Genomic DNA, 72,089 nt, shown 5'->3' with positions numbered 1-72,089 from the left:
ATATGCTTAGTATCTAAAGAGGACAACTCCTGGCTATGGCATAGAAGACTTGGGCATGTCAGCATGGATCTTCTTGCCAAATTAGCTAGAAAGAAATTAGTTGAGGGATTACCCAAATTAAAGTTTGAAAAAGATCAGTTATGTAAAGCCTGTCAGCAAGGAAAACAAACTAAAAAGTCATTTCACAGTAAAACTGTCGTCTCAACCAAAAGGCCATTGGAATTACTACACTTAGATCTTTTCGGACCTATCCAGCCACTCAGCTTGGGAGGTAAGAAATTTTCTTTGGTTATTGTAGATGATTTCTCTCGGTATACTTGGATCATCTTGCTTAGTAGCAAGGATGAAACCTTTGAGATGTTCACCACATTGATCAGAAAACTTGAAAATGACAAAGACCTAAAAGTAGCACACATTAGAAGCGACAATGGTAGAGAATTCAAAAACCAACAGTTTGATGAATTCTGTGAAACCTGTGGTATTGACCACAACTTCGCTGCTCCAAGAACACCTCAACAAAATGGGGTTGTTGAAAGAAAAAATAGAACCATTGTTGAAATAGCTAGGACGATGCTGAGTGAAAATAGGCTCCCAAAGTACCTCTGGGGTGAAGCTGTTCACACAGCATGTTATATACTGAACAGGGCTCTAGTCAGACCGATACTTAAGAAAACCCCATATGAACTTTGGAAAGGTCGAAAGCCCAACATTGGATACTTCCGTGCCTTTGGTTGTAAGTGTTTTATACTCAATACAAAAGACAACCTTGCTAAATTTGATGCTAAAGCTGATGAGGCGATCTTTTTAGGGTACTCAACAAACAGTAAAGCATATAGAGTATTTAATAAAAGAACTCAAGTTGTAGAAGAGTCTGTACATGTTGAGTTCGATGAAACTGACCCTACAAGTAAGTCAGCTCAGCCTGAAGAAGAAGAATTAGGCTCAGCTTCCGCTGATCAACCAGAACCCACAATGCCTAACATACAGGAGCTGACTCAAGATAAGCAAGAAATTGAAATATCATTTGCTGACCAATCTATTCCTATAGAGATTGTAGAAACACCTCTTCCAAACGACTCAGCACTGCCAAAGGAAATAAAGATCCCAAGAGGCCATACAGAACAAGCCATTCTTGATACCGCTAACAACAAACTGATGACCAGGGATCAACTTAGAAAATACCTCAGCAATGTTGCATTCGTATCAATACATGAGCCAAAGAATTTTGCTGATGCTGAGCAAGATGAGTATTGGATCAATGCCATGCAAGAAGAGCTTGATCAATTCACCAGAAATGAGGTATGGGATTTAGTACCTAAACCTAGGAATCAAAAGCCCATAGGAACTAAGTGGGTCTTTAGAAATAAGCTAGATGAACATGGGAATGTGATTAAAAACAAAGCCCGACTTGTAGCTCAAGGCTATAGTCAGCAAGAGTGTATAGACTATGGAGAAACATTTGCCCCAGTTGCTAGATTAGAAGCTATACGAATATTGTGTGCCTATGCCAGTTACATGAATTTTAAATTATACCAAATGGATGTAAAAAGTGCATTTCTTAATGGCTTTATAAACGAAGAGGTATACGTCAATCAACCTCCTGGATTTGAAGACTCAAAATTTCCAAATCACGTTTATAAACTCAAAAAGGCTCTGTACGGCCTAAAGCAAGCTCCAAGAGCTTGGTATGAGAGGTTGACTAACTTCCTGCTGACCAGAAACTATGTCAGGGGAAAAGCTGACACAACCTTGTTCATTAAGAAAAAGGGTAAACACACCCTACTTGCACAGATATATGTTGATGATATAATCTTTGGTGCTACTAACGAATCGTTGTGCAAAGAATTTAGCCAACAGATGCAAACTGAGTTCGAAATGTCCATGATGGGTGAACTCAACTTCTTTCTTGGACTCCAAATCAAGCAAGGCAAGAACGACATATTTATAAGTCAATCTAAGTACACCAAGGAAATGTTAAAGAAGTTCAGCATGGAAGAATGCAAACCAATATCAACCCCCATGGGTACTGATACTGTCCTATGCAATGATGAAAAGAGTAAGTCAGTTGATAGTAAACTCTATCGAGATATGATAGGTTCATTACTCTACCTCACTGCTAGTAGACCAGATATTCAATACTCAGTATGCTATTATGCTAGATATCAAGCTGACCCCAGGGAATCTCATCTAACTGCTGTAAAAAGAATTTTTAGATACTTGCAAAGCTCAGTTGATGCAGGTCTATAGTATCCAACCTCAAATGACTTCACACTCATTGGATATACTGATGCTGACTACGGATGAGATAAGCTAGAACGAAAAAGTACTTCAGGGGGATGTCACTTCCTTGGAAGCTGTCTAGTATCTTGGTTTAGCAAGAAGCAATCATCCATAGCTCTGTCTACAACTGAAGCTGAGTACGTGGCTGCAGGAAGCTGTGTTGCACAAGTCCTATGGATAAAACAACAGCTTGAGGATTACGGAGTCAAAACAAAGACAATAGAGATCAAATGCGACAACAAAAGTGCCATTGATCTATCCAAAAATCCCATCCAACACAGCCGGATGAAGCATGTTAGCATAAGGCATCACTTCATCAAAAGATGAGATCAAGCTGACCTACGTGCCAACAAACGTTCAGCTTGTAGATATCTTCACAAAACCCTTGGCCCGAGAGCAATTCAACACACTAAGGGAAGCAATTGGTATGTCAAATCCACTGTAACTAAATTTTGCAATTATGAGTGGAACTTTGAATGACTGTACGAATGCCATGTTGAGTGAAATATATATTCCCTACTAAGCTTAGGTTGAAATAGCCACCCTACGTACACATAGTAAGCAACAATACTGAGTTAGGCATAAAGGTTAAGTAAACATCCCATGCTGAGTAGATAGACAAATCACTTCATGCTGAGTAAAGACACACGCTGATAACGTAACCTATGCTGAGTTAATAGGAGATAGAGAGATCATCTTAACAAACGATAGGCACTCAATATTATTGACGCCTCGAATTTCGGCAGTAACCCATTCGTATAAAATAAACTTACACGTGTAAATTCTGACACATTGGGAAGATGCACATTAATGGCAAAAACCCATGCGCCGAAGATGTCATAATTAACAGAGTATCTGACGCTTGAACGTCCCTAGGAGAAAAACGGCAAGATAATGATTTAGGATCCTCATTGATTTATATAAAATAGTTGAACTCCCACTCGTTCTTTCTCATTCTTGCAATCCCTAAAACTCAAACTTCTTCCGCTCCAAAAATCTCAAATTCGTCAAAATGCCTCCCAGCAAAAAGAAAACCCCAGAAAAGCAAAACACACTCACTGACCACGCTAGTCCTTCAATGGAAAAGGAGAGGATAATGCTGAAAGTACACTCGAAGGTTAACAACATGGAGGTGTTAAAATGCCGGTGGTTCTCTCCGAGCTTCGTGTTGACTGAAACGCCATTCTGTGAATGGATTGCGAAAAACAACTGGATAGGTCTCTTTTCCCTTCCAGGAACAGCCTACCCAAGGTTGGTTCGAGAGTTCTACTCAAATTTACGAGTTGATGCAGACGACTCAGATTACTTGGAGACAAATGTGAAAGGTCAGAAAATCATTATTACCCCTGCCTATCTAGCCACACTATTAGAGATACCGAACGAAGGAATCCAATTTCGAACAACAAAGGAGAAGATACCTAAAGCCACGTCTGAAAAGTTAAAAGGGTTCTGTAAACCCAAAGATCACAAAGGAGAAATACCCAGTACTTGCATGGGTAAGGATCAAAAAATGGTTCATTTCATACTGACTAACTTTATCTTTCCCAAACTTAGCTCTGCCTCCTCCGCATCTAACTTCGAACAGTGCTTTATATGGCACATGTTGACTTCAACTCCATTCAATCTCCCTGTGTTTCTAGTTGGAGCCCTTCAACAAAGCGGTAGGAAACTACGTTTGGGTTCACTTATCACAAAAATCATACAGGACAAGCAAATAGAGACAGTGGACGAGACAAGCTCATTGGGAAGTGAAATCACTGCAGTCTTACTAGATGGACTATTATATAATCAACCCTTGAAGGGGTATGAAGGAACTGGAGAAGCCAAGGAAAATGAGGAAGAAGAGCAAGCAGAAATGGAACATGAAGCTGAGCTTGCACAAGAAGTTGAGGCTCATACTGAGTCACCCAAGACAGTTGAGCCTGAAAAAGGGAAGAAGAGGAAGGCTGCAGAAGTTGGCTCCAAAGATATCCATTCTGTTCCAAAGAAAATAAGGCTTTCATCAAGACAGAAAGCCCAAACTGACAAGGTTGATAAGCACATTGGGAAAAGAAAGAGGCCAGAAGTGCCTGAGGATGAAAACGAAGAAACTCCTGAGACCCCGTTAAAGAGGAAGAAAAGAGGTCACTCCTTGAAAATAGTGGAAGCCATACCACTAACCTCTCCTCAAACTGAAGGTCATGAGATTAACCACGAAAAAGAAGATGTGGAACACGTTGAGCAACAAAAAGGTAATACTGAGGAGGAAGCATGCCCTCGTGATGATGCTGAGCAAACAAGGGAAGAAGGTAACATTGAGCAACTCGTAGGGGAAGGAACTGTGGCTGCTGAGTCAAGTGAAGGTCTTCAAATTGACCACTCTCAGCCTAAAACTGAGACCCGTCGGAGATTAAAGAAGAAAGTGCAAAAATACCTTGATCTCATGAACGACTTTCCCCTTGACGAGCCAGAAACTGACCTGTCTAAAATTCAGTTCAAGTATTTCTCAACTGCCACTGAATCTCCACCAGAAGATCTAGCGGAAAAGCAAGCCACTGTTACTCAACATGAGGAACATGCCAAGAACCCTACAAATCCAAGTCAAGCTGCACCAATTGAGCCAACTCATACCTCAACTCCACCTCCATCACAAAATGTTGATAACTCAGCTCAACAACTTCATAACAGTCCAGGTACTCAGTCTGGCAAGGAACCAACACCTCCACCATCAGAAAATCCTGCACCAGCCTCTGAGTCCAATGCTGCAAAGTTTGCATACCTGAATGCAACTGAGTCTGGTTGTAGGGTCATTGATTCAGCTCAGTCTCTACTTCAAGACTTTCATTCTACTCACGCTGAAGATTGTCAGTCCACTCAAGAGCCCTCTCACCTAACCAGTATCACTCAACTTCTACAAGAACTCCGTAGCCTGAAAGATTTGGTTAGTATTATCACTGCAGTGCAAACCCAGCAGCCAAACCAAGAGCAAATGGCCAAACTGACTGAAGTAGTGCTTACCATGGCTACTCATCTGAACTCTCTTGAAGGAAAAATTCACCACCTATCTGAAGTCAATCCAGGGTACGTCACTTCCTCTGAGCTTCAAAACTACTTTGTTAAGCTTGCAGCGGAACTGACCCCCTCTAGAGCAACTGTACACACTGAGTCTGCAACATCTGCTGAGTTGCAAGATTGCTTCACTAAGCTATATGCTGAGCTAACTAAATCCAGTCCACCATCTGTCACCTCCACCGAGCTCCAACAATGGTTTACTAAGATTCAAGCAGAGGTGACGAGTACCCGTGACCTTGTATCCTCCTCCTCTCAATGCACGATTGATCAACTGAGTGAGGCAGTACGACTCTTGAACATTGATCGGGCCCAGATGGACGTTGATCCAGTATCCAACACAGAGCTAATGACCTTCTCGCAGGCTATCATGAAAGCCATGAGGATCAACAATGCACAACGAATGTTCTATGACTCTGCTCTGTTGAAACTATTTCATCAATCTTATGGTCAGGTCACCAACTCCATTGCTTGCCTCAGCAAAGCCCATGAATGTCTTCTTAGCATGATAAGCAGCTCCATTCGAGTCCCCAGGCACATCTAAGACGATAGCGTTCCTGTCATTGACAGTTTGGGAGAAAGCACAAAGAGGCTTCAGCGCTATTCCAACTACCTCTCCTCCGCCGCCCAAAATAAAACCTTCCTTTATCAACCCGATGATGGCAAAATGGGGGAGACTAGTAAAAGAGGAACTCAGCCTAGAACTCAGCCTCCAACTTTAGGAACTGCGTCTGTCTCTGGGAGCAAAGGAAAAGGCATTGCTCATATTGACCCCTCAGCTCAAAGAAGGAAGAAGTGAATCTAGGATAATATGTTTTGTTGTCCAATGTTGTTTTGATGGCACCATATCCTGTTATCTGTTTTTATTTCTGTTATCCACTGTCTAGGATTATATGTTTTATTATCCAATGTTGTTTGGTTGTTGACTGTTATTTAAATTCCAATATCAGTTTCTTTTCTCTTCCAGACAAGCTTGAACAAACAATTCAAAAACAGACAATATCTTTCCAAAAGTAAAGCCATTATACACAAATATAACAAACCTAATAAAATTAGACCTTGGAAGGCCAAATGAGTGCAACCCTTACGGGGGAGTCAATTCAGAAATATCAATCATGGGGCAACTTAAAACTGAGTTCCGTACTTATGTATTTTGCCAACATCAAAATGGGGGAGTTTGTTGAAACACCTTTCCACAAGATTTTGATTTGACAAAATCATCCATGATTAAGAGGAAATTAAATTTAGATGCTTTGATTTAATTGTACTAATATGTTTGTTGAATCTTGAGTGCAAAAAATATATAAGGTAAAAGACAGGATAAAAGTCAGCACAAACAAAGCTAAGTAGCAAAGAACTCAGCATGACAGAATAGAAGCTGAGTGGAGTTAAAGGTCAGAAACAAAACAAAGCTAACTAAAGCTGAAGACCTCGTCAGGAGTGTTTAAACAAAACGGAGCTGACCTTGGTAGAACTCAGCATGAACCATGAACAAACGGAGCTGAGTATTCATCAGGACAACATGAAGGATCCGTTCTACTAAAAGACAAAGTCTGCCATTCATCTGCACCAATAATTGGAACCTCGAAGATACCTAAGAAGACCGATTCCGAGAGTCATGGGACATTAGATTATTGGAAACAGACAACTGTCACAAACAAACAAAACAGACGCTAAAAGACAACCTGACGCCTGAAGTAAAACAGAAGCAAGGAATGGTGTGCAGTCTGAAGATTTCCAGAAAATGTTCGCTAAAAGAGCCGTTTTGGTTGCAACGGTCAAGACATTTCAAACAATCAAGTCCACAGTTTTCCGTCTATAAAAGGACAATCGAAGAACCAAAATATACACAACACAGAAGCATAAAAAGAAAAATACAAGAGAGAAAGTTTCGAAAGCATTCAACTACAAAAAGAATCTTACACCCACGTTTCTATTCTATGTGTAAATGCTAGATTGAGTTGTAATCATCTAAAGTGTTCTTTAGTTCAAAAAGGAACAAGTCTGTGATCAATAGCAATATTGAGAGAGTAAAGCTGAGTGCTAAGTTGTGAGCATCTCAGTAGTAAAGAAATCTAGGTGCTGGGTTGTAGCACTTAGTAGGAGTTGAGTAGACGAATAGAGGAAGGTACTCTTGCATATTCAATTGCCTTGTAATTGGTTTGTGCTCTACCGTTAAAGAGCTCAGTATTGGATTCAAAAAGCCCGGAGGACTCTGGGGACTGGACGTAGGCAGAAAGGCCGAACCAGGATAAGTGATACTGAGTAACCTCTGAACTCTTTCTTATATTGTATGTGTTGTTTGTTAAACTCACTCAGCATATAAATTGCCTAAGCTGACCTTCAGTAAATAAGTGGTGCTGAGTTAGAAGTTGACCTCCTAGAGTGTCAATTCTCAACTCACAAGAAGACAACTTTGATCAACACCTGATTAAACCTGTCTTCGAACATATCTCACCAAGCTGACCAAAAGCAGAGTTAACAAACTCTCAAAAATTACTTCCAGTCCGCTTAATTAAAGCTTGAAAAAGTTATATTAGTTCCTAACCCCCCCTTGGAACTAATTATCAGGGACCAACAACCGGCACCGGACATATTGATGGAAACCTTAGTCATATTCTTAGAGAAGGATTTTGAAGTTTTTTAGGAAATTTAGAGAGAGAGTTCTTTGCCAGGAGATTTGATAAAACGTAAAGAGAAAACAATGGGGATTTGCCCATTATTTATAGCGGTAGAGAATGGATCTTATCGAATCCATGTGTCAGTTTTGCCTTGGGATTGTCAACCGGCAATGATCCTGGCATTTATGACACATTCGGCGCGTACGTCATCCTAGGTGGCTATACGCGTGCTTTTGCATTTATTCTAACGGATCTAACACTCAGCGTTTAGAATACTAAGCGTTTGATATTCTGAGTGGTCAGTATTGAATAAAGGGATGATTTCAAAGTTTAAACTAACTTACTCAGTGTGCAAATTTACTCAGTATTTGCTGTTCAATTAATTTCAATGAGTACTCAGCAAAAAACAATCATTCAGCATAATAATTCACTCAGCATGCATATTCATTTAGTTCAGGAATTTACTGAAGAGGATTAAACATACCAATAGCTTCTCTTAGTATGCTGAACTGCTCATGGGCCAGTGGCTTCGTGAAGATATCCACAAGCTGCTCGTCCGTTGGGACAAAGGTCAGCTTGATCTCACCCTTGAGTACATGATCTCTAATGAAGTGATGTCTGATGCTGACATACTTCATTCTGCTGTGTTGAATTGGGTTCTTTGAAAGATCAATTGCACTTTTGTTGTCACATTTGACTTCAATTGTCTTGGTTTGAACACCATAGTCTTCAAGATGTTGCTTAATCTATAGGACTTGAGCAACACAATGACCAGCAGCAATGTACTCAGCTTCAGTGGTAGACAAAGCTACCGACGCCTGCTTTTTGCTGAACCAGGATACAAGACAGCTTCCTAAGAAGTGACATCCTCCAGAGGTGCTTTTACGTTCCAGCTTATCCCGTCCATAGTCAGTGTCAGTGTATCCAATGAGTGTGAAATCATGAGTATTGGGATACCATAAACCTGCGTTCACTGAGCTTTGCAAATATCTAAGGATTCTTTTTACAGCAATGTAATGAGATTCCTTAGGGTTAGATTGATATCTAGCACAGTAGCATACTGAAAACTGAATGTCCGGTCTACTTGCTATTAAGTAAAGTAGAGAGCCTATCATACCTCGATATAATTTGCTGTCTACCGACTTACCATTTTCGTCAGCACATAGGACAGTGTCAGTGCCCATAGGAGTGGATATTGGCTTGCAATTTTTCAAATCATATTTCTTTAATATCTCCTTGGCATATTTGGCTTGACTGATGAAGATGCCATTCTTTCCTTGTTTAATTTGAAGACCGAGGAAGAAGTTGAGTTCTCCCATCATCGACATTTCAAACTCAGTCTGCATTTGTTTTCTAAACTCTTTGCACATTGATTCGTTAGTTGCACCAAATATTATATCATCAACATAAATTTGGGCCAACAGGGTATCTTTACCCTTTTTCTTAATGAATAAGGTTGTATCAGCTTTTCCTCTGACGTAATTTCTAGTCAGCAGGAAACTGGTCAGCCTCTCATACCAAGCACGTGGTGCTTGCTTGAGGCCGTACAGAGCCTTTTTGAGTTTATAAACGTGGTTTGGGAATTTAGGGTCCTCAAAACCTGGAGGTTGGTTAACATAAACCTCCTCATTTATAACTCCATTAAGAAATGCACTTTTGACATCCATTTGGAATAATTTAAAGTTCATGTAAGATGCATATGCACATAGAATTCTAATTGCCTCTAGCCTTGCCACTAGGGCAAAGGTCTCACCGTAGTCAATACCTTCTTGCTGATTGTAGCACTGAGCTACAAGTCTTGCTTTGTTTCTGACCACGTTCCCTTGTTCATCCATCTTGTTTCTGAAGACCCATCTTGTTCCAATGCTCTTCTGACTCTTTGGATGAGGCACTAGCTCCCATACATCGTTTCTTCTGAATTGATCGAGCTCCTCTTGCATTGCAATCATCCAGAATTCATCATACTCAGCTTCAGCGAAATTCTTCGGTTCTTGAACTGAGATGAAGGCCACATTGCTGAGGTAATTCCTGAGTTGATTTCTTGTCATCAGGGTATTCCCAGCAGAATCAAGGATTGCACTCTCTAAGCGCCCTCTTGGGATCCTTATCTCTTTCGGTAGATTGATGTCTTGTGCTGTCTGTGTTTCAACATTCTCTGCAGAAGTAGACTGGTCAGTGAAAACAATTTTAGGTTCACTCTTACTCTTGGTCAGCCTCTTAGTGAATGACTCAGTAGCTGGTTCTTGGTTAGCGGGTACTGAGTGTGGATCATCTTCGGTCAGCGGCTGGTATCTGCCTGCAGGATTAGTTTCGTCGAACTCCACATGTACTGACTCTTCTAAAACTTGAGTTCGCTTATTAAAAACTCTGTATGCTTTGCTGTTTGTTGAGTAGCCCAAAAAGATAGCCTCATCAGCTTTTGAGTCAAACTTTGCTAAGCTATCTTTGGTATTCAAAATAAAACATTTACAGCAAAAGGCATGAAAGTATCCAATGTTGGGCTTTCGTCCTTTCCAAAGTTCATAGGGGGTTTTCTTTAATATAGGTCTAACTAGAGCCCTATTAAGAATATAGCACACTGTGTTGACAGCCTCTCCCCAAAAATACTTTGAAAGTCTATGCTCATCCAGCATTGTCCTGACTATTTCAACCAGAGTTCTGTTCTTCCTTTCAACAACCCCATTTTGTTGAGGTGGTCTAGGAGCAGAAAAATTATGGTCAATGCCGCTGGCTTCACAGAATTCAACAAACTTTTGGTTTTTGAATTCTCCACCATTATCGCTACGAATGTGAGCTAATTTTAGGTCTTTATCATTTTCAATTTTTCTAACCAAATTTGAAAATGTCTCAAAGGTTTCATCCTTGCTACTCAGCAAGATGACCCAAGTGTACCGAGAGAAGTCATCTACAATGACGGGTAATTACACTAAAGGTACCTGAATTATACCTCAGTTCACACTTTAGTACCTAGATTACATTTTGTCTCAAAAATATACCTTAAGTATGAATGACCAGACATTTAAGTATGTTTATCCGGTAAGTGACTGGTCAACGACTGTTTGACCACTTTTATACAGATAATTGGGACCCATGATGCACTTACTAAAGTAAAAAGACTATAATACCCTCTATTTGTCTCCTTTGAATCTATCCATCTCTCCCCTTTTGTTTCTCTCTTTCTCTCTCTCCTTAATCTGTTTCTCTCTCCTCCTCATCCATGGATACTGTAGAAAAGTTTTGAAACTGTAGATCTGAAAATCTAATAATAACGAAAAAGTTCCAAAATTTCCAAACAACTTTCTCTCAATTTTAACATTAGATTGGGAGCAGTGAAACGAAACCTAAGTATCCAAATCCCAGCAGAAAAAATGTTAGTATGAAACCATCTATTCAACCTCATATCACCTCCATTTCTTCCACTAAATCTCTCCAATCTACTCTCTCTTTCAACTATACCCAAAGTTCTCGTAATCTCAATCCAAATCCCCGTGTCTCTGCTTCAAAAACCACTAAATTGTCCACCTCAGACGCTGCCCTCTCTTCACGGACCGTAATCTTTGTACCGCCGGGGATGGAGCCTGACGAGGTGATTGTGGAAATGCAGAATTTGATGAATGTTGGTTTGAATTTGGAAGTGCAGATTGTTTGTTTGAATTTTAATTGTGGAAATGCCAGGGTCCAATTTATGGTAAATGTTTGTTTGAATTTGGAAATGCAGAATGTGGAAATGCAGTGTAGGATGTGAAAATTATTTTCCTCAGTGTGTAGAATGTGAAAATTATTTTGAAGGAAAGAAGAAAAATGGAATGGAAGAGAGGGACAGAACGAGAAAGAGAGAGAAAGAGAGAGAGGAGAAGAAGGTTCAAAGGAGAAATAGAACATTTTTCAATTCATTTAAGGGTATTATAGTCTTATTAGGTTAATTAGTGTATAGTGGGTCCCAATTATTTGGGTAAAAGTGGTCAAACTCATGTTGACCGGTCATTAACGGTTAAAAATACTTAAATGTCCAGTTACCTATACTTGAAGCATATTTTTGAGACGAAATGTAATTTAGGTACCAAAGTGTAAACTGGGGTATAGTTCAGGTACCTTTGACGTAATTTACTCCTACAATGACCAAGGAAAATCTTCTTTCACCCAGACTCAGCGGCTGGACTGGACCGAAGGGATCCAAGTGTAGTAATTCTAACGGACGCTTAATTGAGACAATATTTTTGCTATGAAAATATTGTTTGGTTTGTTTTCCAGCTTGGCAAACGTGGCATAATTGATCTTTTTCAAATTTAAGTTCAGACAGTCCCTCAACCAATTGCTTTCTTGCTAATTTGGCCAGGAGGTCCATGCTTAAATGACCAAGTCTCCTGTGCCATAGCCAGGAATTTTCTTCCTTTGAAACTAAGCATACAGTTTTTGAAAACTTTTTCTCTAAGTCTAGCATAAAGACATTATCTATGTGAGGGGCAGTTAAAATTAACTCATTTGATTCACCCTCGTATATTTTACATCCAGTTGCATCAAATATAACTTTTCTCCCATTGTCACATAGCTGAGCTACGCTGAGTAAGTTATATTTGAGTCCGCTGACTAGGGAGACAGATTCAATAGTAGGATTACCTCCAATGGTTCCTGACCCTACTATCTTACCCTTCTTGTTGTCTCCAAAACTTATGCTTCCTCCTTGTTTACGCTCAAACATGATGAACTGAGTTTCATCACCAGTCATATGCCTCGAGCATGCGCTGTCAATATACCACATCTTTGACTTCTCAGCACATCTCAGGCTTACCTGCATTGTAACTAGTTACTTTTAGGTACCCAATTCTTTTTGGGTCCTTGCTTATTAGGTGCAATAGGTAAAGCGTCATATTTTATTTTATGGTGATATACATGGACAGTATGGCCATTATTTCCACAGAAGTCACAGCTGACCTTCTGTTTAGATTGCCTCACTGACTGGTCAGCACCCCAGTGCTGAGCATGCCAGCACACCTTTGTGGTGTGACATTTCTGAAGGAAATTAAGGCTAAGGTATAGCAGCGGAAATATAAAAATTTTAGCCTACTTCCTTTTAACCATAGGATCCGTTAATCGTTATTTCATATAAAGAGAGATAAGAAGAAATACCTTTCGATAATCAATCTACCGTTGCAAACGAAGTGCCCACAACTTTAAAGGAGATGTAAACTGTTTACCAATCTGCCCCTATCTGAAACAGACCTTCCAGACCTCCGAACGACAATCCCTTCGGTGGAAATGTGGAAGAATATGTCTAGAAGCTACTGTCCAGAAATCGCGACGATCCGACGGTTCAATCTCCGGGAATCCACGAAATAGTGAACTGACCTGATGTAGGCGAAGAAAAACGAATTTCTCCCTTTTGCTTGTTTTTCCTTCTTTCGTGAACATGGTGAGATTAAGTTAGAATCAACCCTTATGAGATGCAACCAAATTAGATTGCCTCTAATTAACCAACACAAGATCAAAGAGAAAGAGGGATGAATAAGATTAATCAATCGATGGAATGCCGAATGAATTCTTGTCCACGAACTAGGGGATGAGAATTCTTTTCTCTCTCTAATTAGTAATTTCGAAAATCACTATAGGGGGAGGTTATAGGTTTTTTTTTTCGAAATTCCTTAGGGGAAGCGGTATATATATTAGCTTGTATCTAAACCCTAGTTAGATAGGAATAGGTTACTTAATAGGAATTCCATTCGGAATAGGATTCCTAATTATTATCTTATAATATATCAAATACATTTAGGATAATAATAAATAACCTAATTGGATAATAATAGGAGTATATTAATCTAATTAAAACTCCTAACTTAATTATCTTTTAATTAATTTAATTTATAATCCTAATCTAATTAGGATCAATGGAATAAAATTAATTCATTACTAACATATATAAATTTCGGCCCCCTCCTAGTATTTGGGCCTTACTGGGCTTAATTGGGCTTCCATCTATTAATCATATCCATCTCTTTTTTGGTTCCAAGTCATATGTGTGATCCATTAGGTCCTTACTACTTCTGGCCGTATGCAACCTATTAAATTAATTTCTTCAAGAATTATATTTAATCCCTTGCATAACGGAATGATGTACATAGTATGTTATTGGCAAGTCTATAATCATTCCCCCAGAGTCCGTTAAGAAGACAGGTTGATTCTGTCGTTAACCCTTCCGTATTAGTTACGGTATAATACGATCCTTTATCAACTACATCCTTGAACTGAATCTTATGATTATGGGTAATGTCAAGTCACATATAGCGAGACGTTCATTTTACTTGTTATTGGCCGAGTCAACTCAAAAAGATAGGTTAAGTGAAATCCGAATTTCTACTCTTAAGCTATCACCTTGCAAGGGTTTAGAGTCGAGTCTTCCACAAGCGATCCTTGGATGTATCTCCCATTAATCGGGAGTGATAAATGCTCAATCCAATGTATAACTACCCTGAAATTACTTCCTGTGACACCCAACCTTTGCAGTTCACACCCCAGAGTCATCTCTGTTAAGGATCGTGGGACCACAGGATCAAAGTCTCACATTCAGTAATTCAGGATGACCAATTAACATTCATTTGAGTCTGAGGATTAGTTATACCTATTAATACCAATGAGATGAACAGTTGACAAGGATGAATCTACCCATCCTGTTATCTCAAGTCGGATCCCCAATCCTAATGAACAACGTTTCACCGGATCTATGTAACTGTCTAGATATCTATATATGTGAAGATTGTGAGATCAGCTTTCTGTCGAACAGAAGACATTGTTACATACAAGTCTCAACTGTGATATATCAATCCTAAATATATCACTTGACTTGGGGTGATTTTAAGTTTATTAGTTTATTATAAAGTTTTGTCTCACTTCATGCTTGTATGAACACTTTATAATCACTTTAAACAAACTTACGGATTTCCTTTTATTAGACTTTATTTAGTGCTTAAAAGGGATTGCCTTTATATAGTTATAAAACATATATCTCATTAAAACAAATGATATAAAGAACAATTCATTTACAATAAGTTTGTATCCTGCAACAATTGACTATAGGACACAAAACCCCAACATACTCCCACTTGGATTAAAGCCAATTGTTTCTAAAACTTATCCCAGTAGAAGTTAAATGACGATCATGTACTTTATGGGTTAAAGGCTTTGTTAACGGATCTGCAACGTTGTCCTCTGTAGGTACTCTTTCTATTCTCACATCTCCTCTAGCCACAATCTCTCTAATGATGTGGTATCGCTTCAGGTAGTGCTTGGATGCATTATGAGACCGTGGTTCCTTTGCTTGCGCAATGGCTCCATTGTTATCACAGTACAGAGTAATGGGATTGACAATGTCAGGCACCACACCTAGTTCTGTAATGAACTTTCTAATCCAAACTTCTTCATTTGTTGCTTCCGCAGCAGCGATGTACTCTGACTCGGTCGTAGAGAAAGCTACGCTTCCCTGCTTGGAACTTTTCCAACTGACCGCGCTCCCATTTAGGATAAACAGGTATCCTGATTGGGATTTAAAATCATTCTCATCTGTGAGATGACTAGCGTCTGAAAATCCTTGTATTTTCAGATCTCCTTCTCCGTACACTAGAAACATATCTTTAGTTCTTCTCAAGTACTTAAGAATGTTCTTGACGGCAATCCAGTGCTCGTCTCCCGGATTCCCTTGGTAACGACTCGTTACAGATAACGTGAACGCTACATCGGGTCTAGTGCATAACATAGCATACATAATCGAACCGATCGCGCTGGCGTACGGGACTATAGCCATGCGTAGTTTGTCATCATCAGTTTTAGGACATTGATGATTGTTTAACTTTACTCCATGTACCATGGGTAAGTTACCTCGTTTCGATTCAAGCATGCTAAAACGATTTAGCACCTTTTCAATGTATGTAGCCTGTGAAAGACCAAGCAGTCTACGTGATCTATCCCTATAGATCTTTATACCAAGTATATAGGCTGCTTCACCGAGGTCTTTCCTTGAGAAGTTATCGGATAACCATATTTTCACTGACTGTAAAAGAGCAATGTCATTTCCCATTAACAGTATATCGTCCACATATAGTATGAGAAATGCTATAGAGCTCCCACTTGCTTTCTTGTAAATGCAAGCTTCTTCGCAATTTTGTTCGAAACCAAATTTTTTTATGGTTTCGTCAAAACGCTTGTTCCAGCTTCTAGATGCTTGCTTGAGTCCATAAATGGATCTCTGAAGTTTGCAAACTTTATTTGCATCCTTTGATATGAAACCTTCAGGTTGCATCATGTATACATCCTCAAGCAGGTTTCCGTTTAGGAAAGCTGTTTTCACATCCATTTGCCAAATCTCATAATCAAAATGAGCGGCAATTGCAAGCATGATTCTGATTGATTTGGACATAGCAACGGGAGAGAAGGTTTCATCATAATCAACACCTTGTTTTTGACGATATCCTTTCGCTACCAACCTAGCCTTGTAGGTGCTAACCTTTCCATCCATGCCAGTCTTCTTTTTGAAGATCCATCTGCACCCAATGGGTTTTATCCCTTCGGGTGGATCAACCAAAGTCCAAACTTGGTTAGTATACATGGAATCCATTTCAGAATCCATGGCCTCAAGCCATGCTTTAGAATCTGGACTAGTAAGAGCCTCTTTGTAGTTTTCGTGTTCGTCGTCTAACACGGGAACCTCGTCATCATCTTCCACTAGAAAACCATATCTAACTGGGAGTTCACGAACTCTTCGTGATCTACGAATAGGTGCCACTGGAGTCTCATCTAATGGGACTTCTTCGGGTACCTCAACCGCTTCTGTTGTTTCAGTCGTTGTTTCTTCCTCTTGAACTTCGTCGAGTTCAATCACGCTTCCCTTTTGTGTTTCTTCGAGAAACTCTTTCTCTAAGAAGGTTGCGTGTTTGGATACTATTACTTTCTGATCATCTGGATGATAGAAGTAATACCCTATGGTTTCCCTGGGATATCCAATGAAGAAACATTTATCAGATTTAGAATCTAATTTGTCGGACGCAACGCGTTTGACATATGCTGAACAACCCTATACTCTCATGAACGAGAACACTGGTTTCTTACCAACGAACAATTCATATGGCGTGGGACTAGCGGATTTAGTTGGTACTGGATTCAGGGTGAAGAGGGCAGTTTCTAAGGCATAGCCCCAGAACGTCTTTGGAAGTAAGGCCATGCTCATCATGGATCGTACCATATCTAATAGGGTACGGTTTCTCCTCTCGGATACACCATTGTGTTGTGGTGTATAGGGAGGTGTCCATTGTGAGCATATCCTACATTCAGTTAGATAATTCAGAAAATCATCAGAAAGATATTCGCCACCTCGATCAGATCGAAGTGTTTTTATTTTCTTTCCTAATTGATTTTCCACTTCATTCTTGAAGCATTTGAACTTGTCAAAGGCTTCTGATTTGTGCCTCATCAAGTAGATATAACCATAGCGAGTATGGTCATCTATGAAGCTAATGAAGTATCTGAATCCTCCTCTTGCTTAGAGTGACATAGGACCACATACATCTGAATGAATGAGTCCTAGAGTGTCTAATACATGCTCACCTTTATTGCTAAAGGGTGTCTTTGTCATTTTACCTTTTAAACATGATTCGCATGTTTCCAATGATTCAGAATCGATTGGATCTATAAGCCCATCTGAATGTAGCTTTAGCATGCGTCTCTTGTTTATATGGCCTAAACGACAATGCCACAAGTAAGTTGAATTATCTAGCTTATGTCTTTTGGTATCAATTGCAAAAACAGGAGTTTTATCATCTAACACATAAATCATATTTTGTGATATTCCTGAAAAATAAAAGATCGAATCTTTATAAGAATTGCAATGTTTGCTCTTTACAGAACATACCATATGTTGGAGTACCGACTTTTCCCTTCTGGAGGGTAGCTCGGTACAAAGAATAATTTCTCTTCCAATGCCCTACGTCACCACAATAGTGGCACTTTATTTTAGGCTTCTTCACTTCCTTTCCCTTAACTTTAGTGGGCATGGCTTTCTTACCTTTCTTGGGATGTTTAGGATTGGGAGAATTCCCTTTCCACTTGTTTGATCCCTCTATGACAATAACCGGTATTGCCTTGTCTTTCTTCATATTGGGCTCAACTGACTTGAGCATATTTGCAAGCTCTTCAAGAGAGGTTTGCAAGTCATTCATTTGGTAGTTCATGATGAACTGTGAATAACTCTCTAGGAGGGACTGAAGAACCAAGTCGGTACTTAATTCGTTATCCATCACAAATCCAATACTAGAAAGTTTGGTAATATAGCCTATCATCTTGACACAATGTGTCATGACAGATGTGCCCTCTTGCATCCTGCAACGATATAACAATTTTGATATCTCGTAGCGTTCGCACCTGGTTTGTTTCCCAAACAATTCCTTTAGGTGCATGATGATGGAATAGGCATAGTTGCCTTTTTAATTCCGATGTCATCGATGCAAGTATGATGCATCCGACATGATCGTCATCAGCCTTGTGCTTCTGGTAAGCATCGATTTCCTCGATGGGAACATCATCCTCAGGGATAGGGGGTATCGATGTATCAAATACATACCCTATTTTATCGAACTTCAAAACAATTTTGAGGTTGCGATACCAGTCGGTGAAGTTTGAACTATTCAACTTGTTATTGGTAAATGTATTTTGCAGATTGGTGTTAGTCATGATTTTAAGAGTGTTTCATTAAACTGAGAGTGAGAAAGAGTAAACGTATGTTATTCATTTGCTTTAAAGTATAACAATCTAAAATTATAGGCCTTTTAATTTATTTCAGATTGCTCCCACTATTTTGCCAAATTAATAACCCTCCATATTAATTCGAAGAATTTCACAAATCCTTTAGTGAGCTAGGATCCTAACTCCTGAGATTTCGCCTTGAGTTTGCTCAACAAGCTAGTCCCATTTGTTAGGTAGATTCATGTAATCAATCACATCTTGAATGTGACTCCTAGGTTATTGGGTTACTAACCACATTAGTAACTAATATGTTACTTATATTAATCCCAACCATATTGCCCATTAGTTTATGACAACATGAGTTTGCTCATCCAATTATCATAATCTAATTTAAGTATTACCCCATATTCATGAAAGAATAACTTTCGATAATTCAGGTGTTACCATAAGACCCCGAGCTTGAGTTTGCTCAACAACCCAAAGGCCCCCAGTACTGCCGGTTGAATTATAATATTAGGGAGGGGCAACCGATTTTAATAACTTGCTTATTTACTTAACTTTTTAACGAGGGATTTTATTCAAGTTTCATAATCTAACTTAGTCTTGATTTGCTTTAGCATACATCAGACATACATACATTCACATACATTGGCGTTATGGACATATCATCTAAATTATTCCGTCGAGCCAGAGACGGAATAAAAGGCCAAACCTAAGGAAATACTAACTATTACATATTTCTCTTTAGGTGCCCCGTCTTCTCCTTGGCGCCTTGAAATTACATATTAATTTCTATACTACTACAAGAAAACTTCAATTGAATTGAAGGGAATCAGATGAGAGGAGAAATTACAATAGATAGTAGAAAGGCAGGACGCGCAGGCCCTATTTCAAAAATACCAAAAGACTAAAAGAGGGTCCAAATATGTCCATAACTCCAAACATGCATAGACTCAATTAAATAAATTTAATTGGTTGATTACATAACGGCTTATGTAATATTTAGGTTAATCACATTAACTCGTCAAATTAACTTTCATCCAATTTTACTTCTAATCGTTTTGTATCTTTATATTAATCCTTAGATTAATATAACCATATAAAACGTTGATTATGCTCGTCCCATTTATTTTGATTTTAATTCATTTAACACTTTGATTTCCATATTGGTAAAAACAAACATTTAAACGAATTATTCATTCGATAATCAAAACAGAAAACTATTAATTTCTGAAAACATTGTAAAACAATTTTAAAACGGTTTTCAGAAATAGGATAATCTACAATAGATTTCCGTTTTATCATTTAGAATTAATAAAACTAATTTTATCAACCTAACTATAAAACTAATAAATTTTGTTATAATGATTATCAACCGAAATAATTAGGAACATAAGCATAATCAGTTTTAATTAACAATTAATCAAAACTTTATTTATCTTTAGAATTAATCAATTAATACTATTTGTCAATTAATCCTAACCATAAATATTTATTCAATCCTATTGAAAACTTCTATATTTTCATATATGAAATAACGGATTTAACGATGGCTCTGATACCACTGAAGGAAATTAAGGCTAAGGTATAGCAGGGGAAATATAAAAATTTTAGCCTACTTCCTTTTAACCATAGGATCCGTTAATCGTTATTTCATATAAAGAGGGATAAGAAGAAATACCTTTTGATGATCAATCTACCGTTGCAAATGAAGTGCCCACAACTTCAAAGGAGATGTAAACTGTTTACCAATCTGCCCCTATACGAAACAGACCTTTCAGACCTCCGAACGACAATCCCTTTGGTGGAAACGTGGAAGAATATGTCTAGAAGCTACTGTCCAAAAATCGTGACGATCCGACGGTTCAATCTCCGGGAATCCGCAAAATAGTGAACTGACCTGATGTAGGCGAAGAAAAACGAATTTCTCCCTTTTGCTTGTTTTTCCTTCTTTCGTGAACACGGTGAGATTAAGTTAGAATCAAACCTTATGAGATGCAACCAAATTAGATTGCCTCTAATTAACCAACACAAGATCAAAGAGAAAGAGGGATGAATAAGATTAATCAATCGATGGAATGCCGAATGAATTCTTGTCCACGAACTAGGGGATGGGAATTCTTTTCTCTCTCTAATTAGTAATTTCGAAAATCACTATAGGGGGATGAACACTTTATAATCACTTTAAACAAACTTACGAATTTCCTTTTATTAGACTTTATTTAGTGCTTAAAAGGGATTGCGTTTATATAGTTATAAAACATATATCTCATTAAAACAAATGATATAAAGAACAATTCATTTACAATAAGTTTGTATCCTGCAACAATTGACTATAGGACACAAAACCCCAACACTTTCTTCCCACAGAAGTCACACTGGACGTTCCGCTGGGGATTCCATCTCTGCTGAGTACCTTGGTACTGAGTTCTCAGAGGGATTTAAACTCAACATTGAACAAACACATTAGTAGAATAAATCAAAGCATTTAAACTTAGTGTGTTTAGAATATGTATTTCAATTATACTTAAATAATTTTGTCAAATCAAAATTATGTGGAAATGTGTTTCAACACTGGATTCCATGTTGCAGAAGTTACACTGGAACCTAATATTACCTTCCCTACCTTTAAGCTTCTCAAGAATTTTAACATGGTTCCATAGAGGGGGAATGAAGGTCACTAGCTTTTAATGTATCACCACTCATTGCTGGACTTGAAGAAGAAGAAACCATAACAGAAAAAAGGAAGAGTTTGAACAACAAACCTCAAATTAATATAAATCAAAACTTAACAATGAAAAAAGAAGGTTTGGATTAAGAATAACTTACTGATTAATAAAAAACAGAATAAAAAACCACAGGAGTTGAGAAAGACAGAACACAGAAGTAGAGTCGAACCGCAGTATAAAAATAGAATTCAGACAAAAGTTGAAGTTATACGATGATAAATTTGGACAGAAGTTGAAGTCAACCAAATCGAAGAAGCCGAAGTCGGACAGAAGAGAAAGAGCCAGTTATGCGACTAGAACCAAGAGATTTTTGATTTAGGGTTCGTTCGAGAGAAGAGTGAAGAAGACTAAATCAAACTGACAACAAACCTCCAATTGATATATACTTAAACGGTGAGTTAATGGGGTGGGATTAATTTAATTTTAGTCCTTATACTTTTAAAGTTTTTTTTTTTAAAAACCCCTAAAGTATTCCAGAAGTATCCCCGTGTATCCCCTAATTAAAAAAAAAGAAAAAAATGATACTTCACAACCGTATCCCGTATGTATCTCCGTACTCGGAGTATCAGATACGCTTACATTAACCTTCGAGAAGTATCAGTGCTTCATAGGTCGCCATCCTTTGTTCTCTCCTCTCAGTCCATTCCTCTTAATTCGTGGATTATCGTATCTCCTCCCAGTGTGTCTCCATGTAGTTGATTTTTGACTGGTGATATGTAACATTGGTTTGTTCTTCTAGTAAAATTGAGATCAACGAATTTCATGCTACAAGATGTAACCTGAAAACCGGTTCTTATATTCAGATTATATCCTTCAATCATTTTAATCTAAAGGTGACATCAAGTCAAATAATAATAATAATAATAATAATTATTATTATTATCATATTTAGGTATTGATTTCCTGCAACTTAATTATCTGTTTGAGATGTAACATCCAAAAAATTCACTGTAAAATACCGACAATGATATTTGGGTCTAACAAAGCCCACCTATCCACTTGTTTGGCGGGCCGAGGCCCAATCAAATAGCCTTCCAATGATGAGTTCAAATCAAACATACAAGAGGAAGACGAGAGAGAAGCAGACATCAACTCTCCAGTTGATAGTATGAAAATAGAGCCTCTGTTTTTTGCCATTTCAGATCTTATCGTTGTCTGATCCTGATCTGATCTCAATTTGGAAGCAATGGACGCATTAAGGAAACAGGCCAGCAAGCTCAGAGAACAAGTCGCCAAGCAACAACAAGTAAATCTACTGCCTACTCTATTTTTATCACTCTTCATTTTTCGATGATGAGTAATTTTAGTTTTCTCATTTTGGGGGTTTCCATTAATGAATGAAGTAACTGAATTCAGCTTAAGTGTATCAATTAATATGCTGCATTAGGATGAGTAATCTCAGTTTTCTCATTTTGCGGTTTTCATTCATATTCCTCAGATATAAGATCTATTTTCTATCTACTGTCCATGTCAAACACATTGGAATTTACTGATATCATGTGTTAGTAGGTTTCATTTCAACAATTGTCATCTAACTATGTCCTTGAAATTATATTGTTCATCTCTACTTCTAAAGGAAGCTTCTTTTGGACTTGGGGGATTGTTAGTTATCTAGTTCATTTTAATCACTGATGCAGCGGAAATAAACAGACTTTCGTTCTAAACACTTGCTCGCGCACGAACAAAGCTTAAAACCGTCAACTAAACACTTGCTCGCGCACGAACAAAGCTTAAAACCGTCAACTATCGTGGAATCGCGCACGACTAACGAAAATTGGAGGAAAGAGAATAAACTCTGAAATTCTTATTAATCAATAACTGCGTTACATAAGGAGGAGGTCGAGTCTTTATATAGGTTGACGAAATAAAAACCTAATCCGAAACCTAAAAGGAAAAGGAAAACAACAAAAATAAGAAAATTGCGCAAAAACACAAAAAGGCCGATTTGAGGCCCAAAACGACCTCGGATGGCTAAAAAACACGTCCACCATGGGTCCGTAGAAATCGCTAAATTCCAACAACCCGTTTTATCTTCAAAATCTCGAAATCGGGTCCGCTTTCTCCAAATAGTTTAAGGCCCGCTCCACTTCATCAATCACCCAAGATATTGGTATATTTGTATGCTTATTATTGTCATAATGCCGCCCACGTTTAACACTGCTTCTAATTTTATAATTCTTACGATGTAGTTCTTGATTCGCTCTTTAACGAACCATAGATACTTCGAGGAAGTTAGCTGTAATCTAGTTGAAGACCTCGTTCCTAGGTTGCATGTCACCACTTATTCATTTTCAAATTCTCAACATCTGACATTGTTATGGCCCTTCCTTGGGCTTATGCTTATTGAATTAATTGTTATTTTGATTATATGGAGATTAGAATTAAATGCCAAGCAAAAATAGGAAATAAAATGCATAAACAGTTTTCAGCTCTCGGGAAGTTTATGTGTTCTTGTTTTGTGTGGAAATGTTACAAGTTTCATCCGAATATACAGCTCAGAATTGTAATTGACTTTCTTTAACCTCTCTGTCCTTAAACTTCAAAGGGTATAGGAGCATAGAGAACATAGCATTTATGGAATCTCGTGACTTTCTTCAGATTTGTAATTGCTCGATTTACCTTTCCGTTCGAGGAACATATTCAAGTAATAATTAAGTTCCTCTTGCTACCTAGTAGCTTACAGTAGCTTTTTAACTTTTAATCCACCCAAATCTTATTTATTTACTTATTTTATTCCAATGGTAATGACTTCTGCAGTTGTTCAAATTCTAGCTCATTCTGGGTGTTTGTCCATTTTTTTTTTCTCTCTCTCCATGTAATCCTTTCTGTGTCTGCAACATGTAAGAGACTGGTGACATTTACAGGTTCATGCTGAACTAAATCCTGATTCCAACTGACTTGCGTACGTTTAGCCTGTAGTGTCAATCCAAAATCGTTTGGAGCTTAATATATTGTGTTTTAATTTTCCATAGTGTTCAATACGTTACTAAACTTCATCTTATTGCTGCAGCTCTGGAACAAAATTTACATTGTCATCTCAAAAAGTTATCTTATTTAATTTTTGTAATCTGGATTTCAGGCTGTCATAAAACAGTTTGGTGGGACTGGTTACGAGAGCTCAGATGTGATGGTTATTGATGAAGTTGAACTGCATAGACATCAACAGCTGGAAAAACTGTACAGGTCTACTCGTTCAGGGAAGGTGCGCCCTCTTGAGATTTAAGATTCACATTAAATGTATTGTTAATATTGTTTTTTCCTTAACTGTGAGAAGCAAGTTATAGCGCTTTATATTTTAGTAAGTCACTTTCAAATCTTATGACATCATTTACAATTGAATTTACTATGTCGTTAGTGATTTTAACCATTAAAGGAAATGAACAGCCTTTGGAAGTTTTTTCTGGAAATGCTGATGATGGGATCATTTTACCTTTAGAAATAACAGTCATATCCCATAACTGGAATTTTTTCGTTTCAAACCTTCCATACAACGAAAAAATAAAGCAAAAAGATGGAATAAGGTAGATGTAGGGAAAAACACCAAGAGCCTCTTTCCACGCTATTTATAATAGCACATGGGACGCGAAGAAACGATGCACTTAATGAGCCATCATCATAACCATCTGCTTCGAGGGTAGTCCAAAAGTCTAAAAAATTACAATAATAATCTCGAATAAATGCATCTTTGCACGCGAAAATGACATCTGTCGAGAATAGGAGTAATAGTAGAATGATGTCAACCTCACGTAGTCTCTCGGGACTTAATGACATCATCCTATGTACCCATTTGACATCATGTCACACTCACCTACTACTCTCATAAAAAGAAAGTTGGTGATGTGTCATCTTATAGACATAAACCAAGGAAGACCGATGGGTATCTCTAGTAATTCGTGAATCCAAATCCAAACTGAAAAGAATCAGTACTTTGGTCACACAATAAGACAGAGCCCTAAAACACTTCAAATTTGAAGCTTCGGGAGGAGGGGAGACAACTGATATCAGACAACTGATATCAGACTACTATTTGAGAATATACATGGACCATAAAGATAGTCCCACCCACAAAATTAACTGTCATTGTCACGTGGCCCAGTCAAATAAAGTCTTAAAGAGCCTGTACACCCTGACCCACATTTCACGCTGGAATTGGCGGAATGGTAGGTGCTCTTAACGTAACCGTTATTGACCTTCCTATTAAGAGATTGCTGTCTCCACTCAAATCTAGGGCACACAACCTAAATCTACTATAAATACAAGGTACACAACACTTAAAAAGCACTCAATCATTCATTCTACTAGCTCACCGAAGCTCATGTACTTTTAAGTATTATTCTCTTTGCTAACTTAGGCATTGGAGCAGGTCGCCGATTCTCGGCCCCTCTCTCACCACTTTTCTATCTTATCTCAAGCTGTCGGTGGATCCAGCAAGCTCAGTTTAGTATTTCCTCACATCACAAACTCTAACTTAATTGTGACACCTCTCTTATGCTTCAAAGCTAGCAGTGCAAGGTAGGAACTACGAGATTCAAGGTTAACAATTGGATCAGTAAAGTCGATTTAGCAACAATGTACAAAATCAAATGACCTAGAATGATATATGGAATTCTACAAGATTCAAGAACGTGAAATTACTGACTTGAAGCACAAAACTGGAACGGAAATGACGTAATATTTTCCTCATGTTGACTAAACAACCATTGACTCTCCGTGCTCATATATCACAATGAACATTTATAATACACCAAAGGAAGACATTATGATACCGAATTGCCTTTCCTCTACTTGAAAGGCAAGACATCACTTTATGAAATTTATGCAAGCAAAACATGAAAGCTACAAGCTTACTGCTCATATTTTTCTTTCATAAAATAAATGCAATGAGCATATGGAGGTACCTAACGACATTTATAAAAAAAGAGAGTTGTAGAAACTGATGAATGTGGTGGCCAACTGAACATGTGTACTATTTATAAAAGGGTAGTCCTGAGAGACTACGTGAGGTTGACATCATTCTACTATTACTGACAGATGTCATTTTCGCGTGCAAAGATGCATTTATTCGAGATTATTATTGTAATTTTTTAGACTTTTGGACTACCCTCGAAGCAGATGGTTATGATGATGGCTCATTAAGTGCATCGTTTCTTTGCGTCCCATGTGCTATTATAAATAGCGTGGAAAGAGGCTCTTGGTGTTTTTCCCTACATCTACCTCATTCCATCTTTTTGCTTTATTTTTTCGTTGTATGGAAGGTTTGAAACGAAAAAGGATGTAGTGGTGAGGGGTAGGGGTAGGAAATTTAGCGCGGAGATACGTATGTTGAGATGGATGTGTGGTCATACGAGAAAGGATCGGGTGAGTAATGAAATGATTAGGACAAAAGTAGGGGTCACATCTATTGAGAATAAAATGAGGGAAAACCGACTAAGGTGGTTTGGCCATGTGAGACGTAGAGCGCTTGATGCGCCGGTTAGGAGAACCGAAGAGTGGCAAAGGGATGTAGTGGTGAGGGGTAGGGGTAGGGGAAGACCTATCGAGAGTGATATGAGTTTACTGGAAAATATGGTTGTGGATAGGACGGAGTGGAGGGAGCGAATTTGTGTCGCTGACACGACTTGATTTCACGGTTTTATATGATAGTTCATGTTAGCCGACCTCGAATCATTTTGGGACTAAGGCTTTGTTGTTGTTGTTGTATTCATATCCAAAATACCATTATGCCTCCGAGAAAGTCTAAACCCACAAAACTTCCAAGAAGGCCCAGAATGAGCCTACAGTGAAATCAGACTCCTCTAAATAGGTGAATCCGCAGGTTTATGATCAACCTTCCTCCTTGACAGCTACATACCCTGTGGATATTGTGGCCTTGTTTTCCGAATTAAAACAGATGGATGCTAAACTACCTTTTGAGAACAAAGAGCATTTAATCCTCAAGGATATTTGGGTACTTTTCTCCAATTACACAAAGTGGGGTATGCGATTTCCACTCTCCCCTGGATATTCTCAACTAGTAATCTGATATACATTGCATTCGTCTTATTGCTTGTATCAATTTAAGAAAAAAATTATGAAAGGAAATCTCGATAGTGTATGCAATTTGCATTCCTTTTCTTTCCAATTTCTTATATTTGGTATGACTTTCTAAATGTGCATGAAAATCTCCTTGCAGGATTTTCAGAAAGATATTGTTAGAGCGGCAGAAACATTTACAGCCATTGGGTACAAACATATTGAAGCAGGTGGAAATCAGTTAATATGCTATTGGATCTTAGTTATATCGTAAGAGATTATAAACTAGGATAGAGTGAATTTGATGTGTGCTTCATGACAGTAAATATTTCTGATTATTTGTTATTTGTAATAATACCTTTATATTTATTCTTATTGGAGATAAAATAATTTGTATGATAGGTACCAAACTCTCTGAGGATTGCTGTAGATATGGAACAGAGAATGCCAATGATAACATACTGGCCAAGGCTGCAGCCATATATGGCGAGGCTTATAAACATGTCGAGAAAGAGCAAGAAGACTTGAATGGATTGTTATCTTCACAGGTTGCTTTTTTACACCAAATAAATGGAATGAAGCTTATAGCTCTTAGATGTTTAATCATTGTTTTTTCAACTGGCTATGCATTGAAAATACTCACTGAACTCAACCGGATCTTGGTCTGAAACTAATTGGCTTGGCACTATCAATTTTATTTTTCAGCTGTATTTACACTAATCTTTTCTCTAGCCACAGGTCTACTTCTCCTGAGCTCCTTTTCTACTACTTGAACCCACTCTACTATCCATACTAATTTGCCTATGGGTCTATGACTCTATGGTAGCTGCTGAAAGGTCATCTTAATGGATCTTCGTTAGTTTGTCCTCAATGAATAGGAACTCCTTTGATTGTTACTCTTGCTTTGACTTTGTTGTCTGCGTTGATAGAACTATTGTGTATCAATCAGTAGTCTATGTGCATAGGAACTACCTTTTGTGACATTGATTTGAGAATTTCAGTAGCCAGTAGGAGGTGAAATTCATTTTTGCTGATTGTTTCCAGGTTTTAGATCCTCTGCGAGCAATGGTTGCTGGTGTTCCTCTGGAAGATGCTCGGCATCTTGCTCAACGTTATAGTCGGATGAGGCAGGAAGCAGAGGCGCAGGTAATAAGAAAACTGAGCATCTCATGTGTCTGACATGCTATATCATTTTGTCTATATTCTTGGATCTTTTATTTTCTGGTGTTAATAGTTTCCTAAATAAACTCATAACTTGTATGGACTATTAAAAGCAAACAGGCAGCAGAGGTATCCAGAAGACAAGCACGGGTAAGGGAATCTCCAATCCCAGAAAATGTTGCAAAGCTGCATGCATCAGAAGCTAGGATGCAAGAGCTAAAAGCAAACATGGCTGTTCTTGGTAAAGAAGCTGCTGCTGCTTTGGCTGCTGTTGAAGCACAGCAACAAAGGTTGAGTTTTCAGAGGCTTGTTGCCATGGTATGCGTGCAGTGAAGCTCCTATGTGATTCTCTAGTTTAGAACTTTTTGGCTGTTTCAAGTTTGACATACATTTAATCTTAAATTTTTGAAGGTTGAAGGAGAAAAGAATTACCATCTTAGGGTTGCTTCCATTCTCAGTGAAGTTGAAGCTGAGGTCAGTTCAAGCTTATTTGTTTCCACAAGGAGACCATACATATGATATGAGAGATTGAGTATATATAACATTAACTTATTGTCTGGAATTTTCATCAGATGGTATCGGAGAAACAACAAAAAGAGGCTGCTCCTCCAGTGAGATCAGCTTCTGTAATTCGATCAGAGAATGGTTCAGAAAAAACTATATACTTCTTAGCAGAAGTAAGTTGCACACCTAACCTTCATGTAGCTTGCATAAGGTTCTGAATGATGCTCTATTAAAATGATATTCAAGGAAATAATTACAACAAAATTTTTATTATATTGACCATAGTACTATAATTTATGCACATACCTACATGTTAGATTGAAGCTTTCTCTAGTTTAATATTTTTTCAGTGGTGGGAATGAATGGTTGCTTTGCTGTCCATAGGGCTGCTCCTACATCTTAGTATTGAAAGAGATAAATCATTGCTCTAGAAGAATGCAAGATGAAGAATGAATATAAAATCAGAATGACTTTGATTATTAACATTGTACTTTTGTTGAAAGCCATTCTTTTATACCATTCTGCACCAAGTTCGCTGCATACTTAGACTGTTAAAACATGAATAATAACATGTCTTCTTCCGTCTTTCAGGCAACACAGTCTTTCGTTGCTGAAACAGAGAAGGAGCTGAGCTTGACACTAGGTGACTATGTGGTTGTACGAAAGGTAAATTTGCTTTCATTTGAGATGTATTCAGTACATCTTTATCAACAGATAGAAAAGTAGATTGAGATAGCAGCATATATAATTGCAGGTGAGCCCAAGTGGATGGTCAGAAGGGGAATGTAAGGGAAAAGCAGGGTGGTTCCCTTCTGCATATGTGGAGAAGCGGCAGAGGATTCCGACCTACAACGAATGATTTTCCAGTGTCATTTGAATTCAATTCCCTTATGCATTGGTGAGGATAGGTTTTGATTGTATATTCTTTTGTGTATGCACAACTGAAATTTATGTATCATCAGTTACAGGTTTTGTTTATTTATAAATCAAAAGAAATGTTGATTATCAATTAACATTCAAATTTATGTATCATGAGTTACAGGTTTTGTTTATTTGTAATCAAAAGAAATGTTGATTATCAATTAACATTCAAATCTTCTCTCTTTTGCTTCAACTTTTTTTTAGTAGTTTTTGGTCGCTTTACACTGCATCTAACAAGGTCGCTTTTATTAGGACGTTCGTAATATTGTCTCTAAATTGTGTAAGCAGACTAGCCGGTCCCCTCCTAATGAAACAGCCCAATTGAAAACTGTAATATGATTCTGGTGTGCACGATTCAGAATTGTTCTAATAAGGTCATCTCCAACCATTTATTCTATTTTTCTTACTTCAACTCTATTTTTTCCTACTCCATCTTCATTTATAGAGTTAATACAATAACACTTCTCCAACCATCTATTCTATATTAGTTTTACATACCATTTATTATATTAAATGATATTTTTATTCTTAAACAATCATTAAATCTTACTCTAAAATTAAAGTAAGTCATTTTGATACTTCTATAAGAGTATCAAAAGCCTTACTCTAAAAATAGGGTTAATACACATATTTGCTCTTATATTATTGCGAAAAAAACAGATATATCCTTATATGAAATAAACCCATAAAATAAACTCATAAAATTATCCTTGAATTTTTCACAAACCTACAATTTTATCCTAATTTAACAGACTGACTAACGGCGTGATCCACATCACCTTCTGAGAATGTAGACCCCATTTATTTGGCTTCTATACAGTAGTTTTCAGAAAAAAAAATTAAAAATAATAATAAATCATTGATACTTGTAGTTACAAGTCATTTTTATCTCAACTGAAAATGTAGACCCCATTTTCTTTCACAGCTCTTCCCGTCTCTCTTCCTTCCTCAATGAATCATGTCCATCCACTTCCATGGCTTCACCTGCAACCCCTCCACCGCCGCCGCCGCCTCTTCTTCCGCTCCACCTCCACCTCCACCACCACCCCTCTTCCCACACCACTTGACACTACCATAACCGACCGTGTTTTCATGACTTTTCCCACTGGCCCAATTACTTCCGCTACCGTACTCTCTCCGATGACATTTCCACACTATATATTGAATCTGCTCCTGTCCGCCGCGTCGTCCTCGGCCTTTACGACCATCTTGTCCCCATCACTGTCTCCAATTTCAAGACCATTTGCACCTCCTCCTCCTATAAGAACACTCTCATCCATAAAATCTTCCCCGGCCAAGTTTTTCTTACCGGCCACCAAGGGAGGATGGATAAGGGAGAGGTTAGACCCCGGTGGACTTGATGCGAAACACAGAAACTGTTGATCCTAAGGCCTTCAAGCTACTGCATTTAAGGCCAGACCTTGTTTCATTGAATTTATCGGAAAATGATGATGAGGATGATATTAAACTTGATCCAGATTACAGGAATGTGGAGTTCTTGATCACTACTGGCTCTGATTCTTGTCCAGATTGTCCTTGGTGCTTTTTTCCTTTTTGGTCTTTATGTGTTCGGGTAAAGTTTTTAGGGGATGTTCATGGGATGCGGTGTTTATGCTGAATAACTAATTCTGTTAGATTAGGGTATAAATGTAGGTTTGTAGAAAATTTAGGGATAATTTTGTTAATTTATTTAATATAAGGGTGTATATAGTTTTCCGTAATAATACAGGGACAAATATATATATTAACCCCTAAAAATAAAGTAAGGTTTTAAAGTACCATTGGAATGCACTTTGGCTTTAAAAATAGATTATAAAATATGGTTAGAAATGACCTAACCATACTCAAAGAAAATTGTTTATATTTTTTGAATTGGAAAATGTTGTTTTTCTAGGGTTCTTTTTTTTTTTTTTGCTGGACTCGGTGTCTTTATATAAAGAAGAGAAGAATTGAGAAAACGAGAGTAGTGGAGTACAAACAGCTCCTTGCATAAGCCTTAAATTTAAGGGGTCCAATTTATTATTATTATTATACAGTATCTAACTAAATTATTTTTATTATTTATTATATCAAAAATTAAATGAATGTTAACTTATCTAGGAAACCTTTAGATGTCCACTTTTTTTACAATATCTAATTAAATTATTTTATTGTAGTTTGGTGTTTCATTTTAAAGAAACATATTGTCATATGAAAGTAATGATTTTTTAATGATTAGATCCAATTTTTTCATTTAACACATAGTCCTAAAAGTGTTTAAGACGACCTGAACGTTGCTCATGTGTGTGGTAATCAAAGGTCAAACATGCATCATGTAACTTATCTCACTTCCACAAAAGTGGGTACCCTTTAGGTGCATTCTCCAAAAGTATGATGTAACATCTTATAAACCTTTCTCACAAGTGATAAGTTTCTTAAGAAAGATTCTTAACACTTGTCTTGTCCCTAGTAGTACCGTAATAAATATGTAGTTTTTCTTTTATAAATTTATACACCCATTTTAGTCCTACATGCTTGTCATTTGGCTTGTCAACTAAGGACCAAGTGTCATTCTTCTCAATAGCAGCTAACTCATCTTCCATGGCTTGTTTCCATTGAAGACACGTGATAGCTTATGCAAAACTTGAAGGTTCACCAGCTATAAATTGCAATTTTCATATACTTCTGATAATAATCCTGTCTTGATCACATTATCCTCGGTAGTTCTCTCTATTGAATTTATGTATTGTTGTTGATCAAGCTTTTCATCATTTTTCTCAAAGATATTAGAGAATAACCCAATCATATTCTTGTTTTACCATCATATTCTTCTCCCAATCCCAATAAGCATTCTCATCAAAATGAACATCTCTACTGATGAGAATCTTCTTTGCTTAAATGTTGTACAACTTATATTCTTTTTTTTTTATGGAAATATCAAAAGATCTTATTAAGCGCCAAAAACTTTTACAATGAACAAAGGACAACTCATACATCTAGGTCCACTTGCTCCACAACAAGCTGGAAGATTGAGATTTACATAATCTCATTTTTACATTTAAAGACACTTGCCTAACAATTTGATCCTTACAAAAAAGACCATTATCAAAAGCAATTCTATTCCTAGTCAACCACACCCAATACACAGTTGCTGCAAAAGCAACTCTTCTAATAGAAGATTTAAGAGATTTTCCTGCAGCATTCCTTGACAACCAACTTATAAGCCTTCTCCATGGTAGATTATTTGGTACATCACACTTACCACTAATCTCCATCCAGACACTCCCACTAACGGAACAATTAAAAAATAGATGGGGCACTGTCTCCTCCTCCTTACCACATAAACAACACACTTGATTTGTCAAATTTGTCCAGACAGCAATCCGAGTTTTAACATTCAACCGATTTTTTTAACGCAATCCATAAGATGAAACTGTGTCTTGGGATAAATTGATGTCCCCAAAAAACCTTCCACCAACCCACAATAACTTGAGTAGGCATTAAAGCCTTATATGCAGTAGCCACAGTAAACTGTCCCTTATTATTCCCCTTCCAGACAATCTTATCCCTCTCGTTAGGATAAATTTGTATCTGTTTCACCACATGCCAAACTTGCTCAGTGAGTTCATCACTTGGGTCTGGTAGACGCCACCCTTGCCTCCCAACAAGATCAGCAACCTTCATATCTCTAGCAACATCAGTATCAGAAATATCCAATCTAGGAAAAAGCTCCCTTAAGCTCGTATCATTAATCCAAGGATCATCCCAAAAATTAAAACTCTTCCCATCCCCCAATTTATAAGAAAAGAAAGGCTTAAACATATGCTTTAATTTGTGCATACCTGTCCAACTCCAACTTGCATCAATTGGCCTAACAATTCCCCAAAAACTAAGTTTCTTCAATTTATTAGCATGAATCCACACTGCCCAAAGAGAACTTTTTTGAGACAACAACTCCCAAATGAGCTTCCCAACTGCAGAATAATTCCAAACATTCAAATCTCTAATTCCCAGGCCCCCACAACTTTTCGGAGAACATACATCAGCCCACGCCACTAAAGTCCCAACATGATTATCACTTTTTCCTTTCCAAAGAAAATTCCTACATTTATTATCAATGCTACGAATTACTGACTTTGGGAGCAAAAACACATAACACCAATAAACCTGTATGCTACGCAGGACAGATAAAATAAGTTGAAGACGGTCGACATAAGATAAAAATCGAGAATTCCAGCTATCAATGTGAGCTGTGATTCTATTTACCAAGGAAAGACAATGTTGCTTAGAAAGTTTGAAAGAGATTAGTGGTAACCCCAAATACTTAACTGGAAGTTGCCTCTCAGAAAAAGGAATTCTTCTTAAAATCTCACTTTTAACTTCATTTATCATGCCCCTAAAAAAGATAGCGCTTTTTTGAAAATTGACTCTCAATCCTGAATAATCCCCAAACTTGGTCAAAATAGCACATAACTTTTGAATGAGCTAATGACAAAGGTTTCTCCTCACTGATGGAATTAGACAATAGCAAATAGAGCCGAACACTTTTAGTTCCTTGGTAGAAGGCTTGAATCCATACCAACCCTCAAATGGAGTTTTCCCTTCAACACACCTGGTTGGAAGTCTATTAAGCAAATAGACTGCCCCGTTTTGGAAAGGAATGAATGACTACACTAAGAACGAGATGTTCTCATTAGTCCATTAGTCAGGGCTTTTTTTTACCAGTTATCTATTGTTATTTATTTGTTGTTGTGTTGATAATGAAAAAACGTTGAACTGGAGTTAATACCCCTTTTATTTTCCTAGAGAATAAATTTGAATTTCCCCCCCCCAAAAAAAGTGCAACTAGTAAATCATTGATCACCAGAAATAAACTCCCTCTCTTCTCTGTGCAAAATTCAGTTGTTGTGAATCATTTTTTCTTATTAGCAGCAAAAGAAGCAGAAACACATCCTTTCTCCTTATGTAGAACTACTGTGAAGTGAAACCAAAGAAGCATAAGCTCCATTATCTTTCTTCATGAGATCATCATGTCTTCCTTTCTCAGCAATCACACCATTCTTCACTACAGCAATAATGTCTGCATTTTTAATAGTAGAAAGGCGATGTGCCACGACTACTGTTGTTCTATTCACCATAACTTTGTCTAATGCATCTTGTACTACACGTTCTGACTCTGCATCCAAAGCACTTGTTGCCTCATCAAGTAAGAGAATTTTCGGGTTCTTTATCATCGCCCGTGCTATGGCTATTCGCTGCTTCTGTCCACCGGATAGTTGCACTCCTCTTTCGCCTACTGAAGTATCATACCCCTGTGGCAATGAGCTGATGAAGCTGTGTGCATTGGCTGCTTTTGTTGCTGTAAGTATCTCGTCCTCAGTTACTTCTCCTTGCTTGCCATATGCAATGTTGTCTCTAATAGTTTCATTGAAGAGTACTGGTTCTTGGCCTACTAATCCCATTTGTTGCCTCAGCCACCGTAGCTTGAACTCCTTGATTTGAACATTGTCTATATAGATATGACCGGAGTCTGGTTCGTAAAATCTCTCTATCAAGCTGATTACAGTTGATTTTCCACTCCCACTCTCACCAACTAAAGCAACAGTCTGCATAAGGGCATATCAAATTAGTAAGATGGATTATCGTTAAAGAGCCAAAGCTCGTTTTTTTCATTCGTATAGGGAGTGATAAGTACCTTTCCGGAGGGGATAGTAAGAGATAGGTCTCTGAAAATTTGAACATCTGGTCTCATTGGATATTTGAAACTGATATGTTCAAGCTTAATATCTCCCTTAACCTCTTCAAGTGTTGTTCCTTCATCACTACTTGAGTCGATTATCGGTTTTCTGTCAAGAATGGCAAATATTGAAGCTGCTGAATCCTTGGCTTTGGCTTTGTCTGCAGAAAGACCACTGGATTGGGAAACCCCCATTGCTGCAACTATTAGTGCATAAAAGACCTATACGAAACCTCAAAAGTTAGAACAGGATTAACTTGAAGAAAGGGAAGTTCGGGCCAGTTCATATCTTACCTTGAGAACTTGTGGAAATGTTGCCTTTCCATGTTGTACAAGAAGAGAACCAATGTAAAAGCAATATGCATTTGTGCAATAAAGAATAAAGAATGAGAAGCCAATAGCAGCACCGCTAACAAGGCCAAGCCGAAGACCTTTTTGCACAGGACCATTGCATTTCTCTTGGTACAAATCCATTACCTTCTTCTCAGCACAAAATGATGCAATAGTTCTAATGCTGCCAACTGCATCATTGGCCACCTGACTTGCTTCTTCGTACATTACCTGCAGAATTTCGGGAAAATTATCAGCAAACTCGATGAAATTTGTTGCGTTTCAGGTACTCATAAAATGAGATCACTAGCCTTGGCATCTGCGCTGAACCCCTTGGTAAACTTTGCCTGTACGTATCCTTGGAAGAATAGCAAGGGTGAAACTGCAAGAATTGCAAGTGCCAGAATCCAGTTGGCTGTGAATGCTATGATCAATGCTGCTATGATTGTGGCTATGTTTTGGACGATTAAAGCCAAGGTATCACCAACAAGAGTCCTAACTGTTGAAGCATCAGTAGATAATCTTGCTCCAACTGCACCACTGGAATATGAAAATGTGTCATAATATTGAAAAGGTTTGAAGCAGTTCATAGCTATTGATATTTGTTGAACCTACCTTGCATTTGCGAGATCATCGAACCAACTGATTTCTTGGTGTACAACCTTGTCGAATGTCATGGAACGAATTCGTTCGATTAATCTACCTCCTGCTATTCCAAAGAGGTAATTTTGCATTGGTATAGCAACTATATTTACAGAAGCCAAGCCAAAAAACACCAGTGCCCAGAACTTGGAATCCTTTTGCATCTGGTGTCGAGATTCAAAGAACATTTTGATGGCTGATGATAGTAAAAATCCGAACATTGGGAATGCAATACCATGAACAGATGCAGCAATACTAGCAAAAACCAAAATTAGTGATTCAGGCTTGTTCAGATAGGCAAGTCGCCTCATTGGCACTGGTGGTCTTTTATTCCTTTCAGTGCTATGGTCAATGTTTTCATCATCAACGAAATGCATTTCGCCAACCATTCCTAAGCCTGTGTTATTAACTGTGAAAGATTGTTTTCTTTCTGATGAAGCTCGATCTAGGGGTGTCTGTAAAGAATATCTCTGGCTCCCTGACCTCTGTGCTCCAAAACTCTCTCTTTTATCATCACCATCCATGGTATGGGATTGTTCATTCACTTTATCTCCTTTTTGGAGCTGAATTAGCTGTGTGTATGCACCATCAGGATTTTGTACCAATTCATCATGAGTACCTGAAATGAAAGAAACCATCAGAGATGCTCAGCTGCGGAATTTTCGGGTTCAGAATCATAAAGGAGCAACTTTATCATTACCTTTCTCCAGAATTTTTCCCATGTTGACCACAGCAATAAGGTCTGCATTCCTAATGGTTGTAAGACGGTGTGCAACGACAACAGTTGTCCTGTTGCTCATAACATTGTCTAGTGCATTCTGGACTATGTGTTCAGACTCAGCATCAAGTGCACTTGTTGCTTCATCAAGAAGGAGAATTCTCGGATTCTTTAATATGGCCCTGGCAATTGCAATCCTTTGCTTTTGGCCTCCTGATAACTGAGTACCATGCTCTCCTACCATCGTATCGAGCCCCTGCAAAGGGAACACACATTCTTCTGTTAACTTAGCTGTATAACAAATATTAATGGATGATTTTCAGAAGAAAATGAAACCTGAGGCAACTTGTCGATGAATTTCGCAGCGTTAGCAAGTTCTATTGCACTTCTAATATCTTTATCAGTTGCATTTTCTTTTCCATATGCTATGTTTTCCCTTATGCTGGTAGCAAACAAATTCGGTTCCTGACTAACTAGACCAATCTTCTCTCTTATCCAACTCAGCTTCAACTTCTTTAAATCAACACCATCTATAAGTACTTCACCAGAATCAGGATCATAAAATCTCTCAACAAGGCTAATAACAGTTGACTTCCCACTCCCACTTTGACCAACTAAAGCAACAGTTTTTCCACTCGGAATTTGCAACGAAAATCCAGAGAAGATTTGAACATCAGGCCTGGCAGGATATCTGAAATACACATCTTTGAGCTCAATTTCGCCCTCAATATCTCCCAATACAATACCACTAGTATCATAGGCATCAATTTTCGGTTGCCGCTTGATGACCTCAAACATCTTATACGCTGCAGCTTGCCCTGCAGCAAATGCATTCAGTGCAGGAGAAGTCTGACCCAATGACCTATTTAAAAAGCCCGAATAAGATTTCGCATTCTAAATGTACAGTTATATCCTGCTAAAATCTAAGCACTTACATTCCACCAGTCATTATGGAAGAAATAACAGTGATAACCTGTCCTCCAGTGTAGCCTTTATCCATGACTAACTTGGCTCCATACCATACGGCAAGTCCATATGTTGAAAAGACAATAAATATCATTGATCCAATTCCAAGTCCTGAGGCCAGACCTTGTTGAACAGTAGCTTTATATGCTATCTTTAACTTGTCGTTATACTTTTGAATTGCATGCTCCTCCCCGGTGAAAGATGCAACCTTATAGATAAGCAAAATAGGTTAAGAAATTCCAAGAAACTCTGACACACAAACATATTGAAATGATGTACTTCATTTAAGCCTTACTGTTCGAATGCCTCCGACTGTTTGTTCAACTACATTTCCTGCTTCTGCATAAGCTATTTGTCCACGGCTATACATTTTTGACATGATCGTTGCCATGGTACCACCAGCAGCTATTATAAGAGGAATGCAACATAGTAGAACTAAAGAAAGTTGCCATCCTTTAGTGAAAGCAACAATAAAACCGCCTACAAATGTTGCTGCTAGTTGTATGAATTTCCCAACCTGTCAAATTTTATCCAATGATTTACAATGACACACCATATTAACAACCTTATAGCAGAAACTCAGTCATAAAAACATGAGTTAAGTCCGTATTACATTAGTCCTTTCGTGTAATACTATGATTTGGGATTCCTTTAAGAATATAATCATTTAATGTATATTATTATCATCCTATGCATTTTGTCAAGGTTCTAAGAATACTATTACCTTCTCACCCATTGCGTTTTGAATGAGAACAGTGTCACCTGACATTCTTCCAATGACTTCACCGGTAGTTGTTTCGGTGTCAAAGTAGCCAATGTCCTGTCTTAATATGGTTTTCAAGTACAAACTTCGGATTCGAGCGGACTGTCTTTCTCCAGTCACCATCCAACATGCCACCTCTGAATTGATTAAAAAGGTAGCAGTTTAGCTTGTAATTACTGAACATACTGAAATATTCTGTTTATGAATAACACCGGATGATGAAAATGCAAAGCATGCTAAAAACTCAATACTAAGTTTTGGAGTAGTAATTATGAGTATATAACTAAATGCAAACATGAAGAAAGAAAATCTGACTTACGTAGTAATGCAGCAATGCCTGCACCAATAGCCAGGTACACCAGCTTCACTGCAATCTGCAAGCTCAATAGGTAGTATTAAGAATATTTATTCAACCCAATTTATAACTCTGAAACATTTGAAAGTTAAATCAGTTCCCAATTGGCCATGAACTTATAGTGGTTTGTTAGAAAACCATATTGCCAAATTTGCAATTCCAACTACATGTAGTTAGTTGTACAGCCTCAACCAAAAAAACCATATGTTCCACGGAAACTGAAATCGGAAATGTTATTACTAAAAATATGTAGCTACGAAAACAAAAAAGGAAACGGAAACAATCCGAGAAAACACTAGTGAAGAAGAGTTTCGTAGAAAAAACCTTGTGGTTTTATGCTTTGACAGGCTTTGACAATATTTTTTTTATAACAAAATGTTTGCAAAAAAAAGAAAAAGAATTTTTAAGTAATAATACTACTAAGGGTAAATAATTGGCAAAAAGCATTTTGAGGCTCATGGTCTTTCAATTTTCGGTGTATTAAGCCCCCAATTTTTTTATTTAGATACATCAAGCCCTTCATCTTTTATTTCTGGTTTCATCAAGCCCTTAGTTAACACAAAAGTTAAATAAATTGGATGGTGTTAAAGTAGAAAGTAGTTAAATAAATTGGATGGTGTTAAAGTAGAAAGTAGTATGATGCTTTATTTGGTTTGGTTTCGTTTTTTCCTAAATAATTTATTAGTCCTAGCACACTGTTTAGTCCCCAATTTTTGAAAAACACATTCTTTTGTCAATATTAAAAATCTGATCCTTTTATCTAATTTTTTAAGATTTTTAAAAGACAGCCACAATAGGTTTACCATTTTGCTATTTCCACAGATAATCCAGACGGATTGAACAGACAGTTTTATCTTGGCTCTTTTTTTTTAAATTTCTTTTCTCATAAGAGTTTTTTTTTTCTCTTCTTCTTTTTTCTAAAGAGTCATTTATTCACAATTTCAACTTTTCATTATATTATAAAAGGAAAAACATCTATAGAAAAATTGAAGTATTAATTACAAGATGTTAACTTTAAGCTAATTAATAGGTTTTTATTTATTTATGTAGAAACCTTAAACGCCAGTTAAAATGAAAAGGGAGTATCATCAAGAACCAAAAATAGGAGAGTTCCTTTAAAAAGAAATCACTTACAATAACAACCAAAAATAGCAATCAGAAACGAAAGAACACAAGAATTGGATCGATTTCTAGGTTTTCTCTGAGAGTAATTCGAACAATGCGAACTTAGAAATCGAAAAACTAACTGACCTTAGAGACAAGATGAACAACATTAGAGGGGTCAGTAGAGCCGAAGGAGTTGATAAGTTGTCCGAAAATAAGAGCCATAAGAGGCTGAGAAACCCCATTTCCAATGCCAGCAAAAGTGCCTACGATCATCAATAAAACATCCAACTTGTCTGCAAAACTGAACAGCTTGTATAGTGCAACCTTTTGCACCCCTTCTTTTCTGGAGCGCATCTTTTCACCTCTTTTTTTTTAACTAGAGATAGAGAGGAGAGGATCCAAATAAATATATGTGCGTAATGTTTATCTATTTATAGTTTTTGGGTTTTGTAATGGACTAGGATTATAATACTTTCTTTTCTTGTTTTTTAAATTCTATTTGTAGGATAATTATGCATTTAATTTTAATATAAACAGTTGTAATTAGTTATCAAGCTTATTTTTATCTTGTATATCAAGTTAGAATGTATTTTTATTTTACAAACACAATTCTTAAATTCTAAATTATTTCTAACTTACTATGATAATCAAAGGGATGTTTGTTTACCTATTTTTTCACTTACTGTTTGCCTTTTCACTCTAAAAGGCAGAGTTTTAAGTGTTTGGTTAAACACTTTCTCTTTGTTTTTTACAACTGAAGAGTAGCTTTCTACAAAAAGCTGAGAATTTCTGCTTCAATAATCAACCAGCAAACATGAGCAGCAACCAGCAACCAGAAAACAGGAACATGAACCAGCAAGTAGCCAAATGGAATGTGTAATACTTTTTCAGTTTTTCTGAAAGTTTTTTTTTTTTTTACTAGAGGCCTATTATAAGATTTTAAACTGGAGAAGTATATTTGTCAATGTAAAGAAAAAAGAAAACAATAAAAGTTACATTGAAAAAATTAATGTTTGAACAATAAAAGGAAATGTTTGAGATGAGTGGCACCAATATTTGTATCACATGCATTCCTTGTTCACGTGATAAATATGTAGGCTTAAAGCGGCTGCTATCCATGCGGAAATAATTAATTATATTAAAAAAGGGCAAAAATCAAATCTTTAATTTAAAATGGGCGAACTTTCACCAATTTTTTAGATAGATTATATGATCATATAATAGGTATGTGGCTAAATGACAATTTTGAGAAGGTCATTGGCCAAAATAATGGTTTAAACCAAATACATAAGCAAAAAGGATATTGAGGTATTGATTTTTTTCTTGCTTAGTACACCATTTGCCAAAAAAAAAAAAAAAAAAAAAAGTTAATTAGCCATCTGGATTTTTAAAATGTTTCGATAGTCCATTCGATTTGCATAAAATATTTAGTTAGTCTCCTGAACTTACGTAAAATGTAATCAATTGCAAAAAAGTAAGTTAAATGTGGAACATGTATTGCATGTGCCTTAGAAAAAGTAAAACGACCAAAATTAAGGTATACAGTTTTAATATTAGAGAAGACAATATTTATAGTTGAACAAATAGTAACTTCATTTTTAATCTATTTTTTAATTATAATAACATTATAAGATGCGTGAAATACATCTTCCGCATTTTTTTTGTAACCGAGTGATCAATTGATTACATTTTGCGTAAGTTCAGGGGACTAACTAAATATTTTATGCAAACCGAAGGGACTATCGAAACATTTTATTGAAAATCAAATCGAAAACACGAGTTTTATCTCCGGATTCGGAGAAAAAATTCATCTCAAATGTGCTAAACGGGTGATTCACACCATTCCGCCTAGGCAGAAATGGTGTGAATCACCCGTTTAGCATATTAATGATTAATTTTTTTTTTATATATTGATTAAAGCTGTTAGTTTTTGGAAACGGATTTCAATTAGTGTAAATAGGATAGGAGCTGTAGTTATTCGATTTCATCACGTTCCACAAAAATCCAAGAGGGGCGATGATAAATAATTTGGAGGCGGTAAACAACCCTACAAAAAAAAAAAAAAAAAAGTGCAGTGTGATGTTATTGTTGCCAAATCGCAAGATTAGGAAAATTAGTTAGGGTGATTGATTATATTATACAAAACAGACGCATTTTTGTATGATCACACTTCTTGTTCCGTTGTGTTTCTTATTCTACATATTTTTATATCATTCATTTTAATAAAACAATAAACAAATCAATGCTATATATATTTAAAAATAATGTTTGTATATGTTGTTTTTATTCTTTTATTTATACATTCTTCGGGTTTAGCAAGAGTGGAAATGATTTATTTTTTTTGTAGATTTATATTTGTGATTGCAACAAAAGAAATGATTCAGATCAGACTGCTCGAACGGACATAAATGATACAGATTGGATTGCAGTTGCTCTTCTGTTGATTTAAGCTATTGTAGGATTATAATTATTGAATTATTTTTGTACTGGTATCATATCAATTATTGGGTTAGTGTCAAATGAGTTCGATCATAACGTAATTAAAAAATTTATGTTATAATCATGCCAACCTGTGATTTTATTATGTACCTATGTCAATGATGACATTTAAAAATATGATAATACTTCTAGATATTTTATGTTTTTTTTATTAACATGTTAACCACGAGTCCACGACCATCCAAAAATCCGTTAATATATCGTGTGTTGATTTGTTTAATGTGTTTGCGAGTCACATGCAACACTATGAAAGGCCGAGTCGTGTTTGCAATTTATAATTGTGATTTTATTATCTGTATTAATTAAGCTAATATATAAAAATATGAGAGAAATGATAGTAATTTTAAATATTTGTGTCTTTTTCGAATTAGTAGTACAACCTTAATTCTTTTTTTTTTATAGTAGCACAACCTTAATTCAATCCAAAATTTGTGTGTCAATTTTATATTGACACAAAAGTGATTTTTTTTAGATTTTAGCTCAAGCAATTACTAGTGAAAACACACACACAAAAAAAAAAAAAAAAATTAAGAGCAACTCTTTTATATAAGCATATTTTCAATAGAAATCAAAATCTTGAATCGTTATTGAAAAAAAAAAACTCTTCATACAATTTATTCCCCCTCCCGAACTTCGACTCTTGTCTCCGCCTCAAATTGTGAGGTTTAGAATTATGATAACTAAACTTATATAACTATCTTATTAGAGTTAACCTAATAATATGTATCAGGACCATTCTATTACGGGTGGATGAGTTGACGATGTTAATTTTCCAACAGTTAATCTATTAATTCGGTTGATTGAGCTATATTTCGATCTATTAATCATTTATAACTTTTAATAGGAAAAAAAATTAAACTATATTTATCCCTTTAGATTAATATATAATTATTTAAGAGAAAAGTACGAAAACAATTACATGTGGTTTGCCCAATTTATAAATAAAGACATATGGTTTAAAAGTTTACAAATAAATGTCTGTTGTATGTTTTATTTACAAAACAAAGTATTACAACTACACAATTAAGTTTTGATTACAACGAAAGACGTTTTTATCTTAAAAAAAATTATTCTTACATATCAGAAAAACACAACCTCCGAAAAAACAACTTTCTAAATCGAAACAATAAATAATATGGTGAATTTTACGTTTTTTTTACTAATATGACAGTTTATGAGCTAAATTGATATTTAAGTTCATTTTACACAATTGCAATTTGATTTTGGGACATGTGTTTTGTCAATATATAAATGCAATTGAAAAAAATAATTAAAAAATGCTCTTATTGTCATCAATTACTTAAAAATTTAATTTGAAATATTTTGTTTTGTAAAAAAACATACCACATAACTCTATTTATAAAGTTTTAAATCACATATCTCTATTTGCAAATAAGGCAAACCACATACATTTTTTCATACTTCCCTTTATTTAAATAGTAAATTAAAATATTAAAATTTAAATTCAATTAAAAACCACTTAAATAAATAAATTTATGTTTTTCTAAATTAACTTATAAAGTAAACATAAACAAGCATATTTATATATAAATAAATAAAATTATACATATATTATTGACGTAATACATACTCGGATTTTAAGTTATCTAAAAATTTTAATTGATTTTCTGTACTTCAAAACGTTACATCTTATATCTTTCCAATTTGCTTATTTAGAATAAATAACAATTTAAATAAGTTAATATTTATGATTTTTGAAAGCTTTTTTTTTTCTATGGATATTTTTTGTTAAAGATTATTTGCTATAAATAAAAAAGTTGGGAGGGACAGTTGTAGTTTTTGGAGGGAGTGAGTAGACCTGGCAATTATCGTGTTCGAGTCGTGTTCGTGTCGTGTTCGTGTCAAAAAGAGTAAACCCAAACCCAACCCAAAAACTTTCGTGTCAAAGTCGTGTTAACCTATTCGGGTTAGTGTCGATTTCGTGTCGTGTTTTCGGGTTACATGTAATTTTGTTATGCGTATATATTAATAATAACTCTTAAAAATATAAGAAGATTTGGTACTGTTTTTAAACATTTTATATCATTTTTAGATTAGTATGCTAACAATAATTATCGAAAAGTTCGATAATATCATGTTAGAGGGTTATGTAATGTGTTTATAACAATTTAGGAAATTCAAATTAATATTTGCAATTAATATTATCTTTATTAATAAAGTGACATAAAAAAAACATGAGAGAATATAACAATAATTTTCAATATCCGTGTCATTTCGTGTCGTTTTCGGGTTCACATATCAACACTAACCCAACCCAAAAATTAACGTGTCAGTTTCGTGTCAACCCAAAAATGACCCATTACCTATTAAGCTCAACACTAACACTAAAAATCCGTGTCGTGTTCGTGTCGTGTAATCGGGTCGTGTGTCATTTTGCCACCTCTAAGTGAGATGTATTAGTCCATTTTGATTTTAAAAAATGGTTTTTTTTTTTTTTTTAATTTAGTTGGTAATATTGTGCAGTCCTATAGTATAGTAGGGAGGGGACGCCTAACAAAAGTAGGCGTGGTGAATTGAAGAACGTTAATCACACAGTTGGTATTTAACCAGATTAGGATAAACTATTCTCATTGGTGCTCTAAAAAGTTCCATTTTATACACAATAACCGGAGAAAATAAAGACCTAATCTCATATCTGATTGGTAAGTGTTGTACACGCTCGGGTAAAGGGCGTGAGATGAAATGGTAGAAAAAGGAGAAAGGAAGGCGGGGAGGGTTTGAGATTCAAATAGACAAGGAAGGAAGGAAAGAAAAGACCTCGGATACGCAAAAAAGAAAAGAAAAGCCCCCACCAACATTTACACACCTCCGAACTACTTTGTCCTTATATCCAAACACTAAATACCTCCTTCTTGTCTCCCTCGGCTTTCGTGCTTTCACTTTTAAAGCCCCCCCCCCCCCCCCCCCCCCCCCCCAACTCACTCTTCCTCTGCCTGCTCAATAACCCATTACTCAGTGAACTCACATTATAACCTAAATCACCCTCTCTTTTCATAGCTAGGGTTTGGTAAATATGGCCCCTTCTACTACTCACTTTCACCCTCCTGCTGTTCCTCCCATGTTGCTGCTCTCGTTTTTCCTCAAAAGGTTTCTCCTTTTTCCTCATTCTCATTTTGATTTTGGTTTCAAGGTTTTTAAAGCTTAGATTACTCTCACTTTTGGGGGTTCTAGAAAATTGGGGACTTGCTTTTGCTGTATGGGTTTTGAAATTTTGATGAAACTTAATAGAAATGTTGCTTTAACTACGCCTGTTAATGCTGTTAGTGTTGATAAATACAGAATCTTTTCTGTGCTTTGATAATCTTAGTTGTCATTGGGCTCATGGTAATTAGGGAGGTGTTTCACTTTTTGAATGCTTCATGAACATGATGAGGGAAGGTTTTGGGTGTTATTTTGAGAATTGGCTTAACTAGTTGAACAGTATTGCTGTGAATTTTAGGAGTATGGGCAGAATTTGGGAGCTTATGTGATATCAATCAAGCAATTGGAATGATGTTTTACAGATAAGAGATTTGATTTTTTTTACTTAGAGTGGGAGGAGGTTATTGAATGGGAAATTTATGTTCCATCTATTTTCAGCATTTGGGTTTTAGATATTCAACTTTCAGAAGAAAAGCATATTTCAACTATGTTGACTGTTGTGTAACAGTGAACAATGCTGCAGCAGTCTGTCTCATATTGAGCATTTCAGAGACATAAATGTGTATCTTCTTTTGTTTTGTCAATCATACAAATAAGTATTATTCAAAATAAAATTTTGGGAATTGAATGTTAACATTATACCCAATTACACTCAAAGATTAGTGTGGAAATCAGGCCAGCATAGACGTTCTGCCAACGTTTCTATGATAGCTTCTCACTGGTTTTGTTTTGGGTATTTCTGAGTGTTCCTTATCTTCCATTTCCAGCTCAAAATTGATCATCTTGCTTGGCAATGGCATGTTTGATGTGTTTGAAAGCTTTTGCAACTTTCATTTGTATATTATGTGCGATTCTGCATAATCTAGGTGTCACGAAACAAATCATCAATGCATTATTTGGGGCAATAGCGAAGTGTCAAGTCTCATATGCAGTTCCAGGCTACTGCAGTAAGGATAGTGTTATCCAGTATTAGGATATTGCTCCCCCAAAAAGTACTAATTTGGTCATTCCTAATTGCTGTTTTTCTGAAGATTTCTAAACTAGAATATGCAATTTGATGAAAGGGATTGTTTCCATCTTAACTCATCTTATATCATTCTTGTTAGGTTCAAAGACGATAACCGCGACGATTCAGGCAAAGATCATGAACATCCCTATGAAAATTGAATATGAAAAAAGTAGTTAAATTAGGGTACTAGTAGTATTGATATAGTTGAGATGTGGAGGAGGGAATGAAGCAATCGGTCCGTGTAGCATAGGGTAGGGTAAAATGTATAATATTTAAGAGTTAATGTAAATCTCAAGCATCTGGGAAATTTTTTTAGGTGATATAAACAAACAAACATTGGTTGTATTGTAGTTGGTTCCTATTTTTGAATGATGCAATTAAATTGTGTTGCTTGCTGGTCCATTTATGTGATGTTTGATGAAAAAAGGAACATCATGTTTGAAACAAAATTGAACAGGAGTGAGTTTCTCTTTAGACCACAAGGGTAAAAGAGGTGAGTGTGTGGTCTTATCTCATTTATGATGCTTTAGTACTTTCTGGCTTTACAGATTTCCATAAATGATTCATGAAACGACTGGTCGCTTCCTTAATCAATTGGTTATTTTCCTTTTTACTTTCATAAACGCACACATCTACCTTGTCTTCTGTTCACTGCCAGACCCTTCTTTTTTACTTTCTTTCATTGTCATCCCATCAAAATAAAGCTACTACTACTGCATAAAGTTTCATTATTTCCACTGTTTTTAGATGCTTCTACATTATATTTAAATATAATTAGTTATTTTTAGAAATTATTTGATTATATTTTTCCTCCAAACAATGCTATTTATAGCATTTAATCCCTATATAGATCCGGGGTTTATGCACTTTGTAGTGCTTAAAATTGTAACACTGGTTAGTTGAAACCGGCGAATTATTCGCCGGTTTAAGAAAATGTAAAGATCCCAGTTATTTGGGGTCACTGAGCCAAAAGCTGATATGGGAATACGAAATCGGTTATTGAAAAACCGGTCTCGCTCACACTGGTGAATGAATCACCGGTCACGAGAACTCTGCCCCTTCAATTTCGAAAGTATAACAAATCAGAATCTTCTTCAAACTCATTTATATATACAATTCAACCATATCAGGATAGAATACATATTAGAATTAATTCTATTTCTCACTTTTCATTCTTCTTCAAAGTTTAATCTCTACTCTTCATTTTTCTTCAAAAGATCTCTCTAATCTTCATTCTACAAGGTAATTAATACTCCATCCATTCTCTTATATAAGTTATTCCAGAGTATTTCAAACAAATTAAGAAATATATTGGTTAATCAAAAAAATCTTCTCTCATATCACTATTGGGAAATAAGCATTTGAATATTACATAACACATGTATCAATACACAAAATTTAATATTTGGACAAAAAAAAAACTAAACTAAAAGTTCTTGGAATTCTAGAATGACTTACATTTAGGAAAAAAACTAATTTGCTATAAAGATCTATATAAGGGAATGGATGTAATATTTTATATTTGTATTTGTTTGCACCACAATTAAATTTTTTGGCTTTTATATTTATTTTTAATATATTAATTGGCATAATTTACGTGTAAGTAGATTTTTGTAAGAGTGAATATCAAGGGAAAGCTACTCTCTAGGGTAAACCTCAGGGAAAATCTAAGGTAAATTAGAAGGTCATTTAATATTTTAACATGTATTTTGTGAACCAATTAGAAAGCATGAAAGTTAGGAATCAACCCATCGTGGAAATTAAAATGGAGCAGTTACTCAATATGATGGAGATCGTAGATTGGTGGAAACAACAGGAAGTTACTCTAAGTATCTATAAAATGCATAAATCACGATGAAAAGAAGACAACTCAACACACCCAAGCAAAACTCTAGCAAATTATCTCTAGATTTCAACAATTTAAATTCCACAATTGTTTCATTGGTTTTAATTTTCAAAGTTTAAGTTCATTCAAGCATCCAATACAATACAATTTTATTTTATTTGTTCTTAATTATTTCTGTAAAATTAGTATCGTTGTGATTATTGAATCTTTTAGAATTTTCAGTCTCTTTATTTCTTACAATCGTTTGTTACGTAAAAGTTAGACAGCGCACTCAATTCAATTTCGTAGTTCGAGAACACTATAATTCTCTGGCATGTCTGTACTTCCGACAAAAGAGCCAAACAAAAAATTGGCACGCCCAGTGGGACCTAATCACAATGCCGTCGAAAAAAGTGATAAGAACAACAAAGATCTTATAGCTGTTAGTTCTGAAGAAGAAGAGATCATGTCAACAAGCAATGTTACACAAATGGTGGAACAAATTGAAGTGGAAAAGGTTGTTAGCCCTAGAGGACAGTTATGGATCTCTACAAAGATCCAAAATTCACCATTCTTGTAGAGACTCTTCAGTTCCATCGAAAAGAATATAGAAACTTTGCGAAGTGACATATATTCAAAGATGGATAAGATACTCCAAAAGCTGTTAGAGCTATGGGTAATCAAGAATGGAGAAAACCATATTCCTCAAGGCTTCCCGGAGTCAAACGAGGGGCGTGGGGTGTCCGGGGCTGAGAAGTATCAAATTCCACCCTTGAGGGACAAAGTTGTCTTGTAGAAGGCCGCTAGTTCAGCAGGCCAAGAAATTACTAATAACACACCCATTTCTTAATATTTTGGAAACACTAATCTTACCTCCCATACAGCTTCATATCATAAGAAGGTAGGAGGCCACCGTATCACTAGGGAAATGGGGGCGACAACTATAGAGGAAATGGAAGGAATACTAGATTTTCTCATATGCCTTATGGACACCATTAGAATGGCATGTCTCAACAAGTTACGACATTCAATATGGAGGCAGTAAGAGAAGTTGTCCAAGAGTTGCATGGGTCTGCCTCCATCAAGTTGACCTCCCTAAGTTCCAGAAGCCTTACCTTCATATGATTGACAAAGATTTATACATTTTTAGGGTTAAGGTGCAAAATTACTCTTAACGTTTTGAGTTAGGAGCAATTTTACCCCTAACGTCTAAAATTGTGCAATTTTACCCCTAACGTTTGTAGCCAATAGCAATTTTACCCCTAACGTTGATAAATTAGGTCAATTTCAGACACTATTATAAAATACAGTTTTTTTTCTTTATTGCACCAATTGCATATCAATTTGTTCTAGAAAAAAGATATCATGATTTTTGTAATTTAATAATAAAATTGGAGATTGATATTTATAAATTCGGTGAATTTTTTGAATTTTTTTGTCTAATTCGTACAAAAGACAGTATATTTATTTTTTATTTTTATTTTTTTCACATTCTAACATATGTTTGTGATTTGCTACTGAAAAAATAATGAATGTGTGAAGTGTAGATGACATGATTCATGACCGAGAAGACAGTTTGATGAATTATTTCTCAAATCGACCCAATTTATCAACGTTAGGGGTAAAATTGTTCCTGACCCAAAACGTTAGGGGTATTTTTGCACCTTAACCCACATTTTTATAACATTATTAGATTTTATAAGCATAATTCTAAAAAATATAAGAGATTTCTTAACAAGTTAGATTTTATTTTAATAACTAGATTAGATTTAATAATATTTTTTAAATTAACTACTAAATTTTAACAAAGCTATATATATTTTTATAACATTATTAAAGTTTATAAGCATAATTCTAAAAATATTAAGAGATTTTTTTAGACAATTTCGGAAGGTGATTGGATTTGGCCTAAATTTGAGGCTTTCTTTAGCTTGGAGACTCTCCTTAGAATTAGAGGAGTTAAAATTAGTAACATGGAAGAGGATATGGATAATTTTTGTTGGGCTTCTACAAACAGCGGTGCTTATACTTGTAAGTCAGCCTTTGAAGCTTTTAGCAACGGTGATGAGGAGCCTCATTCTGCTATTTGGAAGTTGATTTGGTCTTTAAAAGTTCCGTATAGAGTTAGAAGTTTCTTATGGCTTGGGATCAAGAACAGACTTCTTACTAATTCAGATAGGAAAAGACGCCATTTGGTGGAGTCAGGAGATTGTAGCAGATGTAGAGGGCATGAAGAAACTATTTGTCATGCTATGAGGGACTGTGAGAGAAGTAAAGGTATTTGGAGTAAAATTCTCCCCAGTAATATGATTGATATGTTCTTCTCTTATTCTAATCTGGATTGGTTTGAGGATGGGGTCAGTGGGAAATTGCTTTCTAATCTTGACCATGGAGAAATCTTCTTTTCAATTGTCTGTCACCAAATCTGGGATTGGAGGAATAAGGAGATTTTTGAATCTGTTTCTATTAATATCCCTGACTTGGTGGACTTTTTTGCTAAAAAGGTCTACCAGGTTATTAATAGTTTTTTGGAAGATTCTTTTGATCGTTATGTTCAGAGAAAGTCTCTTCACTTTCTTTGCTGGAGAAGACCTCAAGAAGGGGTGATAAAGCTCAACACGGATGGATCTTGTCTTACTAATGGTAATATTGCTGCTGGTGGAGTCTTGAGAGATGATGGGGGTGCTTGGATTTCTGGGTTCTCGCATAATCTTGGCATATGGTCCTCCTTCTTAGCCGAGTTGTGGGGTATTTATTCTGGTCTTGCACTGGCCAGCAGTATGGGGATTGTTAATCTGAGTGTTGAATCTGATAATCAGGAAGCTATCAGGTTAATTTCCAGCAATTTAGCTATTGGGATGAAAGGCAAAAATATTATTAAAGGGATCAAGAGGCTCTGCCATTCCTTTGCTTCTATCACTTTCTGTCATATCTTTAGAGAGCAGAACAGGGTGGCGGATCGTCTAGCGGCTGCAGGTCATGAAGGAAGATGTGGAGGATGTGGTGGGAGTTAGCTTTTCCAGGCTAATCCCGGGTTAGGTTTTGTTTTGTTTGTTTTTTATTTTTCTTATTCCTACCAAAAAAAAAAAATTTATATTAATTACTTCGTTACATTTAACAATCCTGTTTAAATTAACTACTAAATTTTTAATTAATTTACATTATAAATGAACTATAAATTTTTAATGAACTTACATTAAAATAAAATAACTATAAATAAACATATCTCTCTTCAAAGGCAGATTTTGCAAACACTTGCAATCTGCTTTTGAACCTTCTCCCTTTAAAAGGAGAAGGAAGACTACTTCTTCAAATGATCCATGAAGATCTACAGTATTCCTTTCGTGGTGATGGTAACCGTTCTAACCCCGGTTCATAAAACAATCCCTCCCTTGAAAATAAGTTTTAACCCAACCCAATCAAGTAATAATTTCCAAAAAGAGCTCAATACAATTCGAAACCATGATTTCTGCCGTCATGAGTAAACTCTCAACCAAGAAGTTAAGAGCTTCAGCATAGTCCAAACAGATGTTTAATCCTGCAATTTCTAGTACTTCTCCTCTCGCATGCCATTTTGCAGTAGGTGCAGCCCAAAGTCATCACGATTTTGGGACTTTGGTGGAATACTTGTTCCAGACTCATTAATAGTTTCTTTTTTTTTATTGGGCTGGTTAACGAAAAAGTGCAAAAAAAAAAAAAAAAAAAAAAAAAAATTGGAACTTTATGTTTTCCAAGTATTTGGATTCTTACTTAATCAAACTCAGGGTTTAATCCCGTTTATCAAAAAAACTCAGGGTTTAATCCCACAAGAAAGTCCTACACTATCATGTTCAATGAATTCTCTTTGTACAGCTGCATCATCAGGACACTTGGTCTGAATTACTTACTAATCATCAAGTTTCTGAAAGTGGAGACTTTAGTTGGAAGATTTGGATGGAAGTTGTGCTTGAATCTAATGGAGACTTTGTAAACTTGTCCAAATTACAAGCGTTGGACTTACTATCAACTATATATATTTGAATACATGATTGTAATATGAATAAAATTCATGCTACTTCTCCATTAAAGATCTTAGATTTCAAAGAAACTCCTTTTCAATTAATATCATTTCAAAGATTCAAATACAGCATCAAACAAGAAGCATATATTCAAATGAATCATCACTTACAATATCTCATCTAATATTCCTCTATAATACCAACAATATATGATGATGATCATCTGATCAATGCAAAAGAAAATAAAAATAAAAAAAAGAAATAGGATATTAATGCTCTATCTTTCCAAATCAAAATCAAACTCTCATAACAAAAACAAGTCTTGTGATCTTTATGTTCAAGTGTTCTTGTTTTTAAACTCAAGCACCTGTAGAGAAATTTCTCTGACGCTAGCAAGCAACTTATTCAGTGTAACTTCTTCTTTATTCTTACTCTCTTCCTCCTCCTCTAGAGTAACTTCTTCTTTATTCTTACTCTCTACTTCTTGGTCCTCATCATCTTCTTTCTTTTTCTGATCACCCAAATCTTGATTCAGAACCACATTCTCTTCGTTTTTCTGATCAGAATCTTTGAAAATCTTCATCTGGCTTCTCAAAATTTCAATCGACGTTTGAAACATAAGCAGTATTCTATTCTCTGCGCCTGGTTCTTCTCTATCGATAATCCGAATTTCAGAGATACATTCATCTATGTACTGAGGATCTGTCATCAGTTTACCCAGTTCTGTAAGATAGTAATTGTCATTCTCATGGTAATTGAACTCGGTAACCATGTTCAGATATTGCTCATAAAAAGTCAGACCATCACCATTGTTAGCCATTGCTCCACAGAAACTCAAACTTTGATTCTTGATCAATTGAAGAAGAAGAATGATGAATGAATTACAGCTCCTTTGCCTTGCTTTGCTTATATAAAGGAACAAACTGGCGGGAATAATAACTAATTGCACACCTCTTTTCTAACTAACTACCAAATAAAAATAAAGACAAAACGACTCTATATGGACTGGACTGGACTAATATTCTATCCTTGTATTAGAAGGAGGCGGAACGATTACTGGAGCCGGCACGATGATTTTGGAGGATGCAAGGCAGTTGATCAGTGGATTCCCGGAAGCTCGGGTCTCCCAAGTGAAACGGGACGGTAATGCTGTTGCTCATGCTCTACCCTAGAAAGCCAGATCAACCCTTTTCCTGTTATTTTAACTGAAAATGTCCCTGTTGAGAACTGTGTCTCAAAGACCAACATTTGTTTACGTGATTATTATATAAAGCTATTCTTTTCATCAAAAAAATATTCTATCCTTGTAATTTATTGATTTTTTTTTTTTCAAATTAGGAAAAAATAAAAATGGACCCACACTTGTTGAGTTGGATCTAGGCTGTGATCGAGCCGAATTTTGACCTAAACTGCTCATGCTCGGTTGTTAAAAAACTTATGCGCTTGCTCACTTGGATCTACAGCTGTAATCGAGTCTAACTTTGACCTGACCTCTTCCTATTTGGTTGTTAGAAAACTCACGCACTTGATTTAAATGTTAATGTTTCACGCACATTTTTCTCTACTTAGATTTGAAGACAGCATCACATGATTCAAACTTTCTAGTTTTATCGTCTTCAATTTCTCCCACTAGAAAATATACCTTAGACGCCTTTGTGGGTCAGCAGCATCGTCCATATAGCTAGTCTGTATTTTTTTTCCTATTTTTCTATTTTTCAGTCTTCTATTTCTTAGTCTTCATTTTTATTCCTATTTCCTGTTTGTCAGTCTTCTATTTCTAGTAGGATTCTTAGTCTTTATTTTTATTCCTGTTTTGTCAGTCTTCTATTTCTAGTAGGATTCCCAATCTTTATTTCATTCCTATCTTCTGTAGAAGTTCTTTAGGCATAAACTTATAAAGAAACAAAATTTTACAAGCAATCTCTTACAATTTGCTAAACGGATGCCTCTATGCAACTTTTGCAAAAGAATTATGGAATGAATTGGATCAGAGATTTCTTCTTGTGTGCATAATGGTATCATTGGTATGCTATTATTAGCATTATATCACTTATTTTACAGAATCATATAAGATCATTTTTCATAATTTGGTTCTTGGTAAATAATATGCATTTGGTAAATATCAATTTTCATTGGGTCCAGACTTTGGAACCCTCACGAAATCAAGGTTTGTTCTCCCATTCAGGTTTCGTGAAGAAAATGCCCCAAAGATATCTGCAACAGTGGTTCTTCTAAATAATGCTGGTCTCCCCGGAGATAAAAGGCTTGTGGCTGGACCTATTTCTCCATCAAGTCTGGGGCTATAGAAGGTTGCAACAGAAATCCTCTCTTTCACCAAGTTCACAGTTGCTCTGTGCTCAGTGCTTTTGTAAATCCCATTGGTCACAATCTGCAGATTTTTTAAGAAAAAAAAGGCTCATTTGATTGTTTTTTAGGATAGCATATACTTATATATTAGGAGTTGTCGTTACCTCTATCATGTCACCTATGTTGATGATGAAAGCATTAGGGAGCGGCTTAATAGGAACCCACTTGCCATCTTTCTTTATGTGTAGGCCTTCCACCTCGTTCACTTGTAGCACGATGGTTAGACCACCTATATCATCTGTGTGATGATTGAGACCCATAACCAGCTCAGGTTGTGGACATGGTGGATAGTAGTTCATTCTCATTTGCTGGTAGCCTTCCTTGAATATTTCTTTCATTTCTTCTGTCTTTATTCCTACTGCTCTCGCAATGAAATTTAGGATTTTCAAGGCTAGATTTTCCATTTCGCCTGTGTATTCTTCCAATATGTCTCTGCACACAAATTTATGATTCAAACAAGCTTCAATCTGCAGTTATTTGCAAATATGCCAATAAGGAGAAACAGAGGAAACCTGAAGGGGAGAAGGAGTTCAGGAAACAAGTAAGGTTTTCTCAAATTATGTGGGAGAGTGATCATGCAGAAGGCATCTACCCAATCCAGCTTTTGCTCCTCAGACTTAACAAAAGCCTTTCGAAATCCCTCCATTTCTCCTGGTTTTTGCCAGTACTTTTTCTTTTTCTCTTCCATGGGTAGATCCAAGAACTCTTGGATTTCCATCTTCACTTTCTCCACTAGTGAAGCACTAACTCCATGATTTATAAGCTGCAACACACTCCTATTGTTCAAAACAATTGAAAGAAATGAAAGGGGAAAATGTTTGACTTTTTCCATCCTCAAGAATTCTTACTTAGAAAAGGGGATTGATCTCAATTTGTTGAGCCCTAGAACAATCTTTCTAATTTAGCAACAAAATTACACTTCATATATCATACATGACTGATCAGTTGACTATCTTTTCTATATTTCAGAATTGCAGGTTTCTACGACAATCTGCTCATTGACAGAAGGTGGGAAATGGTTATCTGCAAAACTATTTAATTTAGATATACCTGGAAGAAACCCCAGTCTTTGCAAGCATTGTGGAGCTTTTCCAGTTCAAATTTCATGAATTCTTCAGAATATAGCCTACCCATGTCAATCACTGGAACTTGGGGCACAGAATCAGTATTAGGTAAGATTGGAGAATCTTGATCTGGACGCAGATATCGTGGTGGAACTGTGATTAGTGATTTCTTTGCTAGATCCTGCACAAATGACACTTCTAAAGAGCTACCAGGCCTTGCAAATTCAGGTTCCATAGCTTCCTTCTCCTCGATCCCCAAGGTCAGCTTCTATTTTTCTATTATACTCTAAAAATTCTCACAAACACATATTAGAAAAAAAGAATGAAGTTCTCTTGAGAAACATTTGTGACTATATTATTATATTATACATGGGATATTTGCGAATATTTTCTTACCATTTATTTATTTTGCAGAACTTAAAACGTGGAATAGTGGACTAGTGGAGAAATGAAATAAAAATAGATATTCTGGATTTTGTGTTTGACCATCAATCAGCATTCGTATGGTCTTATTAATATATATAATAACATTACATATCATGTTTTTCAGACTAAGACCTTTTTATTCTTTTTACACTTGTCCCAGCCTGCGATAGTAGTATAAAAAAGGGCGGCCCGGTGCACTACGCTTCCCCGTTTAAGCGAGGGTCCTGAGAGGGTCCCACTAATAAGACTAATTTTCGTTGTTTTGGGTTTCAGAATTTTGAATCCTGATGAAATCGAGGTATGTTTTCCCTGAAAAATAAGCCTTGAACACTAATTCTCCTAAATAATGCTGGTCTCTCTGGGGTTATAAGGCTTGTTGCTGGACCTAATTCTCCATCTAGCCTGGGGCTGTAAAAGGTAGCAATGGACATCCTCTCTTTCACCGAGTTCACAGTTGCTCTGTGTTCAGTGCTGTTGTAAATTCCATTGGTAATAATCTGCACAATTTTTTAGATTTGGAAATGAAAGAACTTTAAACTTCACCAAGTATTTAGATTTTTCTTTTTTTCTTTTTATAATTATTTTTTCACATATGTATGTCTGTGATCTCTTAGTTACTTATGAGCCACAACATGATACACACATAAGATGATAAGATTTGTGACTAAGACAATGATTCCGTTAACGATGTCTGAAATTGGTTCAACTTGTCAACATCGCACCTTCTATGATGTTAAGAGTAAAATTATTCTTGGTGGTCCATATACAGGTATTTTTTGTTTTTATCCTTATATAATAGTATATAAATTAGGACATGAGAGTTACCTCTAGCATGTCACCAATATTGATGATGAAAGCATGAGGGAGTGGTTTAATAGGAAGCCAGTTGCCATCTTTCTTTATTTGTAAACCTTGGACCTCGCTGACTTGAAGGAGAATTGTTAGGCCAATTCCATCAGTGTGAGGATTGAGACCCATAACAAGCTCAGGTTGTGGACATGGTGGATAGTAATTCATTCTCATTTTCTGGCAACCTTGTGCAAATATTTCTTTCATTTCTTCTGCCTCCATTCCTAGAGCTGTTGCCATGAAATTTAGGATTTTCAAGGCAAGATTTTTCAGTTCTCCTGAATAAGCTTCCAATGTGTCTCTGCACACAAACTTTTATGGTTCAAAATCAAATAAGCAATCTGTTTTTTTCCATGGTTTCCTTGAATGCTTCAACCTCAACTTATTTGCAGATAAATCCATTTTCTTATACTATGATGGACATGATTGTTGTCAGGGGCCAAGGTATAGGGTCAGGTAGGATCATTAGACCCCCACATTCCGATGAACCAAAAGTTTAAGTTATAGTTAAGGTTTAATAATAGTTTTTATTAGGATAAGTGCCAAATTTGACTCTTAACGTTTTTAGTTAAGTGTAGATTCAGCTACAATATATAACTTTTTCAAGCAAAATCAATTTTAACCCTACATTATCTATATTTGAAAAAGCTGGTTTGATTGACACTTTCAACTTTTCAAATATCAATTATGTCTAATATACTTAATGCGTCACTAACACAGTTATAAAAAAACTTATTAAAAAAATGCTAAAAACTAAGTTTGCCAAATACAAGTTAATCAACATGTTGAAAATGGTTGCTCTCTTACTAATATATATAGTTGCAAATAACCAACAAAAATACGAAACTATTTTAATTTATCGATAAACTTGTTTGGAAAGTCTCATGTGACAGTTAAATAAGAATCAAACCGTTTTTTCAAATTTCCGCTAACATAAGGTTAAAATTGGCATTCCTTAAAAACATTAAAGCTAAATTGCATCATTTCATAAGCTATGGCTAAATTTACACTTCTTCAAATCCTTACCCTTTTTATTATAATTTCATTCTCCACATGGGAATATCCCATAGACTTGAAGCGTGTAAAACATAGTTTCATCCTACCATATGTCGAAATTCCATCAATAAATTGGGTTGTCAAGATTCGAAACTCTTGACCACTTGGTTTGTCATCAAATTTTTATTATAATCCTTTAACAATTTGTTGTGAGAGTGACGGTGACCATTGGTTTAGATTTAGAGAGATGGAAAGAGAGGAAATAAACCTGAATGGTAGAGGGAGCTTTGGAAACAAATAAGGTTTTCTCAAATTATGTGGGAGAGTGATCATGTAAAAGATATCTCCCCAATCCAGCTTTTGCTCCTCAGACACAACAAAAGCCTGTCCAAATCCTTCCATTTCTCCTGTTCTTTGCCAATATTTCTTCTTCTCCTCCATTGGCAGACCGAAGAACTCTTTGATTTCCACCTTCACTTTCTCCACTAATGAATCACTAACTCCATGATTTATAAGCTGCAACATACTCATATTTATGATAATTAACTTGCAATTTCTAAACATGAAAGAAGCTTGAAAATGGTGTTATATATATTCCTGGAAGAAACCCCAGTTTTTGCACGTTTCATGGAGCTTTTCCAGTTCAAGTTTCATGAATTCTTGAGAACATAATCTGTCCATGTCAATCACCGGAATCTGGGGGACAGAAGCAGTGTTGGGTATGAGTGGAGAGTCTTGATGGGGACGCAGATATCGTGGTGGAACAGTGAGTAATGGTTCCTTTGCCAGCTCCTGCACACAACGCACCTGTAGGGAGCTTCCAAGCTTTGTGATTTCAGGTTCCATATCTTCCTTATCCATTCCAATTTCCAAATAGGCAGGCATTTCTATCTTGTTTTATATTGTAAAATAAGGTAGCTGTGAAAGTCTGAAACATGATTTAACAGTAACCACACTGAAGAATGACAATGCACGGGGAAATAGTTACAGCTAGTAGTGGGTCTTCACACACTAACACACAAATTTCTGTGTCTGCTATTCGACGAGGGTGATTAAAGAATGAACCAACGGTGAAAATGACTTTAAAGTTGACATTGGGATTAATTTAGTCTAAATTGAAACTTCGGTGTCTTGACGAATTAGTTTAAATATAATCAATTTAAGATCAAAACTTTATAAAATATGAAGCTAATTGATCAAATATTCTTGATATCTAAATTTTGATTTGAACTGAATTGATAAATCGAACTGGACGGGTCAGTTCAATCCGGTTTGATCGGAACCGGTAATCATTTCGGGCTGGAGGTGGTTTGGTTTTTAAATACTTGAAAACCAGCTAGAACCATCTAACTCGGTCGATTGAACCGTGACCCGTCTGAACCGGTCGTGGTTAACCGGACTAGTCGGATTACATTTTATATTCAATACAAAAATTTTGCTTTTTCAGGAATTCGAACATAGGACCTTTGAATAAGAAATGACCGCTTAACCACTAGACACACTTATTAACTTGTGTTTAATCACAATATAGATATATATAATCATTATAAAAAGTAAATATTTAAAATATTATTTTTTATATTTCTATAAATATTATTTTATCATTTCAATATTCATAATATTTTATTAATATTTAAATATTTTATAAAATAAAATTTAAAACTCTAAAAAAATTATATAATAACTATTTTATTATACTTATATGTTATCTTAATAATAATACTAATTATTTAGTTTAAAAAATGTAATTTATATTTTTTAATCTTTTTATAAATTGAATTTTTATTATATTTTTAAGGGTTAAAGTGCAAAAATACCCTTAACGTTTTGAGTCAGGAGCAATTTTACCCCTAACGTTTAAAATGGTGCAATTTTGCCCCTAACGTTTGTAGCCAAGAGCAATTTTACCCCTAACGTTGGTAATTTGGGTCAATTTCAGACACTATTATAAAACATAAATGTTTTTGTTCATTATTTTGCACCAATTGCATATCAATTCATTCTAAAAAAAGGATTTCATGTCTTTTGTAATTTAATAATAGAATTTGAGATTAATATTTATAAATTCGGTGAATTTTTTAAATTTTTTTGTCTACTTCGTACAAAAGACAGTATATTTTTTTTTATTTTTTTATTTTTTTTCACATCCCGACATATGTTTATGATTTGTTATTGATAAAATGACGCACGTGTGAAGTGTAGATGATAAGATTTATGACCGAGAAGACAGTTTGATGAATTATTTCTGAAATTGACCCAATTTATCAACGTTAGGGGTAAAATTGCTCCTGGCTACAAATGTTAGGGGTAAAATTGCACCATTTTAGACGTTAGGGGTAAAATTGCTCCTAACCCAAAACGTTAGGGGTATTTTTGCACCTTAACCCTATTTTTAATTCATAATTGGATTTATAAATTTAATATTTTTAATTTTATTTATATAATTTTTATAAGTTAAAATATTGATAAAATATTATTTTTCACATAATTTTTTAATACCGATTGAACCTCGGTTGAATCCCGATTGAATCTCTAACCCTTGACCCTTTGTCCTTTCCGGTTCTTTGACCGGTCTGGTTTTGATAACCATGTGCATAAGTGTAGATGAGTTAATAATAAAACCATCACCTTATGTATATTAATATTGTTTTACTAGCTCAGTTATAAACAAACTATCTAAATATAAAAAAACTAAGTCGGTCACATGCAAATTTATCTTAAAAAACTACTTAAGATGTTTGGAAGATACGAGGTGATAATTAAATAATGGTAAAATCAGTTTGTTCAATTTTTTTTACTAGATATGCGTTAGATAGGTTAACTTATGGATAAAATTGTACAATTTTCTATGTTAAGCTAAGTCCACTGTTATAAAAAACGATAAGGTCAAATTTAGATCCATTACAAGATACTACGCAAAATCCGGAATATGTCCATTTTGAACGTCTTCCAGAACTATTGATGGGATACTTTTTGCGGAAATTCTCTCGAGTACATGTTGCACTCATTTTGAATAATCATGTTATGTAATATAACACACACATCCATAATATCATGAAGTTTTCTTTTATCTCAACTTCGAGTTGGACCATGCACTATTGCAAAACGGGGTTGAAGTACATCGAAAGCCCATTCTATATCTTTTCTTGCACTCTCGTGTTTATGTTTTGTAATAGATTTGCTTAGGTTCATGGGCATGTAGAAAGATTTTCACAAAAGCAACACATTTATGATATATATGATTTGTGAGGTAGTATCCCATTTTGTACGTCTTATTGTTAACATCAAATAGAACTGATGGACCTATTCATTGTAATTTGTCATTGAACAAATTCGACCTGTTCAAAACATTAAGGTCATTGTTTGCTCCAGCCACACCGAAATATGTGTGCCATATCTACAGATCTACTGAACCGACTGCTTCGAGCACGATTGTTGGATATCCATGATCTCATCGAGTGTATTGCCCTTTCCATGCAATTTGAGAATTCTTCCACTCCCAATGCATGCAATCTACCAAGCATATCAGGAAACCCATGATGTTCCTCGTGTATCTAAATCAAACGCTAAAATTCGGCATCATTAGATCTCCTCATATACACAGGTCCATGCACATCGATAACAGTGTGACAAGTTTTTTCAACATATTGTAAATTCGTGCACTCACTAATTTTGATGTATTCATCTAGAGAGAGATCCATAAGTAAGTATGTGCATAGTAGTAGTGCATTTTTATAATGGACTAAGTTCGTTCCTTTTTGCAGCATCAACCCTCTTCTGGAAATATGTTATGTGATCCCCTAGGTCATTCACTATACGGTCGAACAAATTTCTACTCATCCAAAATTGTTTCATACGAAAAGTAGTCATTGTATAGACATTCTGTAGCAGCTTTATGATCACGTTTCACAAATTTCCTCCGCTGATGTTCCGATGGCTAATTTGTTTGTTTAAGTAAATAGAGAGATAATTGTTCATCATTTCGATCCTCCTTTAACCTTATATCATTATTTATGTTTCTTACAAGAAATTGAGCAAAAAGTAGCAGAATTGGCCTATTTTTTTGCATGTACCAATTGAAGTATTTTAAAATGAGCTGAAGAATGAACATTTTCTTAGCAGGAGCTAAAATCTTCTTTTTTTTCTAGCAAAACTTATATAGCATAACTTAACCTGAATTTTTCCACATACAGAACAATTCCAATTTGAAAATGAAAGTTTTTTTATCTGCAAATTGTGTTATTCTTATGTAAATTCACTAAATCCAGTAACAAAACAAGTAAGAAATCCAAATAAATTTATGTACTAATATAAGAAGACATTTTGGTTGGAGATTGTGGTTGGTCTACTTCTTAATATTGTGAGGTTGTGTTGTTTTAAGAATTATGATGTTATACAAAAATGTTGTGCATATTTATAGAATTTGTAAAGTTGTAATGTAATAATAAATTTGATAAGCTTGAAATGTCATAATGGCAAATGTTATTGATAAGGATCAAATGTAATAATGACATTTAAGGTTGAAATTTCATAATGACATAATGTCATAAAGCCATGACATCAAAATTGACTAGAAATGTTTTACATAAAGCCATAATATCATAATGTCATCATGTGTTTCATTTTTTAATGTAATTTTATTTTAAATAAAAATTTAATGAAGTTTGTCTTTTGTTTTTGTGTTTACCAATTTTTTTAAGAGTTTGGCAAATATATGAAGAAAGCTTGCATATAAAAATTAGTATTAGAATTCAACACACATTACCACTTAATAATATTACAAAATAAAATTAAAAAACATAATTAGTTACTTAATTCAACACACATTAACACAAATCTAACTATATAAGATTGATATTACCCGGTTGATTCTCATCGGAGCTCCACCTGTGGGGGGTATCGTTGGATTCGGCCGGGGGACTCCAATGCTAAAGTCAGTAAAGTGTATAGAATGATAAAACAAAAGCACGAAGAATAGTATAGGAAAAATGTATCTCAATAGCTTGGGGTGCAAGGCTATTTATATTAGGTTAGTAGTAACCCTCGATCTTGTAACTAGAAAGTCTCCAATAATGCCTCATTAATGGCAGCTACAGTATTCATTCAAGTATGACCGTTAGCTCATTTATGGAGCTATTACTTGCCTTTAATTCTTTCGATTTTCTCATAGGAAGATGGCGTCGACATCCTTTGGGCGTATCGATGTCTGATGACGGGTCTCTCGAGATATGGCGGTTATGAGCCTCTTTATGATGTCTGACCATTTGTGACGTATCGTTGAAGCCAAGGATCCCCTGTGGCGTACAACTTGCCTCGTACGCCACCATGTTGGCGTATCCCTTGGCCGTAGCTGTTGGTTAAATGCTCCTTTAGTCCCTCAGTTTTATGGAGCTTTATGAATTGGCCCCTTGATAATATCTGGATGTTATCAGAAGCCCTCTTAAAAGTGATAATAAAGCCCTTTAGGGCTTTTGAGCTTCTTCACGTGCTGTCAATAGACGACCTATTGATGGGTGCTCTGTCCCAAACCACAGATCGGTTGCCAGGTGTCACTCGAAGGCTCTAGTATCGAGAAAGATGACATCATGGTCCCCTTTTTAAACCTTTTTCTCTCTCTTCGGCTTTTCACTTATTTTTCTGAGTTTATCTTCCCGAGAGAACCCTAAATCCAAAACAAACAGCCGATAGAAACAGTCTGAATATGAATACCCAGTAGCCTAGGAATAGCAGAAAACACACGGAACCCTAAATCCAAAATCAAATTGAAGAGTGAAATAACAAGTTGAGTTATCTTTGAGAAGACAAATTTAGAGAAGATACTGTCACGAACTAGGGTCTGATCGATTTTGTTAGGTTCCCACAGGAACTAGGGTCGGATCGATTTTGTTAGGTTCACACAGGAAGTGGACTTGCATGTGTGATTATCACTTCTTGGTTTGGACTGAAACTCAAACACCCAAATAGAAATCGATGTAATCGCAGGCAGAGAAATGAGAGAGACTTCTCATTATGCGCAGTCAGAGAAAGGGAGAGGGTGAGAGTTGAGAGGAATAGGTTTCTTCTGTCTTATATATTTATTGATTTAATTAATATTTTTTTATTTATTAAAAATGTATATTTTTTTTTATTTTTCTTAAGCATCTAGTCAACGGATTATTTACCAAACGTCATTATATATTGACGTTTTAATTCCGTCAAATAAAATGTCAAAAAGATGGGCGGGAGAGTTCCCGCCAACCATTTTGACCAAAATTTTAAAACCGTCAATATGTTCCGTCAATCAAATTGACAGAATCGTTTTGGACGAATTTCCCTCAATATTTACTGACGGAAATTATTCCGTCAAAAAAATCCGTAAGCAATCAAGCATTTTCTAGTAGTGTTAACAGTTACCAAATTTGGCATTTGGTTATTCTCCATTTGTAGTTGTGCTTGTTTTAGTTTTGGAATCCTTAATTTACCATGTTTAATTAGTAATCAATGCCATTGTAGTTCTTTACTTGATTGCACCATAAAGTTGAAATGAATCATACCAAGTTGATCTCCAACTTCAAATTTGTTGGTAGAAGTTTATGAATCCAACAAAGATTAAAATTTAATTACCGTGTGAAGTGAAAACACATACAACAAAGATAAAATAACAAAAACTGTAGATTAATCCAAATGTAAATACTAAAACTATACATTTACTTAATACATAAAGTTCTAGGTTGTCCATAAGTGACGCAGATGACAACATAAACAAATGGTAGATATAATAATCCAATAAAAAACTCAATACCTTGAATTAAAAAGCAATTTTGGCATAATAAACAAATACAATTATCACATAACTTGACAATTGTCCTCAAGTTTAAGCTTAGCCTCAATTAGCCATTTGTTATTAAAATCATTCACTTATAATAAAAACATTTGATAGATTAATAAAAATAAATAATTACATATTAAATAATAAATAATTATATTTTAGGGTCTAAAGTTTTTATTTTAAGATTTAGAATTTTATATAAATAATTAAACAAAAAAATATAATGAATTGCACATTTTAATATTTAATCGATTAATATGTCACATATATAATAATAAAAAATTAATTAATTTTTTCTGTGTTTGATAATTATAACTTCTCACCACTTAAAATATCCAAATAAGGTAAAAATTTAAAAATAAATTCACAAAAATTAAAATCAATAAACACTTCAAGTTTCTAACAATCAGGCATTAATATATCGGCTTGTAAATCTAATTTGGCAAGCACGTCAATTTTCTAACAACTTAACATGAATAGTTCCAGCTCGATCATAGACTAGATCCAACTCAGTAAGTATGAAGACCATTCCTAACAACTGCTCAGACGAAGATAGATGTTCACAAAGGAACAATGACTATGGAATTTGATGGTAAAATAGTTCAATTTAATGTTTATGATGCCATGAAATTTCCTAACAAAGTGCATTCCGTTTGTGGTGTAGATGTTAACAAACCAACAACACAACATGATTCTGAGTTCTATATGGAAGATGAATTATAGGTGGTTGTTGAAAAGAGCATCGAAATCGAAAGTGTCAGGAAGCTGCAAGAACAAAAGCTTGAAGAGTTCAAAAATGAAACTTATGAAAGCCCAAGAATCGATAAGCTGAAGACCAAGAAATTTCATGATGACATGATTTTCAGAAACAATTTCAAATAGGACATAAGGTGTTACTACACCAATATCGATTGAGATTGTTTTTCAAGAAATTAAAGTCCAAATGGATAGGACCTTTCATGGTCATGAAGATTTATCCTCAAGGTGCTATAGAAATGAAGAGCTTGGAGAATGGGAATGTGCAAAAAGTAAACGGCCACAGACTCAAGCCGTTTTACAAGAAATCCCAAGTGAGATCCCCGAAGAAGTTCAATATCTTGACCCAGGAGACCAGCCTTAGAGCTCAAGACGTCTGACCATAGACGTTAACTAGAGGCGTTAATGGGAGACATCCCAGTTTTGGCCTTGTCCAAGACCAACGCTTATCATTTATATTCAGTCTTATTTTTCATTTGATTTATTTTATGTACAATAACTAACTTAACTACCATCATCTTCTCCAAATGGCTCAAAATTTCTGGGTTTTGATTTACAGGTGTGAAAGAAAGTAGAGAATGGAGGGATAGAGGCCCAAGGAAGTGAAGAAAAAGAAAAAGAAAAAAAAGTCAGTGAATTGAAGGCCTAGGGAAAAAATTAAGAGCAGGTTAAAAAAAATTTGGTTTAACCAGTATTTACAACTTCACCATCTTTTCTAATTCAATTCATTTCTCTTTCTTTTAACTTTTACCCTAATCCCCTTATCCCTCCCACTCCAAACCCGCCTCTCACCTCACCAATCTCATTTCCTTCGACTTCTCACAGCTCTCACCATTCCATTCCTTTAATTCTCTACTTCCATCTCCTACAAATTCGAATCCCACCCCTCACCACTAAATTTCCACTTCAATCACCCACCATCCCACTCACCTCTCTAATTCCCTTTCTCCGTTCAATTTTCCACTTCAATTTTTCCTTCAGTCTCACATACCATCGCCATTCCATCTAACATCCTCGCTGCGGTTTGAAGAACGACGCTCCCCTCACCATTCCATACATCATCGATTTGATATTTTTTTATCCTACACATCACGCAAGGTACGTGTTTCTGAAATCACGTGATATTATTTAGGCTCGAAGTGCTGAAAATGCTACTTTGACATATGTACCTTTTGCATGATGAATTTCATGAATTGATGGAATTGGTTGGAGTAAATTTCTCTTGCAATCAATTTTCTTGTGTTTGATGATTTAGTACATGAATTTTTTCAGCACCTTTGAGTTTCAATATGATTTGGAGAAAATTGGATTTAGATTCTGAGTGTATTCATTTTAGGTTGCTAAATCGGGATCATCACTTGTCCATAACTGAGTTCAATGTTGCTTTGAGATTGATGGATTCCAGATTTGTGAAATCTGATGCACATTTTGACATGTACTATGATTTTCCTATGAATTTTAATGATGAACATATTTTTAAGGATTCTACACTTGAGTCTGCACCTAAGTTCAAGTCATTTAAGACTAAAGCTCATTATTTTCTCAATCCTACTATCTGATGCAGTGAAATAACAAGTTGAGTTATCTTTGAGAAGACAAATTTAGAGAAGAAGACTGTCACGAACTAGGGTCTGATCGATTTTGTTAGGTTCCCACAGGAACTAGGGTCGGATCGATTTTGTTAGGTTCACACAGGAAGTGGACTTGCATGTGTGATTATCACTTCTTGGTTTGGACTGAAACTCAAACACCCAAATAGAAATCGATGTAATCGCAGGCAGAGAAATGGGAGAGACTTCTCATTATGCGCAGTCAGAGAAAGGGAGAGGGTGAGAGTTGAGAGGAATAGGTTTCTTCTGTCTTATATATTTATTGATTTAATTAATATTTTTTTATTTATTAAAAATGTATATTTTTTTTATTTTTCTTAAGCATCTAGTCAACGGATTATTTACCAAACGTCATTATATATTGACGTTTTAATTCCGTCAAATAAAATGTCAAAAAGATGGGCGGGAGAGTTCCCGCCAACCATTTTGACCAAAATTTTAAAACCGTCAATATGTTCCGTCAATCAAATTGACAGAATCGTTTTGGACGAATTTCCCTCAATATTTACTGACGGAAATTATTCCGTCAAAAAAATCCGTAAGCAATCAAGCATTTTCTAGTAGTGTTAACAGTTACCAAATTTGGCATTTGGTTATTCTCCATTTGTAGTTGTGCTTGTTTTAGTTTTGGAATCCTTAATTTACCATGTTTAATTAGTAATCAATGCCATTGTAGTTCTTTACTTGATTGCACCATAAAGTTGAAATGAATCATACCAAGTTGATCTCCAACTTCAAATTTGTTGGTAGAAGTTTATGAATCCAACAAAGATTAAAATTTAATTACCGTGTGAAGTGAAAACACATACAACAAAGATAAAATAACAAAAACTGTAGATTAATCCAAATGTAAATACTAAAACTATACATTTACTTAATACATAAAGTTCTAGGTTGTCCATAAGTGACGCAGATGACAACATAAACAAATGGTAGATATAATAATCCAATAAAAAACTCAATACCTTGAATTAAAAAGCAATTTTGGCATAATAAACAAATACAATTATCACATAACTTGACAATTGTCCTCAAGTTTAAGCTTAGCCTCAATTAGCCATTTGTTATTAAAATCATTCACTTATAATAAAAACATTTGATAGATTAATAAAAATAAATAATTACATATTAAATAATAAATAATTATATTTTAGGGTTTAAAGTTTTTATTTTAAGATTTAGAATTTTATATAAATAATTAAACAAAAAAATATAATGAATTGCACATTTTAATATTTAATCGATTAATATGTCACATATATAATAATAAAAAATTAATTAATTTTTTCTGTGTTTGATAATTATAACTTCTCACCACTTAAAATATCCAAATAAGGTAAAAATTTAAAAATAAATTCACAAAAATTAAAATCAATAAACACTTCAAGTTTCTAACAATCAGGCATTAATATATCGGCTTGTAAATCTAATTTGGCAAGCACGTCAATTTTCTAACAACTTAACATGAATAGTTCCAGCTCGATCATAGACTAGATCCAACTCAGTAAGTATGAAGACCATTCCTAACAACTGCTCAGACGAAGATAGATGTTCACAAAGGAACAATGACTATGGAATTTGATGGTAAAATAGTTCAATTTAATGTTTATGATGCCATGAAATTTCCTAACAAAGTGCATTCCGTTTGTGGTGTAGATGTTAACAAACCAACAACACAACATGATTCTGAGTTCTATATGGAAGATGAATTATAGGTGGTTGTTGAAAAGAGCATCGAAATCGAAAGTGTCAGGAAGCTGCAAGAACAAAAGCTTGAAGAGTTCAAAAATGAAACTTATGAAAGCCCAAGAATCGATAAGCTGAAGACCAAGAAATTTCATGATGACATGATTTTCAGAAACAATTTCAAATAGGACATAAGGTGTTACTACACCAATATCGATTGAGATTGTTTTTCAAGAAATTAAAGTCCAAATGGATAGGACCTTTCATGGTCATGAAGATTTATCCTCAAGGTGCTATAGAAATGAAGAGCTTGGAGAATGGGAATGTGCAAAAAGTAAACGGCCACAGACTCAAGCCGTTTTACAAGAAATCCCAAGTGAGATCCCCGAAGAAGTTCAATATCTTGACCCAGGAGACCAGCCTTAGAGCTCAAGACGTCTGGCCATAGACGTTAACTAGAGGCGTTAATGGGAGACATCCCAGTTTTGGCCTTGTCCAAGACCAACGCTTATCATTTATATTCAGTCTTATTTTTCATTTGATTTATTTTATGTACAATAACTAACTTAACTACCATCATCTTCTCCAAATGGCTCAAAATTTCTGGGTTTTGATTTACAGGTGTGAAAGAAAGTAGAGAATGGAGGGATAGAGGCCCAAGGAAGTGAAGAAAAAGAAAAAGAAAAAAAAAGTCAGTGAATTGAAGGCCTAGGGAAAAAATTAAGAGCAGGTTAAAAAAAATTTGGTTTAACCAGTATTTACAACTTCGCCATCTTTTCTAATTCAATTCATTTCTCTTTCTTTTAACTTTTACCCTAATCCCCTTATCCCTCCCACTCCAAACCCGCCTCTCACCTCACCAATCTCATTTCCTTCGACTTCTCACAGCTCTCACCATTCCATTCCTTTAATTCTCTACTTCCATCTCCTACAAATTCGAATCCCACCCCTCACCACTAAATTTCCACTTCAATCACCCACCATCCCACTCACCTCTCTAATTCCCTTTCTCCGTTCAATTTTCCACTTCAATTTTTCCTTCAGTCTCACATACCATCGCCATTCCATCTAACATCCTCGCTGCGGTTTGAAGAACGACGCTCCCCTCACCATTCCATACATCATCGATTTGATATTTTTTTATCCTACACATCACGCAAGGTACGTGTTTCTGAAATCACGTGATATTATTTAGGCTCGAAGTGCTGAAAATGCTACTTTGACATATGTACCTTTTGCATGATGAATTTCATGAATTGATGGAATTGGTTGGAGTAAATTTCTCTTGCAATCAATTTTCTTGTGTTTGATGATTTAGTACATGAATTTTTTCAGCACCTTTGAGTTTCAATATGATTTGGAGAAAATTGGATTTAGATTCTGAGTGTATTCATTTTAGGTTGCTAAATCGGGATCATCACTTGTCCATAACTGAGTTCAATGTTGCTTTGAGATTGATGGATTCCAGATTTGTGAAATCTGATGCACATTTTGACATGTACTATGATTTTCCTATGAATTTTAATGATGAACATATTTTTAAGGATTCTACACTTGAGTCTGCACCTAAGTTCAAGTCATTTAAGACTAAAGCTCATTATTTTCTCAATCCTGCTATTTGTTTGATGCATCCTTTCTTTGCCATTAATTACTCAGCTAGAAATAAGGATACGATGACCCAAGTATTTATATTTAGGATATTTGATCACATCTTTGGCTGTGAATCTCTATGGATTTAATGTTGCACAAACTGATAAGTTATCCATCAATATGATTGGCAAGAGATTTCCCGCCATCAATGTTGATGTTTTTGTCAACGGAAGTTATTTCATCAAAATGTTATTCACGTTTCTTTTGACGTTTATGTTAGTTTCCATTGATTTTTTTTAAGAAAAATAAAATATGATAAATTATATATATATTATTAAATAAATAAGTAAATATAAATACCCTTCTTATAATTTTTCCTACCCTAAATCCCTATCTCTCACTTTCCCTTTCACTGTGCGTACGATGGCTCCCATCTCTCTTCTCTGGCGATTTCTATTTCTAAAACCCAATTCTATCTGCAAGATGGGTCTTCCTCATCTCTAGTCATACAAACTCTAAAATCGAAACCTTTCTTACTCCTTAACAACCTTTTTCATCACTATACCATAAAACCCCAAATGCAACCAAATTTGAATTTGTTGCTTGAAAATTGATTAAATGAGTTTGTTTTGCTGTATTTCAATAATGTTGCATTTTTGTTGCATTAATCTTCAAATTAGTAAAATGATAAAAAATTATGCAACAAAAATATTAATTGTTGCTTGAAATGTTGTTTTTAAGTAAGTTAATCCAACAATTTGTTTAAATTGTTACAAAAAATAAGGTAAAACCGTAAAAGCAACAAAATTATAATTGTTGCATTGACATTTAAGTGATCCAATGCAACAA

The 72,089-nt window shown here is 35.5% G+C and overlaps 3 protein-coding genes and 2 pseudogenes across 3 annotated transcripts; 2 read left to right on the top strand and 3 right to left on the bottom strand.

The window, feature by feature from the left end:
- The first annotated feature begins 22,473 nt into the window (after positions 1-22,473).
- LOC136233824 (SH3 domain-containing protein 3) lies at positions 22,474-30,179 on the top strand. The gene is made up of 10 exons (XM_066023507.1): positions 22,474-22,646; positions 24,480-24,602; positions 27,573-27,642; positions 27,815-27,960; positions 28,457-28,558; positions 28,694-28,891; positions 28,985-29,047; positions 29,146-29,250; positions 29,669-29,743; positions 29,832-30,179. Exons 1-10 carry the CDS (start codon positions 22,587-22,589, stop codon positions 29,934-29,936), a joined length of 1,047 nt encoding a protein of 348 aa, XP_065879579.1. The 5' UTR covers positions 22,474-22,586; the 3' UTR covers positions 29,937-30,179.
- Positions 30,180-30,893: 714 nt separating this feature from the next.
- LOC136233400 (peptidyl-prolyl cis-trans isomerase CYP28, chloroplastic-like) lies at positions 30,894-31,765 on the top strand (annotated as a pseudogene).
- A 2,897-nt stretch (positions 31,766-34,662) lies between these two features.
- LOC136234036 (ABC transporter B family member 9) lies at positions 34,663-41,513 on the bottom strand. Its single transcript, XM_066023791.1, has 13 exons — positions 41,263-41,513; positions 40,740-40,971; positions 39,453-39,507; positions 39,095-39,270; positions 38,666-38,887; positions 38,340-38,578; positions 37,741-38,266; positions 37,387-37,660; positions 36,660-37,305; positions 36,356-36,584; positions 36,009-36,275; positions 35,673-35,936; positions 34,663-35,583 (listed from the first exon to the last, which is right to left on the bottom strand). The coding sequence occupies exons 2-13, from the start codon at positions 40,947-40,949 to the stop codon at positions 34,939-34,941; spliced, it is 3,753 nt and encodes a 1,250-aa protein (XP_065879863.1). The 5' UTR covers positions 40,950-40,971; positions 41,263-41,513; the 3' UTR covers positions 34,663-34,938.
- Positions 41,514-54,982: 13,469 nt separating this feature from the next.
- On the bottom strand, positions 54,983-56,938 carry LOC136234037 (protein SRG1-like). The gene is made up of 4 exons (XM_066023792.1): positions 56,506-56,938; positions 55,968-56,218; positions 55,560-55,887; positions 54,983-55,477 (listed from the first exon to the last, which is right to left on the bottom strand). Exons 1-4 carry the CDS (start codon positions 56,752-56,754, stop codon positions 55,211-55,213), a joined length of 1,095 nt encoding a protein of 364 aa, XP_065879864.1. The 5' UTR covers positions 56,755-56,938; the 3' UTR covers positions 54,983-55,210.
- Positions 56,939-57,175: 237 nt separating this feature from the next.
- On the bottom strand, positions 57,176-59,636 carry LOC136234039 (protein SRG1-like; annotated as a pseudogene).
- Positions 59,637-72,089: the final 12,453 nt, after the last annotated feature.

This window comes from Euphorbia lathyris, chromosome 6, assembly GCF_963576675.1.
Source record: "Euphorbia lathyris chromosome 6, ddEupLath1.1, whole genome shotgun sequence".
Classification (NCBI taxonomy): domain Eukaryota; kingdom Viridiplantae; phylum Streptophyta; class Magnoliopsida; order Malpighiales; family Euphorbiaceae; genus Euphorbia; species Euphorbia lathyris.
Note: the sequence above shows the minus strand (reverse complement) of the source record. Positions and strands in the feature narration are given on the sequence as shown.

Bases quoted from the DNA above. Each gene is read 5' to 3' on its own strand.
- LOC136233824 (XM_066023507.1), top strand. From the start codon at position 22,587: ATGGACGCATTAAGGAAACAGGCCAGCAAGCTCAGAGAACAAGTCGCC. The intron at 22,647-24,479 runs GTAAATCTACTG...TCTGGATTTCAG, and splicing joins AAGTCGCCAAGCAACAACAA to GCTGTCATAAAACAGTTTGG. The intron at 29,251-29,668 runs GTAAGTTGCACA...TCCGTCTTTCAG, and splicing joins CTATATACTTCTTAGCAGAA to GCAACACAGTCTTTCGTTGC.
- LOC136234036 (XM_066023791.1), bottom strand. From the start codon at position 40,949: ATGCGCTCCAGAAAAGAAGGGGTGCAAAAGGTTGCACTATACAAGCTG. The intron at 39,271-39,452 runs GTAAGTCAGATT...TAATCAATTCAG, and splicing joins AGGCATTGCTGCATTACTAC to AGGTGGCATGTTGGATGGTG. The intron at 38,267-38,339 runs GTAAGTGCTTAG...CTTTTTAAATAG, and splicing joins TCCATAATGACTGGTGGAAT to GTCATTGGGTCAGACTTCTC.
- LOC136234037 (XM_066023792.1), bottom strand. From the start codon at position 56,754: ATGGAACCTGAATTTGCAAGGCCTGGTAGCTCTTTAGAAGTGTCATTT. The intron at 55,888-55,967 runs GTTTCCTCTGTT...ATTTGTGTGCAG, and splicing joins GAACTCCTTCTCCCCTTCAG to AGACATATTGGAAGAATACA. The intron at 55,478-55,559 runs GTAACGACAACT...AAAAATCTGCAG, and splicing joins ACATAGGTGACATGATAGAG to ATTGTGACCAATGGGATTTA.